This window comes from Phytophthora sojae (genome assembly GCF_000149755.1).
Source record: "Phytophthora sojae unplaced genomic scaffold PHYSOscaffold_11, whole genome shotgun sequence".
NCBI classification, from domain to species: Eukaryota; Oomycota; class Peronosporomycetes; order Peronosporales; family Peronosporaceae; genus Phytophthora; species Phytophthora sojae.
This window is the reverse complement of record NW_009258125.1, coordinates 14,428-83,539: the sequence shown is the minus strand read 5'-3', so window position 1 is coordinate 83,539 and position 69,112 is coordinate 14,428. Positions and strand designations below refer to the sequence as shown.

Below are 69,112 nucleotides of genomic sequence, written 5' to 3'. Positions count from 1 at the left end.
GTCCGGGACGACACCACGCGCGCAATCGCTGAAGCTCAATGTGAGCAGTTACGCTGGAAGAGAGGGCGAGCCTGTCCTCCGTTGGCTTGTCGAACTCGACACTGCCATTGCGGCTCGACGCATCGTCGACCCGTTGTCGAAGGTCGCGTTCGCCATGTCATGTTTGGCGTCGAGGTATTGAAGTCGCATCGACTCCGGGAGTCGATAGCTTGGACGAATTTGATTCGTCGGCTCGGGGAGCCGACGCACCCTCCATAATGGAGGGCTCCGCCAATAACAGGCGTCGAGGTGAAGATGGCGTGTCGGCTCCGGGAGCCGACACTGCAGGCGGTGCGAACGGTTGCAAACGTCCCGCACCGGAAAAACTCGCATGCTGTCGTGCAGCCGGGCTGCACGACGAAGCGCCGGGCGACCAAGCCGGGCTTGAAGTCGCTTGCCCGCGGACTGTATTTGCCGGCGGTACTACATAAGAACACCCGTCCACGGCTGGGCCTGGACGAGGTCAAGAACCAAGCGGAGCCGGGTTCCGCAAAACAAGAAGACGGCGCATGCGAAGGTCGCTGCGCAAGTCTCGGCCCGGGGCCGAGACGCTACAAGAAATGTCTGCCAGGCAGACGAAGGTTGAGAAGCCAGGCGTCGAGACGTTGACGCGTACCCGTGCCGGATTCCGGTACAGGGAGATGACTCTCGCTAACCCTCCGACGCAAGCGTCGGAGTTGACTTCGCTTCCAGTCATGAGCTGGAAGCGCTTCGCGCGTGACTTGCACGATGGACGCATCGAGCAAATTTGCATTCTCTCGGACGCCGAGAGAACGAAGAGCGAGAATGAAGAACTGAGGCAGTTCTTCATGGACAGCACCACTGAGAGCGAGGACACTCTCAGTGCGAAGACGAAGAAGGAGCGCTTTGACGAGCAGAGCTGGGACTCGTTTTCAACGTGTCCCTACTACGAGATCTTACGGGAGTACACGGACGTGCTTCCGGAATAGATCCCTGCGGAGCATCCGCAGGATAAGGGCATTCAGCACGAGATTGATCTCGTGCCGGGGACGAAGTACTGTGTCACGCGGCAGTGGCCACTGCCGCGAGAGCAGGTCAAGGCGATCGACGACTTCTTTGAGAGTCGTCGCAAAGCTGGACAAGTGCGGGAATCGAAATCCCCGCACAGTGCTCCGACGTTCTGTATCAAGAAGCCATAGGGCGGCTGGCGCATCGTTCATGCGTACAACAAGCTGAACGATGCGACGATACCGGTGCAGACACCGATACCTCGAAAAGATGTCATCATCGATTCGATGGCCAGGAGCACTATCTACAGTGCTCTTGATCTGCGCGATGGGTTCTATCAGATCCTCATGCGTGAGAGCGATATCCCTCTCACGGCAGTGAGCACGCCGAGCGGCATGCTCTGGGAGTGGCTAGTGATGCCGCAGGGTCTGAAGAACGCCCCTGCGACCTTCAACAGGTGCGTGACGCACTTGTTGCGCTCGGTGCGCGACTTCGCACCGAGCTACTTCGACGATGTGTTCGTCCACAGCCGGGCTGCGGACGGGATGAGCGATGTTGAGAAGCACAAGGTGCACCTCCGAAAGCTGCTTGCATCTTCGGGGCGAGCGAGATACCCGTGCTCGGGTGTCTCGTTGGGAAAAACGGTGTCCGCCCTGACCCTGAGAAGGTCAGAGTGATCAATGAGTGGCCGACGCCGTCGAACGTCAAGGAACTGTGGCAGTTCCTTGGCTTGGCCACGTACTTGTGCAAGTATGATACGCCCGCTGTCACAGCTCCTGAAGAAGGACGCCGAGTGGGTTTGGACTGCTGAGTGTCAGCAGGCCTTCGATGCAGTCAAACAGGGCTTGACGGAGGCGCCGATCTTGGCGGTGGCCGACCAAGATCGCCCGTTCCACGTTGTGTGCGACGCATCCGACTTCGCAATCGGATGTGCGTTGATGCAGCACGATCACGAGGGTCGTGATCGTGTCGTCTACTACCAATCGCGTCAGCTGAAGCCAGCTGAGCGCAACCACCCGGTACATGACAAGGAGCTCCTTGCCATGAAGTACGCACTCGCGAAGTTCCGAGTGTATCTACTCGGAAGCAAACCGTTCGTGGTCTATATGGACCACGCGTCGTTGCGGACGGCTGTGAAGTCGCCGCACATCTCGCAACGGATGGCGAGATGGCTCTCCTTCTTCGCAGAGTATAACTTCCGGGTTGAGTACAAACCCGGAAGACTCAATGTGGTGGCCGACGCGCTCTCGCGTCGACCTGACTACGCCACGACTGATGCCGACGTCAATGCCATTGACGCCATGCGATCGAGCACCCCAACGTCGTCACTGTTGGACGACGTGAAGGTCGCGTACGCGCACGACGTGGACGCGAAGCTCTTGCTTGCCTACGGCTCAGCGCCTTCTGACAAAGCTCGTCAGAAGTTGCCGAAGCATCTTCGTGCTCGTGCACACCGTTATCGGGTGCACGACGGGTTATTACTCTACAATGCAGTCGACGACAACGCGGACCGCGTTGTCGTGCCCAATGACCATGACCTGCGACTCAGGATCATGTACGAGTATCACGATGCACCGACTGCGGGGCATCCGGGCCGTGAGAAGACATACCTTCTTCTCACGCGAGACTTCTACTGGGCCCACCAGTACAAATGGGTGCGCAAGTACGTCCGTGCTTGCGAGGTTTGTCAACGTGTGAAGTCTGCGCCTTTCGCGCAGGCTCCCTTGCAGCCACTACCAACTCCACGGGAGTGTTGGCAGTCCATGTCTTTGGACTTCGTGTTCGGTCTTCCCCCGGACAGCCAGGGGAACACGGGCATTGTGGTCTTTGTTGACCGCTTCAGCAAGATGGTACATCTTGCTGTGGTACCCGCTGAAGTGACTGCGAAACAGACGGCGCGTCTGTTCGTTGACGTGGTGTTCAAACACCATGGCATGCCGATCGACATTGTGTCGGATCGAGACCCGCGCTTCACTGCACACCTTTGGCAAGAAGTGTTTACACTTCTTGGGAGTCAACTTTCGATGTCGACTGCGGACCATCCGCAGACGGACGGGCAGACCGAGCGCGTGAACCGCGTGCTCGTAGACGTGCTTAAGAGCTACGCTCACTCGTTCCAACACTGGAGCGAATGCCTGCCGATGGCGAAGTTCGCCATCAACAACTCGGTGCATGCCTCGACCGGGCATACACCGTTCTACGTGAATACCATCAGGCACCCACGCCTCCCGAGTCTACTCGGGATGGCGGCTCCTTCCTTAAGTGGGGGAGGATCTACGACTGCAACGCAGCAGCCGCAGAATGCCGCTGACACTTGCACAGTGTCAGCCGCGACTACGCGCAAGAAGAAGAAGAAGCACGCGTCTGTGCAGGGCACATACGCCGACAAGACCAAGAGAAGAAGAAGAAGAAGAAGAAGAAGAAGAAAAAGAACGAGTCTGTGCAGGGTACAGACACCGCGAAGACGAACGCAGAGGCCGGGTCTACTGCTAGAAACGAGCTGAACGAGTTCAGCTCGGACGCAATCAACTTCGTGCAGCGCAGACAAGCCGTCATTCGGTTTGTCCAAGACGCTATTGCAGCTTCTGTCGACCGACAGAAGCTGAACGCAGACAATGTTGGCAGGGGCAACACTAATGAATTCGAGAAGGGTTCATTGGTTTTGTTGAAACGAACCGGCAGCCGGTTCTTTATCGTATTCGTTGGAGAGGGTTTCCGCCCCACCAAGATACATGGGAGCCGCGGGACGTCCTGCTGCAGGACGTTCCGGAAATGGTGAGGGCGTACGAAGCTCACCACGCACTGCCGACGCGAAGGTAGTGCGATCGCTGTGGTCACCTACAGCGCCCGAGGTCCCACGATCGTCGCGTTCCTCACGTGCGAAGAACTTGGCACGGAGATCCTTGGGACTCGCAGGTACACGAGTCGTCGTGTACCCGTTTAGGTCGCGGTCGCTCAAGCGCACCGCACCCGGAAGACACAACGTGCACTGTTGGCCTTCGGGCACAGTGTGATGGAGTCCCTCAGATAAAAAACTAATAAACTCCCGCACGTGTCCTGCCACGCAACTACGGGGGGGGGGGGGGGGGGCTACCCCTGCAAGCCAAATACCCAAAGACAACGAGAACTAGTCCCTAGATCTCTAGGCCTCACCTTGTGTACCCTTGTAGCAAGACTCGGATCTTTATCTAGCGTAATTCCTAGAAGACGTGTAATATGATGGGGTGAATATGGGGTTCCTTACACTCGCAGGCAGAGACTTAAGTTAACTCTGTCGCGGATGCACTTGTACAGCGAGGTAACTCTTCCCACTGTACGACAACTTGTTGTACAATATGTACGAGATCTACTGGAGATCTCCTGCCGCAGCTAGTCTGCGGGTCCAAACCAAAGTGCGAGACGCACATCAATACCTTACTAAACCGTTTAGAGTGTCCTACTGTCGAACACTGAGAGCTGATCTCCTGAGTCCAGACAATGCAACACACTACGCTACTAGAAGGTAACCGGGGAGGCCAAATCAATCCAGAACCCCGCGTACACTTCGCAAGTAGGTAGGAAACAGTCACAGTACACACGTAGGCGCTAACCGCACAACACAAAGACTAATATGAAGAAGTACCTTGTCTTGTTGTTGGAAATTCTGAACTAAACTGCCTATCTACCGTGCCGGCCAACCAATCAACCAGTATGCTGCACGCCTTTACCTCATGACGTCATGTTGTCTCCGTGTGGTGTCATCGTCCTTGTTACGGGCCTCCCCGTTCTGGATCTCCGTAAATACGCCATCGGGTTTCGTAATCAGTCGCCGGCCTTGTATACGGGACGCCGAGCAAGGGTGTCCCATAATTCAAGTGGCTCACTCTCGGGTCACCTTCGGGTAACCTCCGGGTCCATCGCCTCACAATCCTTCAACCCGCATTACGACATCCGCCCTCTCTTCGCGTGAGGCCATCGAGCAGGTGGCTGCCACGCGTAGAGCCCCTGCACCATGTCTGCTTCTCTACCCACGTCGTCGCCTTCGTCGTCGGCCGCCGGCGTCCCTCTGCTGAGTGCTGCCCCGTCGTCGACCTACAGCCACGAAGATTGCACCGCCTGTCACTCTCTTGGTCGATCTATACCGGCCGCGGCTCCATACTCCGGTTCGCAGCCATCTCTATCGGAACGCGCGCGCATTATCCAGGCTGCTCAAGTCCCGCGGCCCTCGATCACGAGGTGCTGGATCTCCGGGGCCGTCTTGACGTCGCCCAGGATCTTCTTGAAGCATCTGGTCGCCACACTGCAAGCCTTCATCGAACCATCCATGATCACGATCTGGAGGTTCAACGCGTGCGCAACGAAGTCGATGGTCGTCTCCGGGATCCCCAGCAGGCCCTGAACACCGAAGTAGAACACCGTCAGCAAGCCGAAGCTGCTGAACAACAAGTACGCGCAGATCACACACGGGTCGCCGCGCGCTCAGCTGATGCCGATGAAGTCACTCCGTCCGCTGCAGCATCGCCCTCTAACGTCGTCCCCAGTCAGTTGGAGATCGCCCTCGGAGATCCGGATGATCTACGAGCCGAGCTGGCAGATATCAAGGCTACCTGGACCCCTCCTACCACTGCATCGGTGACCCCAGGTGGCCGACTGTTGGCTGCCAGCGAAGCTGCCACTGATGATGATCGGACTAGTGACGGACACACGGCACGTGCCCTGCAACGATCCAATGCCGAACGAGACAGATCTCGCAATCAATTGCGCCAAGCGGAGGCGACAATCGACAGGTTGCAGACCGAGTTGGCGCAATCGCGCACGCTGGTCAACAAAGCAGCGCCACGGATGGACGCCCTTCGCTTGGATGCGTCCAAAGCTCGTGAGGACGCAGAAGCAGCACGACGAGAAGCGGCGGCGGCGTCGAAGAAAGCGCAAGACGGTGGTAAGTCGTCCCAAGTGCTGAGGTTGTTGATGTTGCATCACTAACGCATTGATCTCTACAGCGACAGCGTTATCGGATCTCGCACAGCGGCATAAGGTGGCTGGGAAGCGACTGGAGGAGTTGGAGAGGAAGATCACTCGGCTGACTCAGCATAACACCGTTCTACGGCGTGAGAACGTCGACTTCAAGAACAGTTTGGAGCATCGACAGGCTGATCTCGCAACAGCCCAGGATCGCGCAGTGGCTGCAGGTCATGATCGCGCGTGCTAATGTGGCGGGTTGACTCTTGTGCTGACCTGTGCGTTTATTGCTTTGTAGAACGAGAGCGAGCGGAGGCCTCCTTCGCTCGCGACGACTTGCAGGCGGAACTGGATGCGAGTCGACAGTCGTTGCTGAAGGAGCAGGCTTCTTCTGCTGATCTCCGCAGCAAGCTAGAGGAGCGTGAGGAACACCTTGGAGCGTTGCGCAACTTGATCAGTCTGGTACCTGCGCCAACTCCGCAACCTGAGGTGGAACGATGCGTGGCGTCGGACTCTTCCCGTTCGTCTCTTGCCACACTGGCGTCAACGGCCCCGAGCCCTGTCTCCTCTGATCCTCCAGCGCGAACATCTTCGCAGCAGCTCCCGTCTGGCTCGGCAAAGCGAAGTGGAGATCTCTCTTCTGATCCAACGTCACAGTCGAAGCGTGCAAAGCGCGCCGTTGCGACTACCGAGGGAGCGCCAGCTGAGTTGTCTTCCTCTACGGCGATGGGTACGTAGCTCCTCCTCATTGTCAGACAAGCGACTTTCATAGATCTCCGTCTGACAGCCCGTGGATCTCTGTATCAGCCCGAAGCCCATTCACGCACGCAATTCCACCTGAATCCAGCGAAGCTGCGGGCTCTTCCGATGTCACGCCGTGGCTGTGGGAGGTTGTTGCAGGTCACCGCCTTGACCAGCTTACAGCCAAAGACCTCGCTTCGAAGTTCTTACCACGCGACTGGCTGCTACCCGCCGTGGTATGCAACCCTAAGAAGGGGAAGCTGGCCGTTGCTGCTGACTATCGGCCCTGGCCACAAGCCTCGGTCGAAGCTTTATACAAAGCGAGTCCCTGGAAGATCTTCCTGGATAACATGCCCGACCCAGTCTCGTTCGACATTGGAGATCCCCGCTTCCAACCTCTTCTGGCCATCATCCGCGATGTGCTGACTCGGAACGATAATCGTGGCGCGCTTGTGTTCTGGGAGATCACCCACTCCATCGAGATTTCCATTTCCAAGGCCAGCGCTGAGTCTTGGGAGGTGAAGTTCACTTCGGATCGTAACAATCGGAGATCCCACTTTGTGAAGATGCTGCTGCCTGTGTTCGAAGAGGTGGCCCGCCTGTGCAAGGCTCATGTGTGCGACTTGGACATTCTTCTGGAGCCATTCTTCCTGCCGCTGATCGCAACGTGCCCGTGGTTCCCTAAGGGAGCTTCTGGTGCCTCTGGAGATCTGTTACACGTCTTACGAACGACTGACGAGGCGGAGCCGTGGTGCCTGTTCTACTGGAACGCTCGTCCAAACACCCATCGATGAACGAACCCATCCACACGCGCCTTCGAGGCAAATTCAAGGCGACCTCGTCAATCGCCTAGCCTGAGTCAGCTGAACAGACCTAGGAGGACCACCGGAAACCTCCAGCGTCCGACATTTCTTCCTTCACCAATGTACGTAGCTAGTGGGTAGTCTCCTCGAGCATGCTTCTTCTTTATCGACATCGTAATACACCGGCTTCGACTCCATTTCATATCACTCCCGCCCCACAACTAAATTGTACACAGTCAATGTCATGACTGGGAGATCTCCCCAACTGGAGATGTGAAGGCATGCCGTACATTCTGGGAAGTGATTTGTGGTGATCAAGGCCATAGCACAAACTCCAGGCGTAGGACTGCACTTAGTCCGACGGCCACCGACCACGCCTTAACGCTTCCGGCGCCTCGACCACTGCGACACCGGCTGGATCTCTAAATCAGCGGCGACAGCGATCCGGCCAAAATCGACGGAACGCGAAGGTAGTCTCCGACACGAACGGTGCCGGTTTTCACCATCGCACAGGCGCAGCGCGTCGTGGCGAGCGCGTTTTAGCAGCCGTCGGACGCGCGTTCGCACCCCAGGTGCCTCCAGCACTGCGACACCGGGCTGGATCTCCAAGTTGCCCCCGAGTACTCGTTCGTCGTAATTCTAATGTCCGACCAGATCATCACAACTAACCTCGTTTTCCATTCCGTCGCGTGATCTTCTCTCCATTTCTTCTTCCACTCAATCAAATGTAAATGTGCAACAAATACCATCCACCATTACGGATAGCGTCCACCACGCTACCCCCCAACACCGCCTCACTCTTCGGCGATGTCGGCCTCTCCACGCGATTGCATCACATGGAACCTCTGCCGGCTCCGTCGCTTCTGCTGGAAGTCGAACAGCAGACCACCACAGTTCAGGTGTTCTTCCTTGACCCAATCCGTCTCTGCGTGGCCCTTCCAACGCACCAAATATTCCTTGAGCCGTCGACCGTAGCGGGTGCGTCTCTCCGTCTTGACATCCAAGATCTCTTCAACTTCATACTCGTTGTCACCGCGAGTTTGTGCCTCCCAGCTATCATCGGGGAGAAGTTCTTCGTCAAAGTCAAATCGCTCGCTTTCATCAACAGTGAGATCTTCGGCGGGTCGTTCGGGGAACTGTCGGACCAGCTTCAGCTTCGAGATGTGTACGATAGGGAACAGTCGGTAGTCAGTCCCGCTGATTTCCAACTTGGCAGCGTAGTCGCTCAGCATGGTGGCGACTCTGAAAGGCCCATGCCACATGTGAGCGAGCTTCCGAGCGTATCCGACCTTGACTCGGTCGAGGTACAGCCACACCTGCGATCCCTCCTTAATGGGTGACTCCGGTACGTTCTCATTGTGGGCTTCCGCGCGACTCTCACGAGGAGACGACGGCGTTGGATCTTGAACCTCCATTTCTGTGGGTTGAGATCTCGGCTTCCGGTCTCTCCAACAGCCAACGATGCATCAATAGTCGTTTTAGGGTCCCCCCCGTGCAGCAAAAAGAATGGCGTGTCCTTGCGTACTCGGTCGTGCGATGTGTTCAACGCAAACACCAACCGCTCCGCATATTCATCCCAGTCCTGTTGGTTCTCGTCTTCAACGTACATCCGCAGAGATCTGGAAATAGTCTGGACCATCCGCTCCGCTGTGCCGTTTGCTTGAGGTCTATACGCGAGCGTAGATCGCTGACGCTGGCCCAGCAGCGCATTAAACGACCGAAAAAAGTCGGACATGAAGCTCGGTTCCTGGTCGTGCCTGATTACTTCGCTGGCTCCGTACCGCCGAAACACGCATTCCTCGTATGCCTCAGCCACTGTTGGTGCGGTCCTGTCCGCGTTTGCCTTTGCCACAACGAAGCCGGTGAAGAGATCCACGAAGACTAGGAGCTCTGTGTTGCCCTTGAACGACTTCGGGAGGGTGAGGATATGATCCATAGCCACGACCTAGAAAGGGTAATTAGCGGCGATATTGCCCGGCGATCGCCCCCGCAAGGTGGGTTTTCCTTTTCCCGTCTCGCAGTCGACGCACTCCCCGACATACTTCTGCACACTTCGGAACATACCTCGCCAGTAGAAATGCCTCCAAAGCTTTTGGAATGTTCGGCTGACTCCCTGATGACCTCCCTCCACACTTGTGTGGAAATGATGCAGGAGATCTTCGTGGAGTGTACTCGGCATTACCAGTTTCACCATAGATCCACGGTCCTCGACATCACCACCGCGCCCCTCGACTGGACAGTACATCAAGAGACCATGCTCGTCGACCTCGTAACTGTCAGCCAGGTTACTGCACGTCTTGGCTTGACGGCTCGAGATCTGAGAGAGATCACCGTGTAGGAAACACTTCAGTGACCAGATCCACACCTCCCCGTCTTGAGCACGGCAAATACGTTCCAAGCGCAGCTGCTTGACGACGTCTTCCTGCAACACGGCTGGTACGACAGTAAGAGATCGGCTTCGCGTGACAGCGCCTACCTCCGGATGGGCGTCACGTTCTTCGCGCGTCTTGAGGAGCTCGTCCAGTCGATTCAAGGTCTCGAGGTCCGTGTAATCGGTGTGACTCTCGACAACTACCCCGGCACCACGCTGCAGCGCCTGTCCCGCCAGCATATCCGCGGGTTGGTTCCAATCGCGTTTTACGTGGATGAGTTCGCATTGCGGCCAAGACCGCAAAATCACTCTGGCCTTCTCACGCAAGAGCTGGAGTCCCGATGACTTGCACTCCACCTCTCCACGCAGTTGGCGGATGACTAAATTGGAGTCGCCACACACAATGAGACGGTCGATCTGGAGATCGGCAATCAAACGAAGTCCGAGAAGGAGGCCATGGTACTCGGCCTCGTTCACAGTGAGGTCCGGTAAATAGCCAGATTCAGCCTTGACAACCTTCCATCCAGGAGCATCCCATACCACAGCGCTGAAAGCTCCACCAACTCGTTTCGGCTTGGCCGATCCGTCAAAGCTGACGACGCAAACGTTTTCTCCGGGCGTAAAAGTCGGCATCGGGATAGCCAATGCTCTCGTCGACTTCTTCTGCGGAGAGATCTCCTCCAACGCTGCATCCATCTCTGCGCGCGGAGTGATACTGGCGGCAACCAAACCTAGTAGCTCATCTTCGCCTTTCGCTAAACGTTCGATCTCTAGCGAATGGGGGGAGAGCAGCGCCGCCCACTGAGCTAGCCGTCCCTTCAAGCCTTTCGCGCGGAAGAGCCATGCGAGAGTCATGTGTCTGGTGAGTACTCGGATGTGTCGACCACTCAGCATGGTGAAGCAGCTATCGAGGATTCTTAGCAGAGCCAGTACTTCCTTCTCCATAATGTCGTACCCGATCTCGTGAGACCGCAGTGTCCTACTCGTAAATTTGACGGGTACGTACACTCCATCACGACACTGAACGAGAGAGGCAGAGATCGCCCACTTGCTTGCGTACACCATCACAACATGATCCAACTCTGGCGCAAAATGGTAGAGCATGGGTGCGTTGATCATCTTGAACTTCAGGGTATCGAAGGCTCGTAGCGCGTGGCCCCATCTCACAGTCGCCTCGTGATTTCCGCTGACGTTTGTGGCTCGACCCTTGATGAAATCAGGATCTCCGAACTCATACAACACTGTGGCATATACTGCGAAATCTTCGATGAAGCGATTGTCGTAGTTGAGACTGCCGAGGAATGACTGGAGAGCCTTAAGCGTTTTGGGAAACTTCAACGCCTCCAGACTTGCCAAATCTTTCGGCTTGGTGAACAGGCCTTCACCGGAGATCTGATGCCCCAGATAGTCGACTTTGCTCATACCCCAACTGCTCTTCTCCGCGCTAATAGACAGATTCCAGCGGTCACAAACCTCTAGGAGCTTCTTGACCTTCTCACACAGTTCGTCCCACGAGCTTGCTCCAACTAAGATGTTGTCGATGTAAGAGCGACGCCCCAGCACCGACGGCAGCTATCGATCTTCAGGAACACCTTCCTCGAAAATGTTGACGAGATCCGCGCGATCTTGACCCGGCGAGATCCGCAGCACGCCATATAACGCATTGTCGATCAGCCGCTGATAGATTTGGGGGGCATTCTTCAGACCAAACGGCATTCGCAGCCACTCGAACAGGCCGAACGGCGTAATGAACGCGGAGATCTCTCGGGCTCGATCGGTCATACTCACCACCCAGAACCCACTCGCCATGTCGAGAGAACAGAACCACAGCAAACTGTCGAGATCTTCGAGGAGGTCGTCAATCAACGGCATGGGGTAGATCATCAGTCGTGTCAGAGCATTGACCAGACGGTAGTCGATACAGAGTCGGACGTCCACGCCGTTCTTCTTGACGACGATAACGATCGGAGACGCTCAAGGAGAAGTGGAGATCCGAATAATCTTCGCCCCCAGTAGCCCCTTGACGAGTTGGAACACCTTTTCACGGAACTGAGGCGGGATCCGGCGACAACGCTGAGCCACCGGTCGTGCACCACCAACGTCGATGTCACAGATCGCCCCCGTCGCCGCAGGGGGTAAAGCATCCCCTTTGCCGATGAGAAGGTGACGCAGACGATCAATCTCCTCTGCTGTGTTCTCAGTTGGATCCCCGACCTTGAGATCTTCCCTTTTAACTTCTGCCGTCAGGGAGATCTCTGGTAACACCGCCATCTCCTTTTCGATGTCTTCCGAAGTGAGATCGGCCCCTTCATGAACATACTTCGCTTCATCCATGTCGGTTGCATCTCCGCCTTGGCTTGGTTCGACCTGGGTCACTGGGAGCATTCCGCTCACCGGCTCCTCTTCTTTCTCGTCGTCGGTCTGCCAGTCATAACTACCCCAGCTACCAGTAGACTCAGCGCTTTCGGACGCACAGCTACAGCTGTCGCTCCAGTCGTGACCGACAACCATTTCCTCGGTGGCCGCGGCGTGTATTTTCGATTGTGGCATGAGGTCAGGGGTATATTCTGGGAACTCCTTGCGGAGCTCGGCCTCAGCCACATTTGCCGGAGTCGACGCCAAGCCTACCGGTGTTTCGCCACTGTTCGTAAAGGATACGCCGCTCTCCTCGCCTGCGTGAGTTTCCGTACGCGGTAGACTGGAGTCATCGCTGTCCATACCAGAGATCACCTGACCGGGATCGGTAGAGATCACGTCCTCCTCGGTTTCGGTCACCCTAGTCGGATCAGTCGAACTTTTCATCAGCTGCATTTGAGGATGTGTGTCGTCCAGTGTGAGTCGCGTGCATTCTTCTGACGTTGCTGCTGCCTCAACGGTCTTCACTTGTGAAGGCCGTGCTAAAATCGCAGTCGGAGTCCGGTAGCTAGGACGCTCGACCAGCGGTCCAGACTCTTCAACTTCCGCTTCGTTCGCATCTCCAGTATCCACAGCTGCTTTGAACGCAAGTGTTTGCCACTCCCGATAGCGGTTTAAATCCTTCCTAGCGAATCCAGGTCGACGCGGGATCTGCCCAACGGGTAACCAGATTGCCAAACACGCCAAACGATCCAGCACCAGGCGGCCCGTGCTGATGCTGGTGATCCGGAGGTATGACTTGTTACTGAATCCACCATTCACCACCGTGATCACCCATTTTCCCCTCTCGTTACCCACAGTTCAAACCGCTTGTTGTGGGACTTGAGTGAGATCTCTGTCCATTGGCCAGGACCGACTTCATGGAATCCCGTTGCGTAGACCGCGTCAGCCTTGCTGCTATACAGTGGCTTACGGTCGGTCATCTGGATGCGAACTTCGTCCGGCAGACAGAGCGTTCCGTCAGCCAGGTCCAACCTCACCCCCGCAGGAACCATAAAATCCATGCCGAGAATGACGTCTTGTCCTGAGAGATCTCCAACCCACACACGGAACTTGTACACCAACTCTCCAGCCAGAGTGAGCTTGACTTCTGCTCGGCCTTCTGTGCGGTACACAGCATCCCCCACACCAACACAATCCATTGTCTGTGTTGTATCAATTTCACAACCCACCTTACGTGCAAAGGTAGAGTCGATTATCGACACTTCGGCTCCAGTATCAAAGAGTAGGACGGCACGGACATTGTTGACCGCACCGGTCGCCTTCGACAGCTTGAACCACTTGGAGGGAGTGTAATACTTCCAGTAACCTCGACGTTCACCCGGCGACAGTCGAAGGGCCATCACACAAGGGCGACGCGAATAGTCATCTTCATCCGAGGTAAGAGATCTGGCTGTATTCACCGCATTACAGGAAGTTGGGTCTTCTAACGCTCGCGCCTTCCTCTGAACATATGCATAAATGCAGAACTTCGATCGCTCGTCACGTACCAGGCTGTTCAGGCCTGGCGAGCGGTCTAGTTTAACGCCTTCTCGACGCTCTCGGGCAGCAGTCCGGCATGGCGAGTCGGGTTGTACCATTGGCGAGCAGCATCGAAGAAGTCGCCGATTTTACACTGACCTGCTTCGTGAACGTCTCCACAGCACTTGCAGACGTAGAAGCACTTGTCGGTAGGATGGCCCATGCGTCCACACTTCTGGCACGTGAGCCTCTTCCAGCAGCCGAGATCCGTATGCTTGCGAGATCCGCAGTGTGAGCATCGAGTGCCGTACTTCGGGCGCCCCAGTTGGTCTTCGCGGTCTTGGCGCGCCCCTGGCTGTTCACCATCTCCTGGTGTAGGCGTCCTAGCTGCCGAAAACACGTGCGCTCTTTCGTCTTCAGATTCGCTATCGGAACTGCTTGATTCGCCCTTGAACTCGTTGAGATCTCCGTGATCTCCGCGGCGTCCGCGACCGGTAGTCACAACCCGCACCGCCCTCGAGGAGGCTGCAGGGGCGGGAGCCTTTTGGCGGTATTTCGAACCTTGGGTCTCAATCTTGCGACGTTGGTGGCGGCGTCGCTTGGCCAACAGGACGCCTTCGAGAGCTTCTGAGTCAGGCAGCCTCAACACTACCAGAGATCCGGCGAGATCGTCATCTTGGACTGTATCGATGTAGTGGTCGACGTGTTCACGTCGTTGTTCCTTGGTGCCATCATGGATCTTCAAGTTTGCACGTATCCCGGCCAGATTCAGCCGGTATAAGTAATCCAGTGGGTCTTCCTGACTCCCGCGCTGCATGTGGTAGTACTTGCGCGCGAGGGAGATCCCTTTACCGCAAAAGTGGATCTGGAACTGTTCACCCAGGTCAGTCCACGACGCGCGAGCAGTGCGGCTCAGCTGGAAATACCAATTGTGCGCAGGGCCTATCATCAAATCGGCAAATGTCAAGCACATCTCGTCTGGCTGCATCTGATCCCGTCGGAAGGCCGTTCTAACCTTGTTGAACCAGGCTCGGGCGGCTTCTTCGTCATGTTCCTTGCCGCTGAAGTCCTTCAGTTCGGACACAGCCGATGCTCGCAACCTAGTCGCCGTGGACACAGCTGCGACACGACCTCCGGTTCCACCACCTCCATCATAGCCGAGGTCATCGGATAGGTCATGGAGATCTCCTTGGTATTCCGGTTGTGTCTGGGATCGGTACCCGATACGTGGCCGAGCGGGAGACGCAGTGACTGGTTGCATCTCAACGTCTTCAGGCTCGTCTCGCTCGTTCGCAAACTGGTACAGTAGGTCTTCAGCCACATCGCCGGGGCGATCGGGCTCTGTTGCAACCTCTTGAGCCTCCTGGATCCTCCCACGTGGTCCTCTCGCTGGGCGAGTCTGCGCAATATTTGACACTTGCGCAGACTTCCCGCGTCCTACATCGTTTGCAGCGATCGCTGGGATCCCTTGCGCACGTCGTTCTCGGCGGGACACACGCGGGGCCGGTGGAGACTTCTTGGTTGAGGTAGTGCTCCTCATGAGAGCGTCACCGTCATCTTCAAACTTGAAGGAGATCCGCGAATCGTCCAACCGAGGAGGTGTGAGGTCTCCGGTCGGCAACGGCGCGGATGAGTCATCTGCACTCGGGACGAGCTTCTGCAACACTGCGTACACCCGTGCGAGCGTAAGGACGGTGGTTTCCAGATCGTACTCGCGTACATCGGTGGAGATCCGCTGTTCATGTACCTTGAAACCAGCATCTTCGAGCACGCAGAACAGCATCGTGACGGCGTGAAGCGGATCTCGGATTGTTAGCGTGCGCGGGTTGCGAACTGGACCCGTGAGAGGCCATGGCATCATCAGCCCCAACTTACGCAGGAGCGGATCTCTCTGGAGCAGGAACGCAAGCTCTTGACGGAAGTAGTTGACTTCGGCTTCACGAAATCGTTTGTCTTCATCGTGAGTGTCGTTGCTGGGGCCATGGACCGCTAGCGCCGAGATCTCCAGTTTCTCCGTTTTCTTCTCGGTTTTCTTCTTCGCATCTTCGACTTCCATGTAGTCCATCGCAGCGTCTAGAGCATCGCTTCGGGCAGCGAGGTCGGGGATGACCCCCTTCAGATGCTCGCGCTCTAGGTTTCGACCTCGCGTTTCAGCGACGCCGGGGTCCCGCTTAGCAGCAGGTCCAATGGAACTCGGTTTTTGGACCGAGTCCCGGACGGCTCCTTTCGGAGTCTTAACGGGGAAGTTCTCTTCGTAAACGAAATCCTTCGGCTCAGGCGTCCCCATTGCCTGTCCGTCGGTGGACCTAGTGTTTTCACGTTTAACTTCCACCGGTCCCAGCGGAGTTCCGTCCTTCACGTCCCCTTTCGGACTAGTAGATCCGGGCGCGCGCACCATTGTGGTGGAGTCCCTCAGATAAAAAAACTAATAAACTCCCGCACGTGTCCTGCCACGCAACTACGGGGGGGGGGGCTACCCCTGCAAGCCAAATACTCAAAGACAACGAGAACTAGTCCCTAGATCTCTAGGCCTCACCTTGTGTACCCTTGTAGCAAGACTCGGATCTTTATCTAGCGTAATTCCTAGAAGACGTGTAATATGATGGGGTGAATATGGGGTTCCTTACACTCGCAGGCAGAGACTTAAGTTAACTCTGTCGCGGATGCACTTGTACAGCGAGGTAACTCTTCCCACTGTACGACAACTTGTTGTACAATATGTACGAGATCTACTGGAGATCTCCTGCCGCAGCTAGTCTGCGGGTCCAAACCAAAGTGCGAGACGCACACCAATACCTTACTAAACCGTTTAGAGTGTCCTACTGTCGAACACTGAGAGCTGATCTCCTGAGTCCAGACAATGCAACACACTACGCTACTAGAAAGGCCAAATCAATCCAGAACCCCGCGTACACTTCGCAAGTAGGTAGGAAACAGTCACAGTACACACGTAGGCGCTAACCGCACAACACAAAGACTAATATGAAGAAGTACCTTGTCTTGTTGTTGGAAATTCTGAACTAAACTGCCTATCTACCGTGCCGGCCAACCAATCAACCAGTATGCTGCACGCCTTTACCTCATGACGTCATGTTGTCTCCGTGTGGTGTCATCGTCCTTGTTACGGGCCTCCCCGTTCTGGATCTCCGTAAATACGCCATCGGGTTTCGTAATCAGTCGCCGGCCTTCTATACGGGACGCCGAGCAAGGGTGTCCCATAATTCAAGTGGCTCACTCTCGGGTCACCTTCGGGTAACCTCCGGGTCCATCGCCTCACAATCCTTCAACCCGCATTACGACAACAGCGCATGGAATACCAGCGTCCACAGAAGATCTGTGGAGCTGCTCCAGCCGCCCGCGCATCGAGAATGGCTCGAAGCGTTCACGGGCGTGCTTAACCCGCTCACGGTAAGCAGCCGGCTTCTTGTTGAAGTTCTCAACAAAAGCGTTCCAACCTTGACAAAGTGCCTGCCACTCAGGCACTTTGTTGCGAGAAGAAGTCTTCTTGCTGGAGAAGTACCGGAGCTCGTGGAAGAGCCCGATGTAATAATCGCGCCTTTGATTCGTTAGCGGATCAAAGTGCTGCTCCTCCGCAACAGCATCATCGTGGATCCCGCTGCATACGTACAGCGGGATTTCGTTTGGAGGCACAGTGTTGCCCACACGGTCTGCGATCTCTGGCGCAGACGGCATCCACGGATCGCGCGCTGCCTGAGAAGCGCGCGGAGAGCTTGAAGGCGCCACCTCACGCGGGGAGCTTAAAGCCCCAGCAGCGGAGAGCGGAGTGTCGCTCTCGCCGCGCGAACGCTTCGAGCTTGAAGCGTCCGAATCGTCTCCTTCACGAGGGCGTCTCGACCCGGCATGCGGGTCGAGACTATCGCTGTCGATAGACTCCTTGCGCTTGCTCCGGAAAGGCAACTACAGGCCTTGGCTCAGCTCCAGGCCGACCGATCGCAGCGAAGAACCCTCGATCGGAGCGAACATTCGGACGCAGAGCGAAGATTCCCGCGCTGCTCCACAAACTATCCCCGCGTCACGCCAAGACACTTGATCTTCACCAAGTGCTGCATCTCCGGAGCCCCGAGAGAGCAGATCCAGCCCGCCGATGGGTACACAAGGTGAGAACAAGTTCAGCCGATCGCGGATCGTTGGGTCTTGGGGGACCCCCTCCGTTAGTCGGTGTCTGGGCGCTGGTGGGAAGCTTGATCAGGCCTTAACCAGATTTTGGCCGATCCCGTTACACCACACGTGAAGCCGAATCCGTCCAAGCAGGCTCCGCTTCGACCTCTTCCAGTCGCCACGGACGTATGGACGTCTGTCAGCATGGACTTCGTCTTCGGGCTGCCCCGAGACACTCAAGGGTGCACTGGTGTGCTTGCCTTCGTCGACCGCTTCAGCAAAATGCTCCATCTTGCTCCTGTCTCCGCTAACATCACGGCGAAACAGACTGCCGCGATCTTCGTCGACATGGTGAATCGCCACCACGGGCTCCCGTCTTCCATCATATCGGATCGCGACCCGTGCTTTACGTCCGCCTTCTGGCGCGAGCTTTTCCATTTGTTGGGGGCGCGGCTAAGCATGTCCACCGCGTCGCACCTGGAGACGGACGGCCAAACTGAGCGAGCCAACCGTGTCGTTGAAGATGTACTACGTAGCTTCGCTACGTTGTTCAAGTCGTGGAGCACCTTCCTGCCCCTGGTCGAATTCGCTCTCAATAACTGTTATGGGCCTACTTTGGCTCACTACTTTAGCTTACACGTGTGCGCGTGTATGTGAGGAAGCGTAGCTTAGTTTAAATTAGAGTTAATTGTACTCGGGCCTCCGAGTATAGATTAATCTAAATAAACGATCCAAATAATGTTTTTGGGTTAAAATGAGAACTGCTATTTTTGTTTTATGTTTCTGACTTCCTCTAAATGTAATATTCTAAGATAGGAATCTGCCAACGGCTGGTTGGCAGAATTCCAATGCTATGCATGTCGCTCATTGGCTAAAAGTGCTGCTCTCAGCCAATAGGAATCCTAAGTCTCTATGGACCACCCGTCGTGGTGGTCGTAAATGTATGTAGCCATTGGTGTACCTTACACCAAGGTCGAGGAAGTGTTCAAACCTCGAACAGACATCGCATCTGTTAGAGTAACAAGTGACTGTAGCCACTTGTGCGTGTAACCCCGTTACACCATCCCCCCGTCAAGGTTAGACGCGCCGAGTCACGGCACGTCAATCAGGAAATTGACCATTCGTCAATTCTTCACGTCGGGAGAAAGAAAACTCGAGCTCATTCCGCAATGAGCTCGCCGCAGAAGAAGACCACCGCCGCAACAGAGGGGAACCTCTCTGTTGCTCAGTACCATGAGCTCCAGCAGGCAAAGCGCGATGCGCTCGCTGCAAAGGCCGCGTCGGGGACAACCCAGTCGGAGATTGTCCTCGAAGGTTCCGCTGTAGTCAACGACGCCGTTGACTACGAAGACGACGACGTGGAGCTGAGCCAAGGCCTGTAGTTGCCTTTCCGGAGCAAGCGCAAGGAGTCTATCGACAGCGATAGTCTCGACCCGCATGCCGGGTCGAGACGCCCTCGTGAAGGAGACGATTCGGACGCTTCAAGCTCGAAGCGTTCGCGCGGCGAGAGCGACACTCCGCTCTCCGCTGCTGGGGCTTTAAGCTCCCCGCGTGAGGTGGCGCCTTCAAGCTCTCCGCGCGCTTCTCAGGCAGCGCGCGATCCGTGGATGCCGTCTGCGCCAGAGATCGCAGACCGTGTGGGCAACACTGTGCCTCCAAACGAAATCCCGCTGTACGTATGCAGCGGGATCCACGATGATGCTGTTGCGGAGGAGCAGCACTTTGATCCGCTAACGAATCAAAGGCGCGATTATTACATCGGGCTCTTCCACGAGCTCCGGTACTTCTCCAGCAAGAAGACTTCTTCTCGCAACAAAGTGCCTGAGTGGCAGGCACTTTGTCAAGGTTGGAACGCTTTTGTTGAGAACTTCAACAAGAAGCCGGCTGCTTACCGTGAGCGGGTTAAGCACGCCCGTGAACACTTCGAGCCATTCTCGATGCGCGGGCGGCTGGAGCAGCTCCACAGATCTTCTGTGGACGCTGGTATTCCATGCGCTGTGCCCGAAGGCCAACAGTGCACGTTGTGTCTTCCGGGTGCGGCGCGCTTGAGTGACCGCGACCTAAACGGGTACACGACGACTCGTGTACCTGCGAGTCTCAAGGATCTCCGTGCCAAGTTCTTCGCACGTGAGGAACGCGACCATCGTGGGACCTCGGGCGCTGTAGGTGACCACAGCGCTCGCACTACCTTCGCGTCGGCAGTGCGTGGTGAGCTTCGTACGCCTTCACCATTTCCGGAACGTCCTGCAGCAGGACGTCCCGTGGCTTCCATGTATCTTGGTGGGGCAGAAACCCTCTCCAATGAATACGATAACGAACCGGCTGCCGGTTCGGTTTCGGGATACTATGGTTCACAATACGCTCAACAATCCAGCGTGTTGAGCCGCGGGCGTCGCGGATCGGAGGCGGCGGTGGTGGGAACACGCCCCGGGTATGGTCAACCTGGGGTTGACCTTGGCCCGACGCTCGAGGAGCGGGTCGCTGCTGTGGAACAGCATCAGAGCCGGGAGTTCGCCGCTCTGAAGCAGGAGGTGGCGATCCTGAGGGCTCAAGTCGCTCAGGCCACGCAGACCGCGTCGGACATCTCTGTCGACGTGGGAGGTCGCGTCGCACGCTTGGCCCAGCGCGTTCACGCGTTGGAGCAGAGGTTCGCTCCCGCTGGGGCTTCCGCTTCGGGCCAGCCGAGCTAGGTAGCTCGTGCTGCAGGTATGGCTTCAGCCTTCCGACGTAAAAGGTCGGATGGAGGCGCATGCTAGATGGAATATCTAGCGTGTAGGCGTTGCCATGCCGTGCCAACACCGTGAACGGCCCGATGAAGCGCGGAGCGAGCTTGCTCGCCCCGAAGTCGGAAACTGCATGTTTAGGCACGTTTTGAGTAGCTAACAAGACTAATGAACCCTTCTCGAATTCATTAGTGTTGCCCCTGCCAACATTGTCTGCGTTCAGCTTCTGTCGGTCGACAGAAGCTGCAATAGCGTCTTGGACAAACCGAATGACGGCTTGTCTGCGCTGCACGAAGTTGATTGCGTCCGAGCTGAACTCGTTCAGCTCGTTTCTAGCAGTAGACCCGGCCTCTGCGTTCGTCTTCGCGGTGTCTGTACCCTGCACAGACTCGTTCTTTTTCTTCTTTTTCTTCTTCTTCTTGGTCTTGTCGGCGTATGTGCCCTGCACAGACGCGTGCTTCTTCTTCTTCTTGCGCGTAGTCGCGGCTGACACTGTGCAAGTGTCAGCGGCATTCTGCGGCTGCTGCGTTGCAGTCGTAGATCCTCCCCCACTTAAGGAAGGAGCCGCCATCCCGAGTAGACTCGGGAGGCGTGGGTGCCTGATGGTATTCACGTAGAACGGTGTATGCCCGGTCGAGGCATGCACCGAGTTGTTGATGGCGAGCTCCGCCATCGGCAGACACTCGCTCCAGTGTTGGAACGAGTGAGCGTAGCTCTTAAGCACGTCTACGAGCACGCGGTTCACGCGCTCGGTCTGCCCGTCCGTCTGCGGATGGTCCGCAGTCGACATCGAAAGTTGACTCCCAAGAAGTGTAAACACTTCTTGCCAAAGGTGTGCAGTGAAGCGCGGGTCTCGATCCGACACAATGTCGATCGGCATGCCATGGTGTTTGAACACCATGTCAACGAACAGACGCGCCGTCTGTTTCGCAGTCACTTCAGCGGGTACCACAGCAAGATGTACCATCTTGCTGAAGCGGTCAACAAAGACCACAATGCCCGTGTTCCCCTGGCTGTCCGGGGGAAGACCGAACACGAAGTCCAAAGACATGGACTGCCAACACTCCCGTGGAGTTGGTAGTGGCTGCAAGGGAGCCTGCGCGAAAGGCGCAGACTTCACACGTTGACAAACCTCGCAAGCACGGACGTACTTGCGCACCCATTTGTACTGGTGGGCCCAGTAGAAGTCTCGCGTGAGAAGAAGGTATGTCTTCTCACGGCCCGGATGCCCCGCAGTCGGTGCATCGTGATACTCGTACATGATCCTGAGTCGCAGGTCATGGTCATTGGGCACGACAACGCGGTCCGCGTTGTCGTCGACTGCATTGTAGAGTAATAACCCGTCGTGCACCCGATAACGGTGTGCACGAGCACGAAGATGCTTCGGCAACTTCTGACGAGCTTTGTCAGAAGGCGCTGAGCCGTAGGCAAGCAAGAGCTTCGCGTCCACGTCGTGCGCGTACGCGACCTTCACGTCGTCCAACAGTGACGACGTTGGGGTGCTCGATCGCATGGCGTCAATGGCATTGACGTCGGCATCAGTCGTGGCGTAGTCAGGTCGACGCGAGAGCGCGTCGGCCACCACATTGAGTCTTCCGGGTTTGTACTCAACCCGGAAGTTATACTCTGCGAAGAAGGAGAGCCATCTCGCCATCCGTTGCGAGATGTGCGGCGACTTCACAGCCGTCCGCAACGACGCGTGGTCCATATAGACCACGAACGGTTTGCTTCCGAGTAGATACACTCGGAACTTCTCGAGTGCGTACTTCATGGCAAGGAGCTCCTTGTCATGTACCGGGTGGTTGCGCTCAGCTGGCTTCAGCTGACGCGATTGGTAGTAGACGACACGATCACGACCCTCGTGATCGTGCTGCATCAACGCACATCCGATTGCGAAGTCGGATGCGTCGCACACAACGTGGAACGGGCGATCTTGGTCGGCCACCGCCAAGATCGGCGCCTCCGTCAAGCCCTGTTTGACTGCATCGAAGGCCTGCTGACACTCAGCAGTCCAAACCCACTCGGCGTCCTTCTTCAGGAGCTGTGACAGCGGGCGTATCATACTTGCACAAGTACGTGGCCAAGCCAAGGAACTGCCACAGTTCCTTGACGTTCGACGGTGTCGGCCACTCATTGATCACTCTGACCTTCTCAGGGTCAGGGCGGACACCGTTTTTCCCAACGAGACACCCGAGCACGGGTATCTCGCTCGCCCCGAAGATGCAAGCAGCTTTCGGAGGTGCACCTTGTGCTTCTCAACATCGCTCATCCCGTCCGCAGCCCGGCTGTGGACGAACACATCGTCGAAGTAGCTCGGTGCGAAGTCGCGCACCGAGCGCAACAAGTGCGTCACGCACCTGTTGAAGGTCGCAGGGGTGTTCTTCAGACCCTGCGGCATCACTAGCCACTCCCAGAGCATGCCGCTCGGCGTGCTCACTGCCGTGAGAGGGATATCGCTCTCACGCATGAGGATCTGATAGAACCCATCGCGCAGATCAAGAGCACTGTAGATAGTGCTCCTGGCCATCGAATCGATGATGACATCTTTTCGAGGTATCGGTGTCTGCACCGGTATCGTCGCATCGTTCAGCTTGTTGTACGCATGAACGATGCGCCAGCCGCCCTATGGCTTCTTGATACAGAACGTCGGAGCACTGTGCGGGGATTTCGATTCCCGCACTTGTCCAGCTTTGCGACGACTCTCAAAGAAGTCGTCGATCGCCTTGACCTGCTCTCGCGGCAGTGGCCACTGCCGCGTGACACAGTACTTCGTCCCCGGCACGAGATCAATCTCGTGCTGGATGCCCTTGTCCTGCGGAAGCTCCGCAGGGATCTCTTCCGGAAGCACGTCCGCGTACTCCCGTAAGATCTCGTAGTAGGGACACGTTGAAAACGAGTCCCAGCTCTGCTCGTCAAAGCGCTCCTTCTTCGTCTTCGCACTGAGAGTGTCCTCGCTCTCAGTGGTGCTGTCCATGAAGAACTGCCTCAGTTCTTCATTCTCGCTCTTCGTTCTCTCGGCGTCCGAGAGAATGCAAATTTGCTCGATGCGTCCATCGTGCAAGTCACGCGCGAAGCGCTTCCAGCTCATGACTGGAAGCGAAGTCAACTCCGACGCTTGCGTCGGAGGGTTAGCGAGAGTCATCTCCCTGACCGGAATCCGGCACGGGTACGCGTCAACGTCTCGACGCCTGGCTTCTCAACCTTCGTCTGCCTGGCAGACATTTCTTGTAGCGTCTCGGCCCCGGGCCGAGACTTGCGCAGCGACCTTCGCATGCGCCGTCTTCTTGTTTTGCGGAACCCGGCTCCGCTTGGTTCTTGACCTCGTCCAGGCCCAGCCGTGGACGGGTGTTCTTATGTAGTACCGCCGGCAAATACAGTCCGCGGGCAAGCGACTTCAAGCCCGGCTTGGTCGCCCGGCGCTTCGTCGTGCAGCCCGGCTGCACGACAGCATGCGAGTTTTTCCGGTGCGGGACGTTTGCAACCGTTCGCACCGCCTGCAGTGTCGGCTCCCGGAGCCGACACGCCATCTTCACCTCGACGCCTGTTATTGGCGGAGCCCTCCATTATGGAGGGTGCGTCGGCTCCCCGAGCCGACGAATCAAATTCGTCCAAGCTATCGACTCCCGGAGTCGATGCGACTTCAATACCTCGACGCCAAACATGACATGGCGAACGCGACCTTCGACAACGGGTCGACGATGCGTCGAGCCGCAATGGCAGTGTCGAGTTCGACAAGCCAACGGAGGACAGGCTCGCCCTCTCTTCCAGCGTAACTGCTCACATTGAGCTTCAGCGATTGCGCGCGTGGTGTCGTCCCGGACGACACCGCGGTAGTAGCAGCAACATCGCGTTGCTCCTTCAGGATGAAACCCAGAGCAACACCGTGTTGCTCCGTCGGCGTTAGCGTACGCAGCATCGTAGCTACAGCCGCCTCACCAATGACTGTTGACAGCTTCCCACTCTGGGTCCGACAGGTGGGGACAGTCAGCGCGTGCAACGTGAGTTGCAGGCGTAGTGGAGCTTTCCATGGGCACCTCTGTATCCATGGGAAGGTTCTCAGCTCCGCGTTCGTGCGATGACGTACGAACTCAGATAGTCGGTCGTTGGACGGACTACAAAGTGCTACCAGGTGTAGTGGGCCTACTTTGGCTCACTACTTTAGCTTACACGTGTGCGCGTGTATGTGAGGAAGCGTAGCTTAGTTTAAATTAGAGTTAATTATACTCGGGCCTCCGAGTATAGATTAATCTAAATAAACGATCCAAATAATGCTTTTGGGTTAAAATGAGAACTGCTATTTTTGTTTTATGTTTCTGACTTCCTCTAAATGTAATATTCTAAACTAGGAATCTGCCAACGGCTGGTTGGCAGAATTCCAATGCTATGCATGTCACTCATTGGCTAAAAGATGCTGCATTCAGCCAATAGGAATCCTAAGTCTCTATGGACCACCCGTCGTGGTGGTCGTAAATGTATGTAGCCATTGGTGTACCTTACACCAAGGTCGTGGAAGTGTTCAAACCTCGAACAGACATCGCATCTGTTAGAGTAACAAGTGACTGTAGCCACTTGTGCGTGTAACCCCGTTACAGTAACCCTGATCCTTCACTCACGCTTCAAACTTCAGCCATTTCGGAGAAGTGCGTTCAGACAAGTGAACGTTACGCTCAACGAACTCAAGGCTTTCAACCCCACAGCCAACTCAACTGGTGATCGATCCAGGCTCCCCGAAGATAAACGACACCGATAGGGATTCACAAGGCGCCACGCTACCCTAGCCGCATTTATTCCCAGAGCCTGCGTTCAAGGAAATCTGCGTTCAGGGTTTACCTTCCCAAAAAGGTTTGCTCGTCTACCCTTTCTGGACTATCGCTATACACCTGGGCGTAAAAGGTTTCACCGACCTCGTCACACTGACCTTGTCATCCTGAACGTGAACTCGATGAGAGCAAGCGGCTCTCTCCGGGCTTTGGTAGATTATGGCGCGTCGAACAACTTTGTTCGACTGCGAAGTCTACCAAGGCTTGACTTCGAGGAGATAGTTACATCTCGAAGTATGTTGGAAGTTCGATCGGCAACGGGTGCCATCGTTAAAACCGAGAAGCGCATGGTACGCGTGCGCTTCACGTATGAAGATCAAGAGTTTGTCGAGACCTTTATCGTCCTGGATCTGAACGGTAAGTTTGACATTGTATTGGGCATGCCGTGGCTTGCACGGCATCATCCGGTCATCGATTGGGAGAAGCGCACTCTCGTGCGCTTCGGTCGCGACAGCGGAACAGTGAGCGGTGGCCCTGTTGCCGCTACGCACGCACCGACAGGTGCGCGCGACTCCCCACTCGCGACAGCGCCTAATGCCGCTGTCCCGGAGCGCTCTGGGCGCGTGCGAGCACGCGCGCAAGAGCAGCTAGCGTCAGCGTCGCCGCCGACGGCTAATGAAGAAAATGTGTTGACCTCGGATGTCGACACTCGCTTTTCAGCGAATCGGGAAGAGTCTCCGACCTCAAGGGGCGCGGATGACGCAGGCGAGTCGCACGTCTCAGCCGTGGAGGCTGACGCGAATCTGATTGGATCCGTTTTGGCCAATAATAAGAACCCAAGGTGACGAGACGCCGTCGACTCCGGGAGTCGATGGCTTGGGTGAATTTGATTCGCGGGAGCCGACGCTGCAGGCGGTGCGGACGGTTGCAAACGTCCCGCACCGGAAAAACTTGCATGCTGTCGTGCAGCCGGGCTGCACGACGAAGCGCCGGGCGGTCAAGCCGGGCTTGAAGTCGCTTGCCCGCGGAATGTATTCGCCGGCGGTACTACAGAAGAACACCCGTCCACGGCTGGGCCTGGACGAGGTCAAGAACCAAGCGGAGCCGGGCTCCGCAGAACAAGAAGACGGTGCATGCGAAGGTCGCTGCGCAAGTCTCGGCCCGGGGCCGAGACGCTACAAGAAATGTCTGCCGGGCAGACGAAGGTTGAGAAGCCAGGCGTCGAGACGTTGAACGTCTTGACGCGTACCCGTGCCGGATTCCGGTACAGGGAGATGACTCTCGCTAACCCTCCGACGCAAGCGTCAGAGTTGACTTCGCTTCCAGTCATGAGCTGGAAGCGCTTCGCGCGTGACTTGCACGATGGACGCATCGAGCAAATTTGCATTCTCTCGGACGCCGAGAGAACGAAGAGCAAGAATGAAGAACTGAGGCAGTTCTTCATGGACAGCACCACTGAGAGTGAGGACACTCTCAGTGCGAAGACGAAGAAGGAGCGCATTGAGGAGCAGAGCTGGGACTCGCTGAAGTCGAGTCCCTTCTACGAGATCTTACGGGAGTACGCGGACGTGCTTCCGGAAGAGATCCCTGCGGAGCTTCCGCAGGACAAGGGCATCCAGCACGAGATTGATCGGGCACGAAGTACTGTGTCACGCGGCAGTGGCCACTGCCGCGAGAGCAGGTCAAGGCGATCGACGACTTCTTTGAGAGTCGTCGCAAAGCTGGACAAGTGCGGGAATCGAAATTCCCGCACAGTGCTCCGACGTTCTGTATCAAGAAGCCATAGGGCGGCTGGCGCATCGTTCATGCGTACAACAAGCTGAACGATGCGACGATACCGGTGCAGACACCGATACCTCGAAAAGATGTCATCATCGATTCGATGGCCAGGAGCACTATCTACAGTGCTCTTGATCTGCGCGATGGGTTCTATCAGATCCTCATGCGTGAGAGCGATATCCCTCTCACGGCAGTGAGCACGCCGAGCGGCATGCTCTGGGAGTGGCTAGTGATGCCGCAGGGTCTGAAGAACACCCCTGCGACCTTCAACAGGTGCGTGACGCACTTGTTGCGCTCGGTGCGCGACTTCGCACCGAGCTACTTCGACGATGTGTTCGTCCACAGCCGGGCTGCGGACGGGATGAGCGATGTTGAGAAGCACAAGGTGCACCTCCGAAAGCTGCTTGCATCTTCGGGGCGAGCGAGATACCCGTGCTCGGGTGTCTCGTTGGGAAAAACGGTGTCCGCCCTGACCCTGAGAAGGTCAGAGTGATCAATGAGTGGCCGACACCGTCGAACGTCAAGGAACTGTGGCAGTTCCTTGGCTTGGCCACGTACTTGTGCAAGTATGATACGCCCGCTGTCACAGCTCCTGAAGAAGGACGCCGAGTGGGTTTGGACTGCTGAGTGTCAGCAGGCCTTCGATGCAGTCAAACAGGGCTTGACGGAGGCGCCGATCTTGGCGGTGGCCGACCAAGATCGCCCGTTCCACGTTGTGTGCGACGCATCCGACTTCGCAATCGGATGTGCGTTGATGCAGCACGATCACGAGGGTCGTGATCGTGTCGTCTACTACCAATCGCGTCAGCTGAAGCCAGCTGAACGCAACCACCCGGTACATGACAAGGAGCTCCTTGCCATGAAGTACGCACTCGAGAAGTTCCGAGTGTATCTACTCGGAAGCAAACCGTTCGTGGTCTATATGGACCACGCGTCGTTGCGGACGGCTGTGAAGTCGCCGCACATCTCGCAACGGATGGCGAGATGGCTCTCCTTCTTCGCAGAGTATAACTTCCGGGTTGAGTACAAACCCGGAAGACTCAATGTGGTGGCCGACGCGCTCTCGCGTCGACCTGACTACGCCACGACTGATGCCGACGTCAATGCCATTGACGCCATGCGATCGAGCACCCCAACGTCGTCACTGTTGGACGACGTGAAGGTCGCGTACGCGCACGACGTGGACGCGAAGCTCTTGCTTGCCTACGGCTCAGCGCCTTCTGACAAAGCTCGTCAGAAGTTGCCGAAGCATCTTCGTGCTCGTGCACACCGTTATCGGGTGCACGACGGGTTATTACTCTACAATGCAGTCGACGACAACGCGGACCGCGTTGTCGTGCCCAATGACCATGACCTGCGACTCAGGATCATGTACGAGTATCACGATGCACCGACTGCGGGGCATCCGGGCCGTGAGAAGACATACCTTCTTCTCACGCGAGACTTCTACTGGGCCCACCAGTACAAATGGGTGCGCAAGTACGTCCGTGCTTGCGAGGTTTGTCAACGTGTGAAGTCTGCGCCTTTCGCGCAGGCTCCCTTGCAGCCACTACCAACTCCACGGGAGTGTTGGCAGTCCATGTCTTTGGACTTCGTGTTCGGTCTTCCCCCGGACAGCCAGGGGAACACGGGCATTGTGGTCTTTGTTGACCGCTTCAGCAAGATGCGGGTCGAGCTAATGGTCCAGCTCGGCCGGAACGATCGAGGCGGTCTGGGAGGCCGCCGCAGACTGCGAATACTTCAGAGCGCCGAACGCAGCGCTCTGGAACTACTCCACGACCGGGACTTGGTCGTGGGGAGACGCGAGATCAAGGTCAACACCAAGTTGACCACACACGGGGCGTGTTTCCACCACCACCGCCGCCAATTCGTGACGCACACGGCTCAACTCGATGGATAGTTGAGCGGGTTGTTGGTCACAGTATCCCGAGAACGAACAGGCAACCGGTTCGTTTTCGTATCCGTAGGAGAGGATTCCATCCCAACCAAGATACATGGGAGCCGCGGAACGTCTTGCTCGAAGACGTCCCGGACATGGTGAGGGCGTACGAAGCCCACCATGCGCTACACGCTGGAAAGTAATACGAGCGCTGTTGTTAACAACAGCGCCCGAAGGCACTTCAAGGGCAGGCTGTGGGTCCTGCCCCCGTGGCAGCGACGCGCTTCGCACGTTGCCGCGCATTATACCCAGCAGCAGAGATGTCCTCCGCTGCTGCGCCAGGGGTCTTCAACTTCGACGTGCTCGTTACGGAACGAGCACGCTCTCTTCAAACGTCACGCATTGACCAAACGGTCAATGGTGGTTAGACGTGCCGAGACCGGCACGTCTAACCTTGAGGGGGGGGGATGGTGTAACAGGGTTACACGCACAAGTGACTACAGTCACTTGTATCTCTGACAGACACGGCGTCTGTTCGAGGTTTGAACACTTCCTCGACCTTGGTGTAAGGTACACCAATGGCTACATACATTTACGACCACCACGACGGGTGGTCCATAGAGACTTAGGATTCCTATTGGCTGAATGCAGCATCTTTTAGCCAATGAGTGACATGCATAGCATTGGAATTCTGCCAACCAGCCGTTGGCAGATTCCTAGTTTAGAATATTACATTTAGAGGAAGTCAGAAACATAAAACAAAAATAGCAGTTCTCATCTTTTACCAAAACACACTACTTGGACTCTTTATCTTGTTTAAAGTATACTCGTGGATCTCGAGTATACTTAACTCAAGTAAAAGAAACCTACGCTTCCTCATACACGTGCGCATACGTGTAAGCCGTAGTAGTGAGCCAAGGTAGGCCCACTACAGTTACTACCACGAGTAGAACCACACCACTTTAGGATAACCAATACAATGGAATATACAAACACACAGCCGCCACTTATTCTTAGACCCTTGGGCGGTGGGTCGTACACCAGTCAACTAATCTGCGATCAAGGTACTGGTCAACCTTGAACGCACTTTCACACGCGCACCACCCTCAGATGAGGGAAATATACAGACCAAATACAATCCGATCCTAAACGCAGTCAGTCAAACTATTCTCGGGGGCGACTGCTACCAAACCACCCGAGATATCAATCGTTAACATGAAATGGGACACACCCTTACCTCAACGCAATGGGCCCAACTGGGAAATGGAATACGTGGATCACTTCAACAGCCGGAGCAGACTGATCCCCACGTAACTGGACTTGAATGTGTGTGGGGAGCTCCGCACTGCCCTTGTCCTTAAAGACAGCGGACCCGATTCCTCGGCGACTTGCGCAGTAGGGGGTAAAACGAACTCTCTGATTGTTATCTGCTAGACTATCGCTAGGCTTTGTGTAAAGGTATCTCTCTCGTAGCGCTCTTCTATTTTCTTCTGTGTTCTTCGCCACGCGTCTGGCGAATATCTTGACTTGAGTATACTGGAACTGTTGACGTAGACACTTCCCATTGGATTCTTGCCCAGCTTCAATGTGCCCGTGTCTTTGTGCATGACTGGCTCTTGAGAAACATTGGCCGCATGTGGCCAAGGTTCCCTTGAACCCGCATTCCTTGAAACCGGGTTTCAGAGTCAGCAGGCCTGAACGCAGTGCGTCCAAGGTCTGCAGCCAAAGGCGATTTGCGCCCAAGGCTGAAACCATACTCAAGGCCTTGCGCCAAGGGTAGGTTGACTCTTCGCTGGGTCTTGGGGCACTTGGCGGGACTTCGTCCGGGTGGCCAGCGGTCTGGACACCATGTACGCGACTTCACTGGGGTGGCTGAGCTCCGGGTACACGAATTCGATGTGGGTTCAGAGCCTAGGCGAGACACCGTACACGATACGTTCGTGCAGGTGTTTTCGACGGCCTCAATGTGTCAACCCGCTTAAGGACGGGGGCGGCCTGGACGGATCGAGTGCGTTCAGGGTTTCTTGTCTGAACGCAGTCTTCCAGGCCTGAAGGGCCCATCCTAGGCTTGAGCGCACTTCGCTCCGCGGAACACAGCCGAATTCCAGCTCAGGTGTTGTCGCACGGTGTACAACCGGGTCCGGGTTCAGTCTCGGCCAATCAGAATGGCGGATTCAGGCGGCTCAGTAGACAGGTGATGACCGGTTGAGGTAAAACCTCGTTCTGTCTCGTCACAACCGTCCCTTCCAGTAATGGTCTGACATAGAGGAAATTCCATCCGAACTGGCACATCATGGCTGGACCGAAGTCTGACGGGGCTGAGCTTGAACGCAGTTCTGAAGCGCGGGCAGTTGGCCAACTGCCACGCTTGCGCACGCTCCTCCGCCCTGTCCTACTTGGTCAGCAACTGTCAAATCTGCGGCCAGACTTGTCTCCAACCACAGACTCCATTCCAGCTTTCCGTATCATTGCAAAATCTTCTTCAAACGCGCGACACCGACGCACACACACCGACACGGCAACCTCGCGGTCACACGAGCGGCATAGCGGCATGGTACCGGCAGAGGGCGGCGCGCCAGAGGCACGCACGCAGGGGGATGACGCGCAGGAGCGCGCCAGTCAATCGGGGGACGCCAGCAAGGCGTCTGAGTCGCAGGAAACACCGGCGGAAGCGTCTCTTTCGGGCAACGAGCGTCGGGTGCACTTCGCGCGCAACAACGACGACAAGGCGGGCGACAACGGCGAGGAGCACGTCGACGCGGATGGCAATGAGGTCATGGATGGCTCCACAGTGGATGCGGAGGCCAAGGAGAGTGATAATCGGCTGAACGCAGATCCCAACGGGTCGAGCAGCCTGAACGCAGTTTCGGCTACCTTGAACGCAGGTGATGAGGCTTCAGATACGCACTCGCTCCTCGCGCCTGGTTGGCATGAACGCCGGATCGTGTCCAACGCTGAATACGCGGGCCTCTCTGTATCCAAGCCGTCCCTGCGTCCAACTTCGGCTTCATCGACGAGAGCGTTCAGCGTTCAGCGAGCTGGTTGGTGCCACCTCCCATCGCTATGGATACGCCGCTCAGAGTGGTCGGAGTTCCGGCGTCTGCAGACGCAGTTCACAATGGCGCGCGTTTTCACGATGGGTACGGCGGGCTGGAGGTGTTGCAGGTTCTCGAGACCCTCACCAACGAGGACTACAAGGACCTTGAATCAGTCATTGGGCCGAGTGTGCGTTTAGGCATGCTAGAGGTGCGGCAAGGTCTCCCGTCAGGCACAAGCCTCGCATCCATGTTGACGTCGTTGGTCCTGCAGCGTGAGTTTGGCTCGGTGCTCAGTGTCTTCCGGGCGGAACACCTTGCTGAACGCACTTTCAACACAGTGTCGTTCCTGAAACGGCTCCTCAACAAATACCGGCAGCTGAAACTGGCGCTCGAGTCCAACGGCCAGACTTCCGCACAGCACACGCTGGATTTGTTGGACGTGAACGAGGGCCTTCGACGCGAATGGGCTGCCATGGAAGTGTACTGGAAGGAGGAGGTTGAACGCATCACTGCAGCCAAGCAGGATGGCGAATCCGCGTTCAAGCAGAATTTCATCCGTCAGCAAGAAGACCACCAACACGCACTGAACGCGCGTGCAGACGAGATTGCCGAACTCAAGTACCAGTTGCAGACGTCTGAAGCTTTGTGTGAAGTTCTGCGTCGAGAGATTCGCGAGAAGACTTTGGGCGCATGGGCGTTCAGCGATTTCTTGGATCGGGAACCACAAGTCACGGTGGCAGGGAACTGGAAGCGCCTTCAAAAGCTGTTTGGACACTTTGCGGACGGCACTACGCCTCCTGCTGGCTGGATTACGAACATCCACGTGGTGTCCATCGACCAGCCACAGTGTGTCTGTGGTGGCTACGCGGCTGAACGCAAGAAAGGCAATGGTGGCGACTCTGCGCCCAAGCTTGTCCCTCCGCTCAGGAAAACAGTTGATCTCACTGGGGGCAGCGCGGGGTCCAGCAAATCCAAGTCCAAGCAATCTGCGTCCAAGAGGAAATCTGCGTCCAAGGGTAGTCGCAAGAAACTGTCCTGGGACGAGTTCCTGAAGAAACTCCAACTGCGTCCAAGCAACTATCGACCCAGTCCGCAGTTGGCCCTTCCAGCGTCGTCCAAGCTCGCTCGTTCCGAGGATGAAGCGCGAGCAGCTCTCCCGGGGCCTCAGGTTTGGCGAAAACTTCGTCTTGATTTGCGCTACGTGATGCGGAACGGTTTCACCTACGAGGATGCGAAGGAACTCGTGAGTGGAGAGCACGTCGTCCACCCGCTCATTCACCATGAGCCCTTGGTCAAGATGCTGGTCAGCATTATTCGGAGCAACGGGCTGGACGCAGTTCCTTGGACGAGCTTCGTTCCAGAGATGTACTACCTCAGCGCTGAAGTTCGACTGGAAAGCATGTTTGACCGGAGTGAAAAGCCTGAACCGTGGTTTTCGTTGGGCGAAGAGTACGTTCACGATGGACTCGAGCCATTTTCTTCCAGTAGCAGCGGGGACTCCGAATACGAACAAGAAGACGATGTTGAACCTGACGATTCGGATGTTGCACCCAAGGTTTCTGAAACTGTAGTTCCAGCGAATCAGTCATCTCCTGCGGCCAAGCGCAAACTCGACATGCTTGAATCGGGTGCGGCCAACCAAAAAGAAGGTTCAACGCTTCGTCGCTCGCCGCGGAATCAATACAAGTCAAACCAAGTCAGTCTGGATCTGCGGTCAAGAAAGCGCGACTTGCGGCCAAGGTCATCGAGCAGCTGACAGAGTCTCCACGTAAGGCCACTGCTCTGGCCAGAATCCCGTTCAAGCGTCTGACATTGGAACAGCTGAGCGTGATTGAAGCGCCCGACCCAGCGACTACCACGTCTTACAGGTGCTCCGGGATCAAGATGTGCTTCTATCAGAAGAAAAGCAAACCTCAGACCATCGGGTTCCCGAATTACGCGCCGCAGAAGTGTGACATGAAGTTTCTCGAGGAACGCTGGAGCATGGAGATGTACGTGACGCTCTTCCCAGCGAACTCGCGGGGCAAGATGATCAAGAAAAAGCTCCCCTGGAACGTCATGTTCGCTGAACGCACAAAAGTGCTGTACTTCCATGACACGTCCAAGCTGAGCGCTGATACCATGCGCGGTCTCAAAAAGCACGTCGAGTTCATGGAGAAGTTTTGCCAAGCTTGATGGGACCTACTGCACTGGATCACGATTAACCTTGAACGCGATGCTGCTTCTCAGAAACTCTACAAGCTTCGCCGCAGGCGCACAGACTCCCTGATCCGCCGATACAAAACCCATCTCAAGAAATTACGCAAGATCAAGGATTTCCCTGAAACGCTGTTTCAAGAACCTGACATCTGGTCGCTGCCTCAGCGCATCTGCAACTGGATCTGGGAGGACCCTCGAGTCGTTGGTTCAGATGGCAAACCCAAGCCCCTGTGTCAGCAACTGGTTGAGCTGAACGAGCGTAAGCCTGCCCGCACTCTTTGGGCGACTGCGGCCAACGAGGTTGAACGCACCAAGTACGTTTCAGCCGATCTCCGCGCCAATCACTCGATTCCCCTCCCTCAACGCGCTCGCAACTGGATCGTCCCTGACCACGTGGACAACGAACTCGAGGATGAGGATGACGAAGACGACACGAGATGAGCGAAGTCGATAACGAGGACGAGGAAGACGAGGAAGAGGAGGACGTCGAAGAAGAAGACGTCGAAGAGGAGGAGGTCGAGGAGGAGGAAGTTGAGGAGGGTGACACGGGTGAGGGCGATCAGTGAATCGCTGGCCGCACTTCTTCATCCCGGACTCTGCACGCAGCTTTAGCATTACTCCATTTGCACGTCGTAGCGTAGCCACTCAGAGTTCAAGAATACGTATTTTCATATCCTCTTGTCTGTTCTCCACCTTGATGCGGTCAGGGTCACTCACTCTTATCTTTAGTGTACAGTCGGTTTCAGGGGCAGGTTCAGTCACTTTCACACGTTCAGCGGTCTGCAGTCGGGCATGTGGGCTCAGCGAGCGCTACACGCCTGGATGATCATCCCCAGCCTGCATGGCCTGGAAGCGGGCTCGCGCCTTAGCTCCCTGATTGAACTCATACAGCAGGGCACCACAGTTCAGCTGAGTGACTGGCAACCACTCTGGTTCGTCGTATCCCTTCCACTTGACTTTGTAGTCCCGAGTGCGTCGAGAGGTCCGAGTGCGCTTGACCCAACGCAGATCCATGATTTTCTCCACTTCATATTCATCGTTCAGAGCAGCAGGCTCCCAGCTGTCCTCTGGCAGTAAGGCGGCATCGAAATCATCGTCCTCAGCTACTTCCGTCTCTTCAGTCGGACGTTTGGGAAACAGTGCTCGCGGTTTCAAGCGGCTCACATGCACCCAGGGGTTCACGCGATAACCAGTGTCCTTCACCTTGAGCTTGACTCTGAAATTATCATGCATCTTTTCAATCCGGAACGGGCTGTGCCTCATGTGAGCCAACTTCCTGCTCAGACTAGGCTGAACCTTGGGTATGTAGTGTGGTGAAGCACCGAACAAGAATTTCCAACTGCGATGACATCAAGCGACATGGTGGCAGAACGATAGGCAGGGATCAGGCTGCGGTCGCGGATCAAGAGGGTCTGTCGAGAGATCTCAAGCGATTGGATAACGTCGACGCGTAAGGCAACACATATGTCAAGACAGATTACGGGCGATCGCGCTTGGACTGCGGCGTGATTCGACATAGACCCAAGCCCGGATCGACGACCAATCTCGCAGATCTAGGGCGACCGAGGACATAAGAGGACGGATCGGCAGCGCACGGCAACTCGCACAGGTCGGGAGTTGATCGCCGATCGCCGATCGCCGATCGTGGATCAGGAGGCGATCGTGGATCGGGAGCCGATCGTGGATTGCCGATCGGGGTCGATCGTGGATTAGGAGCCGATGAGTGAAGCGAATGCCGGATCGGTGAGCAAGAACGTGATCGGGTTCGTGATCTCTTCAAGATATGACCACGGCTTACTGGCGTACAACTGCGTCACGTTCTCGATGGTGAGCAGTTCTCGCTGCCACTTCGCAGGTTCAGGTTCCGGCGTTACGGGTATCACCCATCCTCGCACCGGCCAGATCCTGTCGCGCAGATCGAAAATGGTTATGGCCGACAAAGTGATCTGGCGCAGCTCGATTGGCCAAGGGACGGAGTCGAAATCATCCCACTCAGCGGCATTTGACACCGGCGGCACCACGTTACCGAAAATGGGTACTACGCTCTGAACGAGTGCCTCGGCGGGAGCATCATCTGCGCGGACGTATTCGACAGCGCCAACCCCAACCGCTGCATCGATGACCACAGTGTGGGTGGCTTCCTGAACTTCATTGGGCGTCTCGTTTGGATCGACCGCTCTTTCGTTACCGATCCCCTCTCTCCCATGTCCGGTAGGGGTAGACCCTTCTCGGACCTCAACAGAGTCAGCAGCGATTTCGGATACGACTGCTTCGCCGACGTCAGCGCTTGCTCCTTGCTGGGACGGTTGCGCCGCTGCTAACGATCCCACGGTCCGCACTCGCTTAGGCGAGTCCGTGGCTCGGGACGGGACTGGCGAGTTACCCGTGTAGTCCTCCCCGTGCCCCTCCGACTCGTGTTCGTCATCCTCACTGTCACTGACGTGACTCCGCTTCAGACGACGATGGACACGGTGAGCGCGAGGCGGAGGCAGCGACCGACCTGTTGCATCAGAAGGAAGACGCTGTCAATACTAGTGGGGGCAAACGCGAGAGTTGTTAATAACTCACGGAGCTCGACTTATTCTGAGAACGGACCGCAACAACACTGTCCGAAGCCGCAGTGTCTGCTGCAGTCGAGGGACGTAAGCTACGGCGACGGCTGGTACCGATTGGCGATGACGACGGCTCCGTTGCAGAACGGATGCGAGATGCAGGAGAATCATCTACGGTACGGCTGACGCCAGAGCCGATCTCAGTGCCGGTCGTCCGCACAATGGTATCCACTTCCTGTATTAGATCCTGGAGATCGAGTCGAGCACCGACCGCTGCTGCAGCAGCGCACAGCCGTTGACCGAGAACGTCTCGAGCCTGTTCGACTGATAAACAGGCAGCACGAGCGCGCTCCACGCGCTCTGCACAACCCGCATTCTCGGTCTCTAGGACCCCGACACGATCGTTCAGTCGCTTCACGTTGGACGCTGCCGCTAACGAAGCGGTGGTTGCGGTCTTCAGTTGATGTTTGAGATTCGTGACCTGCGACGACAGCGACGCTACTTCGGTCTCCAGCTGCGAACGCACGACTTCGGCTTCCCGGGTTGCAGAACGGGCTCGAGCTCGGTCGGTGATGGCGTTCTCGGCTCTTCTTTTAGCTTGATCGCGTTCGACGTGGGCCTCATGCAGCTGATGCTGAGCCTGGACACGACGGCCATGGGCTTCGTCGCGTTCGGCTAGCGCTTCCACCAGTTGCTCTGTGAGAGATTCGACCTCTGCACGCGCTTTCTTGAGCGCCACACGAGCAATTTCTCGCTCGGCATGACAAGCATCGAGTTGCCGAAGAAGCGCGGGGTCTCCGCTCAAGGACGCACTTGGAGGAAGACTCGGAGCCGAAGGCGAATACCCACAATCCGAAGATGCCTCCTGGTTTGAAGTGACACTGCCCACGCGCGCTGTATCACCTCCCGCAGTCTCACGCCGAACTTGGACCGGTGCATGCCGCAGCAGACCGCGCCGTTGGCGGTCATTCACGTTCCAACTCGGTAACACGGTTGCGGGCCGCCTTCAACTCCCCATGGAACCACGCGGCAATGTCGTCGCCGTCCTGGATTGCAGAGGCTAGCCGGGTCTCCAGTTCGTCCACGCGTCCGGCCCGGACAAGAGCATCTCGGAGCTCGTCCTGGAGCCGTATCACTTCGAGGGCCTGCGTGCCGTCTGCGGGGCCAACGACAACAGTAGATGCGACGTCTGTCCGGCCGACTGGGCCCGGGTGTTGGGTTGAGTCGGGGCTAGACGTGGAGTCACGGTGGCAGGCTGCCTGATGGTGCAGAGAGCTACCATGGCAAACGAGCGCGCCGTTTAGAGCCATGAGCGCGTGGCAGTGATCTTGCAACCGGGCGTAGCCGTCAAGCAGGTCACGAAGCGGCCCGTTCCCGGTGACGGACGCTGAGCGCTGCACCTCAGCGATTGAAGCTGGAGAAGGGACGCTGGGCAACGGAGGTGCGAGGTCCGGAGAACACAATCCGCACGCGAAGGTGCCCGCAGAGCTACCAGAGAACGACATCCTGTGCAACAACCACGACAATGAGCCACAGGCACGATCAACTTCTCTCCGTCGCTCCAACGCACCTGGGGAGTGCACTGCGGCGACGGCGGGGCGGCTGTGGAAGAGCGACTCGAAGATTTTGCAGAAACTGGGAAGATATCGGCAAAAAAAGAAATCGGGGGAAATACCGGTTTATTACCGGTTAGAACCGGTTACACCACCAAGCCAGAATCACGTGATCAGGCCATACCGGTTAGTACCGGTTGTAACCGGTTTCATACCGGTTCGTTTTTGAACCGTTTTCGGGCTCTAGTGCTCCCCTGGCCCCTCAGTGTATAGTCAAGACCAGTATGACGGCATGTCCAGGTGCAAAGTCAACAGCTGCGCTGCCAGAACAAGGAGATGAATGGAGGAGATCCTCGATGAAGGGCATGGACACCCAGATATAACAGCACGGTAGGGAGGAGCCAAAAGACAGTAGATTGCTAGTCCGCAATTGGCGCCCAAGCCCACAAGTCCAAGCACAAGCAGTAGCCGACCGATAAGGCGTGAATACACCTTTGTTGCCCGCAACTTGCCCGCTTTCGTGTCCAAGACCTCAACGCGTAGAAGAACCGACCCCGGCCGTGCAGACCACGTTGCACGAGGCGCTACGACTAGAAGGCCGCGTGTACTCAACCCAACACCAAGTGTCCAAGAGGAGGGCACTCTAAATTAGTCATGTCGGGGCGGAGTACGCAAAAGGGCCGAGTTACCGACGGAGAGGAGGCGTGCGAACGCAAGTGAAAGGGCCGGAGTACGACCGAAGGCCGGACCGCGCGGACGCATTTCCCGGCGCGGAACGGAGGGAGCACGGAGGCAAGCGATAGGGCCGAAGTTTGAACAGAAGAGGAGACTTCATCCAGGCTACAAGGGAACGGACGAACGGAACGTGAAGAACGGACCAAACGAACGGACCGCGAAGAACGGGACGGAGGAACCGAGAACGGAAACCGCGGAGACAAGCGATAGGTCCTGCGAAGACCGGGAGAAGGAGCGATAAGAAGACAACGAGGCGGCGCGAGAAGCCCATCCCCGCGCCCGTCAACAACAACAACAACGAGCAACAAGACCTCAGTGATGTGATCGTCACCTACGGCTACAACCGGTGCAGACCGTCCTCGGAATTACGATAGCGAAGTCCCGGGGAATTGCGCGACGTCTACTCATCAAGAGCGTGGCGTTGCGTTTGTGAGTGTGAGATAACACTGAGAAGACCGCAGAACGGTTATTGAGGAACCTGCTCCACCACAAAACGCTGGAAACGGAACTTGCATAGTGCAACGTGTACTTCATAGATAAGAAATGCAAAGTTGTTACTGTCAATGTCTTAGCGGCTGTGGTGCAGGTGGTGCGCTAATGTGCTTATGTACTCCGCTTAGACTAATACTTAAATAAAAATAAGTTTTGATTATCGCAGCCCGAAGTTGAATACATTTATGGATCATATAAATGCCGAAACGATCCCGATATGAATATGTTCACGATGTTTTAATAAGAACGAAGCACTAACGATATGCTAAGGAGAGGCATTGCGAAGCGTGAATTGTTATTTAGGCTTATAGCCTTGATACAGAATGTAAAGGCTATACTCTTGGACCAACTAACAGAAACCATGGCAGAGTGATACACTTGGTAAAATAACACGTATACACTTATGAGAGCACACTAAACACGAGCTGTTCTAAATGCAGATACTTTGTAGTTTGGGTTGAATACCTGCGACGATGTTGGACATGGTTTACAACACAGTACCGTGCGATAGAAAATATATTATCTTGCAAGTGCATCTACTTATAGTAACACTGACGTGATGAAGCTGATACCAGCCACTTTTAACCATACTAAGAGTACTCCCAACATACAAACACCTTCTTACGTGCATACAATCCAAATTAATGACATTTGACTGGAAAACAGCCCATCGGAGCGAAGTGGAGGTGGGCGGCCCTCACTACTACGACTAACCTAAAGTTACCGCCGCGTAGCGGCGGCGCTCGGCTAGTCCTAAGAATCAATCAGAGCGTCGTTGTCTGTAGATCACGCGAATTCCTAGTGGCTAAAATTGCTGCCGAGCACAGCGAAGGCGGCACACTGTACCTTTTGCTGCCGAGCGTAGCGAAGGCGGCCCCGTCGCCGAAGGCGACCCCCTCATACAATATTGCGGGGCCGCAGGGACCGCCCAACTTCTGTAGTAGTAACTAAACATTGAGAGTAGTGCAGCGAGCCGACGAGGCGAGCGGAACGGGTCCGCCACTGCCGTAGCGAAGCGTAGGCAGTCTGCTCCAATAGCGGAGCGAGCATAGCGAGCGAAGCGCCAACAAACTAAAAAATCACCGCCGCGTAGCGGCGGCGCTCGGCTAGTTGGAGCAACGCGCTGTCCGTCCGTCCGAATCAAAATCATTCACTAAGTACGATTTCCACTAAGTACGAGTAGCTGCTGAGCGCAGCGAAGGCGACCCCACCATACCGTCAAAATTCCAACGGGGTTGGACTGCTTCCAACCAAAACCGGTCTAGCAACGTTATTAGGTTTTTTGTTCAGCTGATATTTAACCTCACGACCGCCGATTGGATTCTCGGCCAACAGTCCAGAAGCTTCCAGGTTAGTGCTGCGAGTCGTGCAACGCTGCTTGTGCTACCTGTGCTGACTGTGCTGCTGTTGTCTCTGCGTGTACACAGGCGCTGCTGGCCGCTGGGCCGTGTGTGCTGCTGGGCCGTGTGTGCTGCTGGGCCGTGTGTGCTGCTGGGCCGTGTGTGCTACTGACGCCGGGCCATTTGCTGCTGGGCTATGTGCGCTGCTGGGACGTGTGTTGGGTTGCGCCTGTGCGCTCTCGTGGCGTGTGGCTCAAGTGGCCAAGGGTTTGGACGAGTACGGTGCTGTTGATGGATGCGACTTACCCGCGCCCACGGAGCTCGTGAGGTTGATCGCCAGGCCTTCGGGCCTGGAGGATCGGGTTCAAACCCCGACATGGGCATCAAGTATTATGTGTTTTTGCTTTCTTTTTGGACAGGTCGGCTAAGAGAGTGCGTGCTACTCCTGTTGTACGTATTGTGTATCTTATTGACTGTTTAGTGTGCTGCGTGTGCATTTAGGTGAAGAGCAGAAATGGCGGAAGGGCAGAATTGGGTGTCGGGTCGATGACTTCGCCTTCATAGTAGCGCTCGCGAAACTGGTCAAGGAGGACGGAAAGGTGGCCTGCTTTGTGAAGCGCGCGCATGGCTTTGACGACCGAGCCAACGGCTACAGCCTGGGAGCCTTGTGCAGCCAAGTATTCAAGCGTCTTCTTCTCGGCTTCGACTCCAACAGCGTGGACCTCCGCCTTGTACGCTGGCGAGGCCGGATCCAGCTTGAACCCAGAAGGTAAGCAGAGCATCATGAATGCAACTGCGTGTTGTGACTCGTGAAGGATGGCTTTGCTAACTGTTGTGATTCGTACATGCGTGGTACAGCAGTGAACCACTCGAACCACACTGTCGATAGCGCTTTGGAGGCACGTTTGCGCGAGCGCATTGGCTGCGACTGCTCACGTCTTCGTGCTGCTGCTCGGTAGTGTTTGTTTTCTTGTCAATAGATTCTGCGTTCGCCCCCAAAACAGCCAGCCTTTCCTCTACGCGTGTTTGGCGGAGCAATAGCTCGTCGAGCTGCTGCGACAGCTTTTCGAGAACACGGATCATGTTTTGAGAGGACTCGGCCGCTGTTTCTTGTTTCTCTTCTGCAGGTGGTTTGAATGCAGCTCGGAGGGTGATCGACCATGCCAACAGCTCGGAGGCCTGTATGTTGAGGACACCAAGGGCTTCATGAATGCGACGTACGTACGGGCTATCCAAGCGATGGCGTTCCATCTCGGGGAAGTGAAGGATCAAGGTCGCCATCAACACTTCGAGCACCTGAGGATCCAAGTTCCAAGACACTGTCGGGAAACCAGTGACAGCAGCGAAGAGGAGATCCTACAGCTTCTCCACGCGCGCTCGGACGACTCCGTCCAGGGCGGTAAGGTCTGGAAGTCGGGCGCCCGCTTGTGGGTTCCACCCGCTCAATTGGCGCGCAACTTGTTGATCTTCGTGTGTTGTGTTCAGCATGTAGGAAAACGCCTTGCTCACGCGCGACATATTCCAGCCCCCGCGTTCAACAACCCAGTTCGGGCTAATGCGACTGTCGGCGTTGGCGTGCATGGCCCCACCTCTTCTGAAGGAGTGCGAGGTAAGTCCCTTCGTGAGTCCACTCTCCTTTGCTGCCGGCAGTCCACTAACCGTGACTAATAGTCTATTGATATAAGCTTGGGCACCAGGGGCCGAGTTGGCTCGACGTGGCTGTGGAGTCTTGCATGTAGGTGCTTCCGCAAGCTCGCGGTCTAGCTGCGCAATCAGCCCCAGCTCGCCATCGTCGTCTTGGTCGTCGGACGCGGACAGCGCAGGTACGGCAGCAATTTGCGGGAAGATGCGAGTTCCTGGAGCGGGTTGAAGGGCGAGAGCGACAGCTAGTACGTGTAACGGGCACGTGAAGGGATCGTTAGGATCCTTAAACAGGGAGATTCCCTGTTGCGAAGCAGTCATCACATGCTTAAAGCGGAGAAATATCATACCGCCTAGCATATACGCACAGAATTGTCAGCATAATTCGTGGGGTTAATTAATACAAAAATTCAAAATCCTGCACGATTCGTACCGGGGTATACACACAGCTGGGCTTTCTCCAATTGCTCAGCCTCAGAACCACGACCGTAGAGGTACCACATCAACGCCACTAGCGCCGCATCCAGGTAGTCGGAGTTGGCGGAAGCGTGCATGTAGAGAGCCGAGATGATAGTCTTTATATCTTTCGTAGTACATGGTGGCGCTTGTTTCGTGATACCTTGCTCCGGCCTCTTTTCACAGTACCGATCTAAAGTTGATAGCATCTTTTGCAGCTTCTTAGCTACACATTGGCTCTGTTGCGGGTACAGATCCGCCAGCCAGTTCTTAACATTGCCAAAATAAGATAGCACAGTGTTCTTGGACAGAGCTACTCCTTGCCTTCCTATTTTTTCACTAAGAACCACACATACTTATCCAGAATGACAAACAAACTCTTACCTGTGCTGTCCTTAGAAATACGATCATGCACTTCTGTGAGCGTCACCTCCTTCTTCGCAAGGAAGTCTTCGAAAGACTTCACAGCCGTCGCTCTGCTTCTCTGGCTGTTCGCAGGAACTAGCGATGCTACCGACATGCCTGTGTGTGTCGGAACGCAGAATGGAGTCGGAGATGAGCTGGCAGGGGTTGGAAACCTATGAATATTTATTATATTTGTAGTTCACTTGATATTTGTATGGCATACTCGATATCAAATCGCGTTTCCAACCAGATATTGTTGGAATGTTCAGATCAGCGGTTGGCAGTCATTCCCTCGATTTAATTGGTCGAAATTTTAAGCAACGGTAGTGTCTATTGGTTGTAAATGCTAAGAATCGCAGATGACACACTCCTATTGGCCGGAAGCACCATACAAACTTTAAGGTATTTTTCAGGTGTTAGAATCACAGCGATATGCTACCATACGATATTGCGGGGCCGCAGGACCCGCCCCCCGGCCTCTGTAATACAAACCTGACATTGAGAGTAGTGCAGCGAGCCGACGAGGCGAGCGGAACGGGTCCGCCACTGCCGTAGCGAAGCGTAGGCAGTCTGCTCCAATAGCAGAGCGAGCATAGCGAGCGAAGCGCCAACAAACTAAAAAATCACCGCCGCGTAGCGGCGGCGCTCGGCTAGTTTCAGTTCAATCCGAGCTCTCGATCATAGGGCGTGTCATCTGGGGGGTGCGGGCAGGACGGGATACCGCGTGTTAAAATGGCATTGCCGATAGCAGGACGATGCCCAAATCTAAGATAAGCAGGTAGGTTCTTGTGCTAAATACAGAATAGAAATAGCGTAGACTTAACTCACAGCGAACTTCGAACTACGAATAGCAGCACTACGAATAGCAGCACTACTTAACATTGCGATTGCTAGCAATCCCATTGCAATCGTCCCGAGCCAATGCCATCGTCTGAAAGGGTGGCTCCCAATTCGGAGTTTCCCGTTGCAGTTGCCCAAATGATGGCCGACCACGCCGCCCCGGACATTGCCCCTGCTCGTCCACGCGTCGTCGAAGAAGCCGCCGTCATTCAAGACTCCCCTCAACCTGCCGCGGAGGATGGGACCCCTTTGCCAGTTCCGCCATCCTTTGCGTTTCCTGCGTGGAAAGCAGAGCTGGAGTTAATGCTGCAACGCGGGACGGAGCTGGTGCACGAGAGTGTTCAGGCGCTGCAGGGCGACTTCGACGACCGGTCCCAGTTCGTGCGTGGCGACTTCGCGTGGCGCAAGCAGGTGACGGCTTTCCACGACCGACTGCAAGACGTGCTTACGGATCAGCTCGGTCTCTTGGCTGAAAGCATCAGCAAGCACGCAGCACAAGTGGCCGAGAGTCTCGCACAGACTTTGGCCAAAGCGGAGCGGGACGGGCAGCGTGCTATCCACCAGCAAGAGCAGAAGGGAGAGCTGGCGCTGCGTCGAGCTCGCGCCGCGCTGACCAAGGAAGTCGAGAGGATATCGCGCCTGGAAAAGTGTCTGCGCCTCGAAGAAGCACGGCAAGCGGCCGCGATACTGGTGGAGCGCGAGCGCCAACTCACCACTGAGCATAATGCTCGAGAGAGCCACCTTCAGGCGCTGCTAGGCGACATGCGCTCGTCTAACGAGTCACTTGAAACCCTCAATTCGCAGCTACTGGAGGCGCTTCGAACTTCGCGCACGGAGCTTGACCAGTTACGAAACACTTTGGTGCGGTCCATTTCGCGGTCGAAGCGTAGGGGCTCAGTCAATTCGCAAGGAGACGACAAGAACGCTGGTGTTGAGAGTGCCACTCGGGGAAGCGGAGAGAAGAGCGGGAAGAATAGTACTGCGTCCCTGCCGTCCACAGCGAACGAACTGCTACTTGTACCGTCGCTCCGACAGTCACTGAGCGCAGCGACGCAGACTGTGGCGAATCTGAAATCCCGCGTGAGTGAGCTCGAAAGCGCGCGGGACAGTGACAAGAAGCGGCTACAGGAGTTGCAGCTCGCTCTTGCCCACGCTGAGAACGAGAAACTGAAAGCTACACAGCTGCTAGGCGAAGCCCGGTCGGCGCTCATCGACAATGAAAGCAAACTCGTTGAAGCCGCGAACGAAAGCGTGCGGTGGCAGGACAAGTTTGACAGGTTACAGGCCCTAGCGCAGGGTCGGGAGCGCGCACTTGCGGATTCTCAGAGGCTAGAAAATGCCACTCGTGATCAGTTGGCGGTGTTGACGAGTCGGGTGGAACGGGTCGCGACTATCGAGGCGAGATGGCGAGATTTCGAGCGTGCAGTAAAAGAGACCCAGCAGCGCCAGCCAGGAGACGAAGGAGAAGTCTCAGCTTTAAAGAGCGAGATGGACAGTACGAGACGTCTACAGCATATAGTGGAGTCATTCCTCCGCTTAGAAGAAAGCGATAAATCTGAAGCAACAGAGCTTCAGAGCTTGACGGAGACGCAGAAGGAGCTCGAGATCCGTCTGCGGTATGAATTTGAAAGGCGCTTTGGCGAACAACTTATCTTGCGGATAAGTCACGAAAGGCGGCGTGTGCTGGAGCGGCTTGAGCGCATTTGTGCAGCCGAAGCAAAGGACAAGCAGGAGAAAGGTCAACGTAGACGCCAAAGCTTTTCTCGCGTCCACCAGGGTCTCGAAAGCGACTTCACCCGCCTAAAACGCCTCGTGAAAGCTGCTTACGACCAACTTGGTATTTGCGTGGGTGCCTGGGCTGAAACGGACTTGGACGGGCTCCATGCGCGACTGAGTGCGTTTGAGGCCCAGGTGCAGGCCCTTGAACGTGATTTGGAAGCCGCAGCGAATCGAGCAGAAGCTCAACGGGTCTCGCTCGTCCGAGCTGAGTTAGCACAGCAGGAGAAGGACCTTCTATTAGCCGAGTTGACGTCGCGGTACCAGCAGCTACGAGCAGCTCAAGTCGCATGGGAGCCTTACCAACAACAGTTGGAACAACAGGGTGCACTTCAGCGCCAGTCTATTGAGCGCAAGCCACTCACTGTGTACGGTATTCCCCAGCCACTGACCCAAAAGACCAGGCTGCACTCGTTGATGCAACTTCCCACTCGCACAAGGCCTTCGTCAGCGGCACCTTGCTTAGGGTCGGTAGAGCATCCACACCATTCCTTTTGCCGTGTGCCTCAGTCGCCTCCTAGTCGACTTGATCCGCACCGTTATAACAAAAACTGGCACCTAGATCCTCACAAAAAGCAAAGCGAAGGCCGTGTAGAGGAAGTTGAGGAACATATTCGGAGTATGCTGAAGACGAGTTTGCTGGATCACGCAAACCAGCTTGAAGACACTGTTGGTTCCGATGGGGTGAGCTATGCGGCCCTCTCTCTTCATCTACCTTACGGTTTCTCATGTTTTTGAATGATTATCTGCTCTTCTGTAGGCCCTTGAAATTCTTCATCGCCGTCGTCACCGCAAGTAACATTTTCAGATAGCGAGAGAGTGAAGTTTCTCGGCTAGAGTCTGTACGAGGCTCTCAGTAGAACGTCCTGGAGGAGTAAGGCCAGCTCGGGTCGGCTCCTACGCAACTCGGCCATTTGCTTTCGCGTGAAGACTGCAGCTACGGTGTCAGGCGCCGTGGCCGATGCGTCCAACACCCGCGGCTGCATCAACGTAAAGTCCATGTCGCCAAAGATGCAACCCGGCCGGACCCGCCCAACCAGCTCCATTGTCTCACTTTGGTTATCGACCGTCGCTGAGACCGGCACTTCCGTCGGTTTGGCATGCTCCGACTTTGGCGAATCTGACGACAGCGTGGACTCCGTTGGAATTGTCATCAGCTCGACGGTGCCTCTCAGCAGCACAAACCACGCGTCCGAGCTCTGGCCGACACAGAAAAGCCGACTCCCCTCTCTCCATTCACGCACAGTGAACAATTGTGCAAGCTCCTCCAGCTGCTGCAACGTTGAGGGATTGTCCTTGTGAGCGTCCGTCAGATATGCAGCAAACACTTGCGGAAGATGTAGAGTTGTAGCGCTCAGTGGCGATAAAATCAGGTGATGTCCTGAACGAAGTGATCGCCGCTTTGCCGCCGAAAGAATAAGCTGCTGCTCGCACCAGTCCAAAGCTAGGTCCAGATCCGATGTAACGTACGATTCCCTTTGCTGGGGCTGTGGGGCCTCAGGGTTCTGATCGGGCGCTGCGGGGATCACGTCGTTGGCCCGCAGCAGAAACTCGATGCTTGGCTTCATCCCACAGTAAACCGCACAAACTTTACCGAGGCTAAATGAAAGCTTGAGTGCCAAGAAGCACGACCGTGCTGCAGTAGCGTCCATTCCGCTCACTTGAGTAAAATCCAGAACAACGAATTTTGTGGGTCGGCGTTCCCGGTCGAGACACGGTTGCCCGTGTAGATTCACCAATGCAGGGGACATTTTGACGCAAGTTTCGTCGTTGTACTTTGCTTGGTTTTCTTGTCTGGTCGATAGGAGTGGAAGCATCTCCGTTTCCCTCGAAGCTTCATCAGTGTTCGAGTTTGAGTTATCACTTTCGTCCCCTCCTAGCAGTGAGCGGACGTAAACAGCGCTTTTCACGCAGTTTTGGATGCGGGTGGCTGAGCCAAAGAAGATGTGGCCTTGCAGCTCGATCGTGACAATGGCATCCTGCTGCCGCGAACTGTTACTCTCCAGGTTGGAACCGTAAAGCAATGCGTGCTGATCAGCGTTGCGGATGACGTTGCTGGTTTTGTGCATGATTCGAACGTCCTGAGCCTTGGCGTATTCTACCAAGAAACTTGCTGCTGCTAGTGCGATCCCCGTGGCTAGTCCCAACTGAACTCCAAAGCCATTTAAGCAGCAAAACGTCCCCACCACAGTCAAGTACTCAGCGAAGAGAAGTTTGCGGTATACGCCCACCAGCCACGTCTTGAGCAAGTCGATACCGATAAAAATCATTACAGCGCCGAACAGGAATTTGGGCACAAGTGCCATGAGTGAAATCGGCGTCACAACGATCGCCAGCTCGCAGACAGCGAGCGTGACTCCAACGAGCCTCGTAATTCCCGGGAAACTTGCTTCAGCCGTTGAGCTGGGGCGAAAGCGTGAAGTAAATAGTGTTTGACTGAATATGTACGAGCCCGTGTAGCCTCCAGTAAGGCCACTGATCAGGTTGGACATGCCAACAGTTTGGAGCTGCTGGTTGTAGTTCATATTGCTGGTGGTTCCCATGCAGATGGAGGCGATATCCAGTGACGAAGCAAACGCGATCATCACGAACATGCTCAACATAGTTGGGAGTTGCCCAGGCATGGCCCTCCAGTGAATATGGTAGAAATCAAACATTGAATACACGTCCGTGAAGGATGCCCCCTTTCCACTCTCTTCGAGAAATCCCGCGGCGCGTGCGTCGTCCAGAGCATAATTCGAGATCCAAACCACGAGGAAAAAGCTTGCAGGAAGCACCAAGATGCAACTAGGGAACACAGCAAAGTGCCGAAAGCGAGAAGTAAGAACTGCCAGCATGATACCACCCACCAAGGCTGGCGCTAGCAGCGTCAAGCTGTGAGTCGAGCTCACCAGCACACCCCAGCCATATACAGATGCAAGATTCACGCCGGTTGTGAGAGAGATCCCGCCTTTCACCATGAAGAAACCGACATAAGCCAAGTAGCCGCCTATCACGGGCGTCGGCAGGTACTGCACGAGCGAAGCCAGACGCGCTTTGCCCGTGAGGATCAACCCCACTCCCACCAGCATCGTGCTGATGCTCAAGTGCGCGAGAACAGTGGCGACTCGCTCCTCCAGCGGGACGGTCGGACCCAGCTGCGTCATGATGGACGCGGCCATGCTGGCCAGGAAGATCATGCCCGTGTCTTGCACCTGTCCGATGGCGAAGGGCAGCGGCGAGAGGCTCGTGACCACGAGCTGGTGCACCACACTCGACGCGAAGACGAGCTTCGTGAGGATGGGCAGAGCGTCCGCGAACTCCGGGTGACTGAAGATGATGGCCGCGAAGCCAATCATGACGGGGCACAGCACTGAAGGCACACACACGGGGTCAGTCACGTTCGGCTATCACTCCTCTGTGGACTATGAGATGCGTCTTACCGATAGAGACCACGACGCCTGCGAGTACGGCATGGACGACGCCCTGGAGCAGCAACTGCAGCCCTGAGCACGAGGCTGACGACCCCCTGAGCTCGAGGGGACGTCGGTTGACGTTGACAGCGCCGCCGGGGGAGAGCGACAGCGCGCGCAGCACCGAGTCTCCGTCGTCGTCGAAGCGCAAACACCCCCGGTCGGCGTCGATCGTCACGCGCCCAGGCGAGAACGACGGCTTCATCGCGGAGAGGGGAGAGGGGGGGGTCCTAGGTGGTACTTTGTGACGCAGACACTTCAACTTGTGACTTGCAGAGACTCTGCGAGAGGTGCCGCGCTCTCATTGGTCGGTTGTAGATCCGTGTGCGCCACACCATTTCGATTGGACGAAGATACGTACGTTGCCCACGTGGTGCCATTCGCGACTTCTCCCGGGAGATCCCACCCAAGCAGCTCCGATGGCCCCCAAGAACCCCCGCATCATCGCCCTCTTCGACGTGGACGGCACGCTCACGGCCGCCCGCAAGACCGCGACGCCCGAGATACACGCGCGCCTCAAGAAGCTGCGCGAGAGCATCACCATCGGCGTCGTGGGCGGCTCGGACCTGGTCAAGCAGAAGGAGCAACTCGGCGAGGACGGTAGGGCGACCGACCGACGGGCTGGCTGAGTGGCTAGAAGGGCTAATATGTGGCTGTTGTCGTCTGCGCTGTAGTGACGGAGAACTTTGACTACAGCTTCTCGGAGAACGGCCTCGTGGCCTACCACAAGGGAAAGCTCATTGGCGAGACGGTGAGCGAAGTGCTGTTACTTTACCTCGTAGTGAGGATAATGAGACTGGGGTGACTGACCTCACTGCTGGGTGCTCCATCTACAGAACCTCAAGAGCCAGTACTCGAACGAGCAGATCAACCGCCTCGTGAACTTCGCGCTGCGCTACATCGCCGACCTCGACATCCCCGTGAAGCGCGGGACGTTCGTGGAGTTCCGCATGGGCATGATCAACGTGTCGCCCATCGGCCGCAACTGCTCGCAGGAGGAGCGCGACGAGTTCGAGAAGTACGACCACATCCACAAGATCCGCGAGACTTTCGTCGAGAAGCTCCGTGCCGAGTTCCCCGAGTACAACCTGACCTTCTCCATTGGCGGCCAGGTAAGAGACCATGCACTGAGTTGTGGGTTCTATATTGTGCGGCTAACTCAAATTCTTCTCGTTCTTGTTTGGTGACCATTATCTCTAGATCTCCTTCGACGTGTTCCCGACGGTACGAATTGCTCAAATGGAGCCACCTGCCGTTGAACAATGGAGACTGACGGCAGCAATTACATCGTGCTTTACAGGGCTGGGACAAGACCTTCTGCCTGCGCTACCTGGACCCCAAGGACTACGATGAGATCCACTTCTTTGGTGACAAGACCCACAAGGTAAGCTTGCAGTTTTCCCACGCTTTTGGGTGTGTTATTGCCTTGCCATACTAATCCAATTCGATGCATTACAGGGTGGCAACGACTACGAGATCTACACGAGCGACCGCACCATCGGTCACTCCGTGAAGAACCCCGAGGAGACCATCCAGATCCTGGACCAGCTCTTCCCTTAGAGGGACACTTTGTTGTTCAGAGGCTTGCTACTATCGATACCCAACGCAACTTGGCCATCATGCCGAAAGAGTTGCGTGTTTAATACAAAGTATTAGCGCCGTGCCCGTTTGGCGTTGTCGTCATTTTCCTCGAGCAATACGTCGCTGCCAAGAACTTTGGCCATGGGGTCTTCACCGCGTGACTTGAGCAGTTTGTACGCCTCCATCTCCTCCGCGTTCACCTCGTAGTTGCCCATGGAGTTGTACTTGCGCTTCTTGTCGTCCACTTCAGCCTGTTTCTTCTTCTCCTTCGCCGCCTTCTTGATGGCCTTCTTGAGCTTCTTTTCATTTAGCTCAGGTGCAATATTTTCGCCGTACATTTCGCTGCGCTTGCTGATGACACCACCCGCCTGTGCAGCCTCCGACCCGTCAGTTTGACCAGGCTCAAGTTTCTCCTGAGGCTTGAGCATTGCGCGTTCAACGTTCGCAGTCTTCGACTCCTCGAGTGCCTTCTTTCCGTCGTCACCCGTGCAGTAGGACTTGCGGACCTTCGAGTGACAGCAGGCGTATCCCCACGCCATTTCACTGCGGTCAAACCACGAGCCCCAAATGCTTGTGTGGTTGTTCTCGAACGCATCCTCGATGTACTTGGAGCGCACGGGTGCCCGTTCACGACCCTTGACAACGCGCCCGTCGCGTGAGTACTCAACGTAGTGTTCACTCTGCGCCAGCAGAAGCTCCTTGGGCGGCGCTTCCAGGTGCTCTTGGCCGCCATACTTGTCAAGAATCTTGCGACTCTTCTCCTTCTCGAGCGCAGCCTTCTTCTCTTCGTACTGCTTCTTGAGGAACTCGGCCTGCGAAGGGTTTGCAAGCGGGTGGATGTCCGTACCCTTGGAGTATGCCTCCCACGCGAAAAGCTGCGCAGACGCCAGCTTCTGGGCATCACCCGTGTAGCGCGCCACGTTGTCGCCAATGTATGTCGTATCCTCAGGGTTCAGCTCCGGGTTCGGATTGTCACGCATGGACCGCGTCTTAGGGTCGTAGTAGGCCGAGTTCGGGTTCAAGTTGCGCAGGTACTTGGCCGTGTCTTCGCGGATACGCAGATTGCGCACCGTCGTCTTCATCTGGGCGCCGCCCACTCCTCCCTGCCGAGCCACACGCTCCGTGAACATGGGTCCTTCGTCGTGGTCGCGGAACTCCTCGTCCTCGGACTCCATGTCCGACTCGTAGTCCGAGTCCGAGTCGGATCCCGTGTCGTGGTCGTCCGTTTTGTCCTTGTCCTTGTCCTTCCGCGCCTTCTTCTCCTTCTTCTTGTCGGCCGACTCCTTGAGCTTCTTGTTGATCTCCTCGGCGCGCAGCTTCTTGCGCGCCTCGTCCACCTTCTCGTACCGCTCGATGGTCTTGGCGTGCTCCTTGGGGTCGTAGCCGAGCCACTGGTCGCGCTTGGCGTCGAACGCGAGCTTGCCGAACTTCTCGGAGCGCACGTCCACAACCACGTCGTCGCTCTTGAGGTCCTTGTTGGTCTTCCAGGCGCCGACCTTGCGCGGGCGCTCGACGCACTCGTTGGTCTTGTGGCTCATGGCGCCGCAGTTCTTGCACGCGCCCTTGCGCCACTTGCGCTGTCTGCCGGCGCCCGAGGCCGCGTGCTGCTGCTGCTTGCGGCCCTTGAGGTAGAGCTCGTCGGCCTCGTGGATGGACAGCAGGTGCGCCTGGTGCTGCAGCGTCTGGTGCTTGAGCGACGGCCCCGAGTCGCCCAGATACCACGGCCGCTTGCTGATGTACTCGGGGTTGTGCGGGTTGATGAGGTTGCCGTCCGCATCCTGCTCGGGCGGCAGCGTGCCGTTCTTGCGCGCCTCCTCGATCTCGCGCTTCTTCTTGAAGTCGCTGCTCGACAGGCGCTCGCCCCCCGCCGACGCCATCGCTCCGCTCGCTCTTACAGTGTATTGCCCTTGGTGCTCTTCCGGTTGTTGGCTCCGAGTTTGCATTGGCAGAATATATCCCAGTTTCGACCAATCGCAGACGATTTTTGAAGGCGGGAAGCCCCGGTCTGCGCCCATTATGGAACTTGTGAGGGAGGAAGGAGAGCGAGAGTGATTGTCGTCTCGCGCCGGCCATGATCTCGGAGGCGGCCCATGCCGAGTGCGTGCGGCTGCTGGAGCTGCTGACGAACCCGCGCGTGCAGGAGAGCTGGTCCTGGGTGTTCATGACGCCCGTGGACATCGCGGGCTACGACCAGGTGGTCAAGCGGCCCATGGACCTGGGCACCATCAAGAAGAACCTGGGCTCCAAGCCCTCGCGCTGCCGCTTCAAGTCGCACGAGAAGTTCGCGAGGGACGTGCGCCTTGTCTTCCACAACGCGCTGCTGTACAACAAGCAGGACCAGGACGTCAAGGGCTCGGTCTACGCGGCGGCGCAGCACCTCCTGCGCGTGTTCGAGACGGCCTACGCCAAGGCCATCGACAGCGTCTTCAGGGCGGACGACGCGGCCGTGGCGGCGGCCAAGGCGGCGCATCGCGAGGCGAAGGAGGAGAAGCGCAAGGCGGAAGGAGGCGGCGATGGCGACGGCAGGCGGGACGGGGAAGCTGTGGGCTCCTCCTCCTCGTCTTCGCACCATCACCACCACAGCAGCAGCAGCAGTCACCACAGCAGCAGTAGCAGCCACCACCACCACCGCGAGGAAGGAGAGGAGGGCAGCAAGCACAAGCACAAACACAGCAAGAAGGAGAAAAAATCCAAGAAATCGAAGAAGAAGAGCAAGGACAGGGAGAAGGACCGCGAGCACAGACACTCGAGCTCCAGCAGTGGCGAGAGCAAGAAGAAATCTCAACGAAGCGAGCACGAGAGCGGAGCTGTGGCGTCGTCTTCTAGTGTTATCCCGACCAAGGAGTCGTCGAAGGTTGTGGAGCGCTCTGCAGAGCGGTCAGCCACCCCTGCAGCTCCTGTTTCAGCTGTTCCCCAGAGCAGTAGCTCAGTGATGAAGCGAGAGTCGACTTCGAGCAGCGCTGTTAGTGGAGCCAAGATGTCGGATTCGGAGGTGACGGCGTGCCTGACAGTGCTGATGAAGCTGATCAAGTATAAGGAGGGGGCTATTAGTCCTGCCGCGCCGTTCCTGCAACCGGTGGATCTGACCCATTTCCCGGACTATCGCATTAAAGTCCCGAACCGCATGCATCTGTATGGCGTCCAGAAGAAGCTTCGCAGTGGAAGCTACGCCACGATCGATGCGTTTGCGTACGACATGCGGCTGATTTTCTCGAACTGCTTAGTGTACAACAGTGACGTCATCCTAAGCAAAGTGATGCGGAACCACGCCGTCACCCTGATGAAACTTTTCGAAGGTCTGTTTGTGAAGATTGGCGGTTCATGGCCTGGTGTTCCGGAGCGGTGGAAATGCCACCAGATCCTCCAGGAGATTCTTGCACATCGGACGGATGGGCAGGAGACAGCACAATGGTTCAAGTACCCCATCGAGTCGTACTATGATTCGCCTGACCAAATCCCGTACAACTACTATAAAACGGTCAAGGAGCCCATGGACATTGGTACGGTATCATCACGCTTGCACTTGGGCGAGTACAAGCACGTGTCCGAGTTTATTGCCGGTATGAAGCTCGTGTTTGATAACTGTATCCGCTATTGGAAGCCTGACCCCCAGGGGCAAACATACTGTGAGTCGGCGGAGACATTGCTACGCGTTTTGCATACACGCAGCGCGACCTTCGGTTCTTCAGCCAGCAGCAGCAGCGCAACATCTAAAGATAAGCATCGGTCTTCGTCATCTTCGTCGTCAAAGGTCAAGGCGATTTCTGCTACGACTCATTCTTCTTCCGCGCAATTACCACCTGCACCTGTGGTCACTGCACCTGGGGGCGACTACGAAAAGGTTAAGAAGAAGTCGTCGTCCAAGTCGTCAAAGTCATCGAAGTCGCGCGAGTCAACGGGGGGCCTTCCTGAAAAGGACATTTGTTTGGGTATTATGAAGCAGCTTCGAAGTCACAAGATGAAAGGATTCCGAGGTGTTGAAATCAAAACTGCTGGGCCATTCTTGACTGCTGTGGACACAACCAAGTACCCAGACTATTTAACTATTGTCTCGGAGCCGATGGATTTCGCCAAAATTGAGCGCAAGCTTAAAAGCGACCGGTACGGCAGTGTTGACGAGTTCAGTGCTGACGTGCATTTGATTTTTTCCAACTGTCACAAGTACAATAGTGATCCAGTCGAAGGTGCTGACATTCGCGCGATGGCCACCAATTTGCGAAACTATTTCGTGGAGCTCTGTAACGAAAAGCTTGGCCCTCTGGATGGTATGGTAAATGGACCCACTCATACGCCGACCCATTCGGCTCAAGCAGCATCAGTATCCTCGGCGTCTGCGACTAAACCCAAGACAGCACCGCCACCAGCACGCGTGGTTTCCGAGCCCAAGGTGCACAGCTCTACCGCAGCAATGGCGTCATCTTCGATCCAGAAACCAGTGAAGAAATCCCCAGCGCCGTCTCCAACCAAGAGGCCTTTACCTACGTCTTCAGCGACAACCTCGAGTGGTGTTACATCTGCCCGCGATCCGAAAAGGGAAGTAGAGCCCGTCATCAGCAGAAAGCTACCAAAGAGTGAGCCCGCGGTTACCATGACAGCAACGCCGGTGGCTACGATGAAGCCGGCAACTCAAGTGAAGACTACCTCTGTTCCAGCACCCACGACCTTTTCATCTGTGGCGCCCAAGGAGTTGCCTCCTGATAGCACTACTAATGTAGCGGGGCTGACTCCGGAGGAAGCGAAAAGGTTGCGCAAGGAAATGAAAGAGAAGAGGAAGAAGGAGAAAAAGGAGAAGAAAGAGAAAAAGAAGAAGAAAGACAAGGAGAAAAAGCGTGACAAGAAGGACAAGAAGGAACGATCCAAGTCGAGCTCCAGTGCACAGGTATGTTATGATTATGATCGAGATGAGAGTATATCTGCTAACATTGGTATTCATCGGTGTCATTCCTACAGGAAGCAGGATTGGGCGCTCTGCCAAGCTCGTCAACGACGGCCCCAGTCCCCCTTTCTTCTACTACGCCAGCAGCAACGCACACATTGGCTCCACCCGCTCCTGCTTCTGCGTCGGCGGCTCGTCCACTAAAGTCACCGCCCACTGTGCCATCAAGTGCAGCCCCCGCAATCGCCTCGAAGAGAGGGTTGGTTGAGCCGCACGTCGCTTCGAGCTCGGCATCTAGCAAAAAGAGCAAGAAGCAGAAGAAATCGGACCTTAGCTCGTGGGAGGCTGCCTGCGACCGCGTTCTAAACCGTCTGGGTAAAATCGAGCAAGTGGCGAAGTTGCACTTCAATCATCCGCTGCTGGAGGTCTTCCCGCAGTTGGCAAGCGAGTACACGAGCCTGATCGCTGAGCCCATGGACCTGCGGACGTTGCGCGAACAACTCCATGTACATGGATTGACGCAGGCAGAGTTCCTACGAAAGGGCCGGCTTATTTTTCAGAACGCCGTCAAGTTCAACTGCGCGGACGATCCGGCATCGATTCAAGTGCGCGATATGTCTGCTCACTTGATGTGGTATTTCGATTCGTTGTGCGCTGAATTGCAGATTGTCCCTGCTCCAGAATTGTCCGGAGAGCAGAGTCGTGCCAAGCGCAACCAGCTAAGGCGTGAGCGTGCGGAGTTTGTGAATACTGTGCCAGTTGAACTCAAGGCCAAGGAGTGCCAAAAACTACTGAGGGTTCTGAACAGCCAGAAGCACGACAAGAACTGTTGGCCTTTCCGGAAGCCTGTGCGGGTGCTGTTTCCAGCACTTTCGACGGACTATTTCGAAATCATCAAGACACCCATGGACTTGACGACGATTGCAGAGAAGCTCAATGAGTTCGAGTACAAGGCGCACGGAGAATTTATCCGGGACGTGCGATTGACCTTCGAGAATGCAATGATATACAACCGTGCGGACAAGGATCGCGAAGGATGGAGTGTGTACTCAGCAGCTGTGCACATGCTTAGCGTGGTGGAGGATTTGTGGGGAGATGTTACATTGGAAGTGACGGAAAAGACTCGCCGCCGCGAGTTGCTGCGCAAGGAGCGGGTGAATGACGCGAAGCGGAAGCGAAGCGATACCCCAGTGGTCGGTGGTGAGCGTGAGAAGAAGATCCACAAACACCACCACCATTCGTCAGCAGACAGCGAGTCGGGGCACAAGCACCATCACAAGCATCATCACAAGAGCAGCAAAGGGCGAAGTAGTGACGGTGGTGCTGTCGCGGCGGTTTCAAGCAGCCAAGCAGCAAGTGCTGCAACCCCGAGCAAAAGCGCTGCCGCTGCAGCTCCTGTTGTTACTGCAACCTCAGTTGTCGGAACGGTTGTTGTCGGCGGCGGCAATGGCTCGCGCGAGGATGCCAGTGCCTCTGACGCTACAGCTACTCGGGTGAAATTGCAGCTCATGCCTAGCAGACCAAACATGGAGCGCATGAACAAGCAGGAGCGCAAGGCTGAAGAAAAGCGGCGCAAACGTGCACGGCGCGAAGAGGAAATGGCGCGCACGGAAAAGAGGCGCCGCACTGCCGTGGCAGCTACAGACGATGCTCTACGCGAAGCCGAGATTCGTAGCCGACGCAAGCTGCAGAAGCAGGAGATGGCTGAGGCTGTGCGTTTGCGTGAGGAACGCGAGCGACGTGCAGCAGAAGAGGAGGCTGAGCGCGCGCGTCGGGCTCAAATGAAGCTGAACGCTGCTGCTTGGACCGGCGTGTTGCTGCCAGCTACAGGCGCCGCGTCGAACAAAAGAACAGGATTCTGGGCGAAGAAGCATACAAAGCTGCAGATACCTGCTGCATTCCAACCTCCAGCTATCAATGCTTAAGCTGTGAGAACTGGTGTGCTAAAGAGAAAAACCGAAACTAATGTATGCCGTGCCAACACAAGACTTGGTTGCAGCGATTCCAAGCGTACTCTCACAGCCTTGGTGGTGGGAGTGAAGGCAACAAACATGTATTGTTGCCTTTGCTCGAGCTGGGATTGAGAAAATAAAACACAACGAAGAGTAAATAAAAAGGATTCGCGCGGCAATAAGTTGTTGGCACCATCACCAGAACACTCGAGCTCATATTGACACCGAGTTCTCACCTGAAAATCGAGTGTGTCTGGTGCTGGGGAGTTGCTAACCATGTATACGAAGAGACTGAAAGGTGCATTCCATCGGAGCGTCGCAAGAAATGCACTTCACGCTTGGGCTGGCGCTGGGTCGTTGTCGTCTTCGTTGTGCAGTGTAAAAAATCGTTGTGCTGTTCGACTTGCAGTGTGAATCAACAGGTTCCCCGCCAGGATGAGAGAAGATGCTCTAGATCGCTCCACGCGCGTCTTCTACCATCCCAGTCGGTTGTCATTGTTCGCTCATGTTTTCAGTAGTTTGTTGTCTTGCCCGAGGTTTTTGGCCGGTCGGTTCCTCGTGCGAGGCCTTGCCGAGTCTGTTTTGATTTTTGTGTTATCTCCCACCCTCTTTTTCCTCAGGAAAAAAAATGCGGCAGCGAGCTAGCGAGTGAGCCATGCAGGTCACCAGCTCGTTCGCTCCCTTGCTTCAATCAAGATCACGAGCCTTGCTCTTTCCACTTCACTGTTCTTGCGTCTCCCACCCTCATTCTGCTCCTTCCTTCCTCTGTCTCCCCCCGTTGGTTTATAGCAATACCCCCACTTAGGGGTACTGCATGCACTGCTCTTGCTGGTTGCCAAAGTTCGGCTCCGCCATGAGTCCCGTTTCAATACCCTGCCAGCCGTACTTGAAGTGGTAAACGTGTGGACCCGTCGTGTCCTCTCCTCCGCACGTGTGGTAGTTGCCCTTGCACATGCACGTAGGAACAGGAGGCGCCACGACGGCGTAGCTGTCGCTCGGCGAGCACGGCGACGGGCACGTCTCGAAGCCGTAGCTCTTTCCGAACGATGTGTTGATGCCAGCGGAGTATAGATCCACGACATGATCCGGGCGCAGAAGCCCGCAGGCGAGGTGGCTGGGCACCACGACCTGGGACTGAATAAACAGCAGCTCCTCCGCCGGCACCTTGGCCCAGCGGTCCTTCGCCTGCGTGCTGGCGGCCTCCAGGTCGCACACCCCGTAAGCCATGGTGTAGAGCCACGACTTGCACTCCCAGAGCACGTTGGGGTCAAGCTGCAGGAACTGCGCCACGAACATAAAGTCGAGCGCCGAGTCCACGATCAGCAGCGCGGCGCCCGCCAGCACACTGGGCCAGTACTCGATGGCCTGGTAGTCGAGCAGCGCGATGTCCACCAGGCGGATGGCGTTCACGAACAGCTCCTTGGTGCCGGACGGGTTGCGCGCCGGGTTGACAAAGTCGCCCATCGTGTCCAGCGGGCGCTGGTCGGCCGAGCCGCCCGCCACCATGAAGAGCAGCCACGCGTAGGGCGTCGTCGGGTGCAGGTTCCACTGCAGCTCCTGTAGATCACCAGCCACATAAGAACAGCGTTAAAAATCCATCGCCACCCATCTGTCTGCCATCTACCAGCAGGTGCAGCAAGCAAGGTGCTCGCTCACTCCTGCTGCCCCCTCCCTAGAGTACTGCTGCTCTAGTACCTACCACAACATAATCCACTTCAAGACGCGCGAGATCCTCCGCCGCCAGTTGGGTGCCGCCCCTCTCGGCCAAGAAGGCGACCAGCTCGGCCGCCTTGGGCGGGTGGACCTCTTCGATCTTGGCCGCCATGAAGACGCAGGCCAGCCCCAGCACGCGGAGCTGGCGCTGCGTGTGGCGCACGTCGTCGCCGTAGCCTGTCGCGTAGCTGCCGCCCTGCTGCGAGGCGGCCGCGCGGCGGCGCAGCAGCACCTGCGCGTACTGGTTGGCGAAGTGCGCGGTCTGTCGCTGCAGCGCGAAGTGGGCCGCCACCTCGACGATCCAGTGCCACGTGAAGCCGAACTGCTCGAAGGCCGCCGTCTGCAGGCCGAGCGCGAGCGGCAGCTGGCGCACCGAGTCCGGGGAGTGCGGCGCCGGCGTCTTGAGCGGCGACTGCAGCGGCGAGAGCGCGCCGAACGCGGCGGCGGCGGCGGTCGTCGGGGCGGACGCGAGCGCGAGCTGGTGGTAGGACATCTCCTTCTGGCGCATGCTGAGCACCGTCATGAGGTCGGGATTCATGGCCGACGCCTGCGCTGTTGCCTGGGGGCCGTACACTCTCCTCTCTCCGCCTTCCTTCGCTTCGCTGCTTCCTTCCTCCGCGGCTTCCTTCCTCCTTCGCTTCCCCCCGTCACTTCCACACTCTCGCGAGTATGCGGCCGGCCGCGGCGGTAAAACCTCGCGGGAACGGCGAGTACAGTTGTGCACTGTGATACTAAGCTTGTGAGAAAGTAGATGATACTAAAGGTAAATGTAGTTGTAGAGGTGAACAGTGTATATTTTCTTTTTAGACACAAATGCGATACATAAGGGTATACATTGATAAGTTGCTAGAATGAGAGCCAGCTGGCTCTTGAGGTTATTTGGCCCATTTTGACAGAAATGGGCACTTGAATGTGCGGGTTTCTACCGACTTTGCTGCTTGTTGGTGCAGGAAGTTGTCGGCGGCATCAGACGTAGCGCTGTGTGCGGAGGCGCCTGAAAGAGAGAGCGCGAGAGAGCCATTGCTTGCCATCGAATGAGGTGGCAAGAGAGCTCGGCTCGGCTGAGAACATCCGAACCTCGGCGACAGTACACGTGATCGTAAACTACTGTTCACGGTTGCTTCGGTTGCAGATGGCAAAGCAACATAACTTTAGACCGCAGCCCCAGCAAGCGGCAATAACCAAGTCGGCGCTATGAAGAGACACTTTAGCGCATTGGCGCACTATTTTTTTTAATCTACTTCTCTGGCCCACTTAAGAAACAACATTAAACCTCAATTTGATGTGGACCACATGTCACATATGATTGGGTATAATCAACTGTTTCAGCTTACTATTGGCCAAAATAAGTGGGTCTGCGCATGTCGAGATAATCGCGTAGAAAAACCTCAAAACTGTAGCCCTTCTAACTCGTCTCCAACAGGCGCTACAACATCGACAACCGAACATAAGGGTAAAGCAGTCACTCGCGATTACGCTGATATTTTATTTTCTAATATCGCTAATATTTGACGTCACCTCGCTAAAAAACCTAATGTTGCCTAAAACGGACTTCAGATAAAAGACTGTTTCTCTTTTCTTTCTGCTGCTAGATTTTTTTAAATCATAGCGTGAAACGGAGCAAATGCGCAGCTTTCGGTTGAGGTATTGCGAGTCGCCGAACGATTTTTTTGTAAATAGTTATGTCCAGAAAACCGAAGTGTTGTTTCTTATGTGGGCCAGAGAAGTTGTGGTGTAGCGGGATCGGCCAAAATCTGGTTAAGGCCTGATCAAGCTTCCCACCAGCGCCCAGACACCGACTAACGGAGGGGGTCCCCCAACGATCCGTGATCGGCTGAACTTGTTCTCACCTTGTGTACCGCTCGGCGGGCTGGATCTGCTCTCTCTGGGCTCCGAAGATGCAGCACTTGGTGAAGATCGAGTGTCTTGGCGTGACGCGGGGATAGTTTGTGGAGCAGCGCGGTAGTCTTCGCTCTGCGTCCGAGTATACGCTCCGATCGAGGGTTGTTCGCTTCGATCGGTCGGCCTGGAGTAGATCCAAGGCCTGTAGTTGCCTTTCCGGGTGTGTTCCTTCCTTTCCTGAGTTGCTTGCCACTTCCTATAGCGGGATCGAGGTCGATTGAGAGACGCAGCGATCGCCGGCCAAGCAGTACCCGGTTGATCGAGGACTTGCACACAAGAGATAGGTCACTAGAGTAGGTCAAGCTGGCCAATGTATTAATCCAGTCTTAACCGTACCGCTAGTTCACTACCCAAAGTGTCGATGCTTGCCGAGGCCAATGTAGTTCCTGGGACTTGACGCCTTGGGGGACTTGTGCTCTTTGGTGCAAATTCTCTTCTCGAGAAGGAATCACAGGGACTCGGCAGTCTTGGATCACGGGTGGGGCCAATTAGATTCCCCACGACGTACGCTGGTCGAGGCTAATATGTGCTTCCTCGCCGCGTTTCCAGGCCACTTGCGTTGTACCGCGCAAATTCTCTTCTCGTTTATGTTTAGCTGGTCTCTCCCTACTGCTACCATCTTGCTTACCATCCTACAACCAAACGATTACTGGATTCTTGCCCTGGCTTCGCCCCCATGTGCTTCCCATCCGGGTCGATCGGCGATCCACGACCGGCTCCTAATCCACGATCGACCCCGATCGGCGATCCACGATCGCCTCCTGATCCACGATCGATCCACGATCGGCTCCCGATCCACGATCGTCTCCTGATCCACGATCGATCCCGATCGGCGATCGGCGATCAGCTCCCGATCGATGACCTGTGCGAGTTGCCGTGCGCTGCCGATCCGTCCTCTTATGTCCTCGGCCGCCCTAGATCTGCGAGATTGGTCGTCGATCCGGGCTTGGGTCTACGTCGAATCACGCCGCAGTCCAAGCGCGATCGCCCGTAATCTGTCTTGACATATGTGTTGCCTTACGCGTCGACGTTATCCAATCGCTTGAGATCTCTCGATAGACCCTCTTGATCCGCGACCGCAGCCTGATCCCTGCCTATCGTTCTGCCACCATGTCTCTTGATGTCATCGCAGTTGGAAATTCTTGTTCGGTGCTTCACCACAACCGCCCCCTGTCCGTAAGTCGGGCCGCACGGCGGCTCACTGCGGACAAGACTTCACCATCCCAGTATCAACGGCTCAGACTTCGTCGTGAAACCTATTACTCCGCTTGATCGAGGCGGGCACCGACGATCACCGGCAGGACCCAAAGGTTGCTACCGCCCCAGGATCATCTGGAACAGCCGATCGCGTGTCTCCTCAACGAACTTATCCCCAATACAGAGTGTCTGCAGCAACAACAGCATCCCCCAGCTCGGATGATCGAATTCAGCGTCCAGCTGGTCAGCTCGTCTGTCGTGAAATCTTCGATTTTTGGAGGCCGATCGCGCATCTTCGTAGCATGAACGTCTCGGATCAATAAACACCACCGTAATCTTCGTCACTGTTGGTCACCTCTCTCAAGTCAATCCGTCGTCACCAACCCGATCAGTCCAGATCCATCGTCATACCACCTTTCGCCACCAACCCGATCAGCCCAGATCCGTCGTCGTAGCGCCTTGTAGTTGCTCCATAATCATCCGATCTGCATTCATATGCACACAATCATATCGAATATAAAACCCCTTCCTCCGATCAACGGCCTCCCCGTCGATCCGTCACTCACCAAGGCGGCCAGCTCGCCCTGGCGGTCCGATCTCACTCTTCTTCGTGAGACTGCATCGCGCCAAATCGGTTCCGGTTCACGCGATCTCGAAGGAACTCGTGCAACAAAGCTCCACAGTTGAGATCAGCCTCGTCAACCCAGTCAGGCTCGTCATAACCCTTACAGTGTACCAGGAACTCTCGATACGTCCGGCCATACCGAGTCCTGCGACCTGTTCTCGTATCCGTGATCTTCTCCACTTCGTACTCGTTCGAGTCTCCATCTGGGGCCCAGCTGTCCTCCGGAAGTAAGACTTCGTCGAAATCGAGTCAATCTGCTTTGTCCACCGTGAGTGCGATCTGCGGTCGATCGGGGAAGTCCCTGACCAACTTCAGCTTCGAAAAATGCACGATCGGGAATAGGTGATAGTCCGTACCAGCGATCTGAAGCTTCATCGTGTACTTGTTCACCTTCTCCGCCACACGGAACGGGCCGTGCCACAGGTGAGCCAGCTTCCGGGCATACCCCTCTTTCACACGATCCAGGTACAGCCACACCTGAGATCCAGCTTCGATCGAGTGCGGTCGAACTTCTTCATTGTGTCGATCGGCCCGATCCGCAATCGCCTCGCGTAGTCGAGCATTCACCTGACTTCGAGCCTGATCGTAGTGCTTCTGGATCCGATAACGCCACCGTCGAGGATCCCGATCCCGAGTCCGGGTACTACCCAAAGGTATCGTTGCCTCGAGCGTCGATCGAGGATCCCATTCATGCACCAGATAAACAGGGGAGTCCCCACGGACCCGATCTTGAGCCGTGTTGATCGCGAAGGTCAATCGCTCTGCGTACTCATCCCAATCTCTCTGATCCAGATCCTCCACGAACATCTTCAGGGCTCTCGTCGCCGTCTGTACTATTCGCTCTGCAGTACCGTTAGCCTGAGGTCGATATGCCATCGTCGCTCGCTGGCGCATACCCAGGATCTTGTTAAAGAAGAAGTCAGCCATAAATCCCGGCTCTCGATCGTGCCTGATCACCTCGCTAGCACCAAATCGCCGGAACACGCACTCTTCGTAAGATTCGGTGATCGTCTGCGCCGTTCGGGAGGAACTGGCCTTCGCGATCACGCATCCCGTGAACAGATCGACCCAGATCAACAGTCCCGTATTACCCTTGTACGACGTGGGTAGCGAAGGTATGTGATCCATTGCTATGATCTGGAACGGGTATGTCGCCTGGATGTTTCCCGGCGACTCGCCCCTGATCGTGGGTCGTCCTTTGCCGGTCTCGCAGTCGACACATTCACCGACATACTTCTGCACACTTCTGAAGAGACCTCTCCAGTGAAAGTGATCGCGGATCCGCTGGTATGTACGCCCGGTCCCCTGGTGTCCGCCTTCCAGAGTGGAGTGATAGTGATGCAGGATGTCTTGATGCAGCGTCTCCGGTGCTACCAGTCTCATCAGTCCATCTCGATCTGCATCCGATCGCTTGGAGGGTGGGCAATAGAACAGCAGATTATCACCGTCGATCTCGTAGTCCGCTGCGAGGTTGCCATAGGATCGAGCCTCATCCTGTGTCAGATCAGCCACATCTCCCATCAGATACTTCTTCATACCCGCGATCCACATTTCTTCATCCTGTGCTCGACGAATCCGATCGATCCGCAACCCTCGCACGAACTCCTCCTGCATGACGGTCGGGTTCGGCCGTGATCTGGTGCCCGATCGGGTCGTCATCGGCGATAGTCGGGCGATTGACTCATCCGACCGGGCGACCAGGATCTCATCAAGTCGGTTCAGTGTCACTAGATCCCCATGATCGGCATCCTCCTCGACGACGACGCCCCCTTCACGTTGGAGTGCTGCACTGGCCAGGCTGTCCGCACTTCCGTTCCAGTCTCGTTTCACATGTAACAGCTCGTGATCTGGCCAGTTCCGTAGTCGATCCAGCACCTTTTGCTTCAACAATGTCAGCTTAGGTGCTTTGCTTCGATCTCGCCCCGTACTTGTCGGATCACCAGGTTGGAATCACCGCAGACCACTATCCTGCCTTGATCTATGCCGTCAGGGAGGTCGAAACCCAACAACAGACCATGATACTCTGCCTCGTTTACAGTCAGCCCTTCAGCATAGCCCGATCGAGCCTTCACCACACTCCATTCGGGTAACTTCCACAAGATTGCACTGTACGCGCCCCCGCCTCGCTTGACGCGGGCGGATCCATCGAAACTTATTACCAGCAGCTCTTCATCCACGCGCACAGTCGGGATCGGGGCTTGAATCTTCCGCCGGGGTTCTTTCTTCGGCGCGATCGCGATCAACGCGTCGTCCATATCCGATCGAGGCGTAATACTATCGGCGTTCGCCCCCAATATCTCGTCCTCTCCCTTGGCGTACTTCGTGATCTCCAGTGTCCAGGGCGATAGGAGTGCAGCCCACTGGCCCAATCGGCCTTAAAGACCGGATGATCGGAACAGCCACGCCAACGTCGAGTGTCGGGTCAAGACCCGGATGGATCGTCCAACCAGCATGTTATAGTTCAGGTCCAGGATCCGTAACAGCGCCAGCACTTCTTTCTCCACCACATTGTAATTCAGTCATTCGACTTCAGCGTTCGACTGGCGAAAGTAACGGGATGATAGATCTGGTCGTGCTCCTGCATCAATGCGGCCGAGATCGCCCAGTCACTGGCATACACAATCACGACCGGAGTCCGATCGCGATCGAAGTGCCGCAGGATCGGTGTCGTCGCGATCTTCATCTTCAGGGTCGAAAAGGCACGATGAGCACGGATCCAGCGTTCATCGGCTACACCGACTTCAGGAACTGATGGAGTCCGATCGGGGTTCACTGGGTCCGTATCCACTAAGTTCGGTACTTGACGATCCAGGATCTGGCGCAGATCGGGGCGTTTCTTCAGCTCGGCGAAGTCCACCTCGCGCAGTTCGTACAGGATCACCGCGTAGATCGCGTAATCTTCCAAGAAACGGCTGTAATAATTGAGACTGCCCAAGAATGACTGCATCGATCGGAGCGATCCGGGGAACGGCAGATCAGTCAGAGCCGTGAGATCCTTCGGATTGGCCTCTAGCCCGTCGTTCGACACACGATGTCCCAGATAGTCCACCTTACGCATCCCCCAAGAGCTCTTCTCCACACTGATCGAGAGGTTCCACTTATCACAAGCGTCCAGCAGGTGATCCACGCGATCACACAGCTCGTCCCATGACCCGGCCGTCACCAGAATGTCGTCAATGTACGATCTGCGACCTAGCACTGATGGACGCCCCGGATCTTCTGGTTCTCCTGACTCGATCAAGTCCGTAGTGACTTCACAGTCCGACGATCGCGGGATCCTGGTGAACCCATACAACGCGTCGTCCAGAAGTCGCTGGTAGATCTGAGGAGCGTTCTTCAAGCCGAACGGCATCCGTTCCACTCGAACAGACCCAGGTGGGTGATAAAGGCCGAGATCGCACGAGCTCGATCGGTCATTGTCACCACCCAGAATCCACTAGCCATGTCCAAAGAGCAATACCAGAGTACCTTATCCAGATCCTCCAGCAAATCGTTGATCAAGGGCATCGGATATACCATCAGCCTGGTTAGACTGTTGACGAGCCGATAATCGATGCAGAGTCGGATATCCACGCCGTTCTTCTTGATGATCACGACGATCGGCGAGGCCCACGGTGATCGAGATTTCCGAATCATCTTGGCTGACAATAATCCCTTGATCAGCTCGGACACCTTCTCCACGAACTGAGGGGCAACTTTCCGGACACGTGGAGCGATCGGCTTCGCGTCGCCCACGTCGATGTCGCAGGTGACGCCCCGGGCTGCTGGGGGAAGTGCATTGCCCTTGCCGATCAGCAGGTGATTCCTGTGCCAGATCTTCTTTCGCAGCCGATCGATCTCCTCCGGGGTGTTGAACTCCAGATCTCCCACCTTGATATCATCGATCTTCACCTCATCCGTCGTCAGATCACAATTTCAGGAAGCACAGCTAATTCACCTTGGACATCTTCTGCTGACAGATTCCCGCCCTCGTGGTAATGGACCTGATCATCAGCACCAACGTCTCGATCTGGTTCTGACGCAACGAGATCGTCCCGATTTGAAGTGGGTGTGGCCTCAATTTTTACCTGATCACCTCCAACGATCGATGAGTTTTCGGCCACTTGCGCCAGTTGTTCAGATGCGGGAACACCATCGACTACTGTATCGTCACTTGATCCCGACTCTTCCACAGCTAAGACAGCCACAGGGTGTGTCCGATCGGTACTCCCGCCCCCAAGATCTGGTTCGACGGCACAACCGTCGACCTGATCGGCCGATGGCAAGTGAGGGGACACGATTTCGCCCTTCTCAGCTGCTTTACCACCGGAATCCACATGGTCTGGCTTCCTCTCTGGATCGCCAGCACGATCATCTTGCGGCTTCGCGTCATCTATCGGTGCATACGCTTGATCCGTGATCGGCGAAGGCTGGGAGTCCAGCCCCACCTGTTTTTGCTTTGGAGAGCATTCCTCCTCCGATCCGGAAGGTTCACACACCGACTCAACCGGATCCGACCGTGGGTCTGGTGGATCTCCGACGAGAACAGTTGAAGCTGACGACCTCGACTCGTCTGTCACGCGATCATCGTCCTGCAACGGTCTGCCTCCTGATCTAAGCGTATCGACGACGGCCGCCCCCGGATCAGGGCTCATTGCCTCCGGTTCGCTTGTTGGATCGGGTGGACCCGTCGACTGATTGATGATCGGGGATACCTTGCGTCTCTGGAGAATGGCTCGGGGCGTTGGATAAATCGGTCGCTCGACGGCAGGTACTGGAGGTCCCGTTGGTGCCTCCTGGTTCGTCGGCCGGTCATCTGTCATGGCTTGAAAGGCTAGATTCTGCCATTCCATGTATCGACGAGATCCGATCGACACATATCCTGGGATCCGGGGTATCCGATCTCCAGCCAGCCACATCGCGATCCGTTCATTCCGATGCAAGACGAGGTCTTTGTCACTGATGTTGGTAACCTGGAGATTTCGGATCCTGCCGAGTCCTCGGACCACGGTCGGCACCCAGCGATCTCCACGGGTGACCCACAGCTTTTCTCGATCCGTCACCTTCATTCGTAGCGAAAGCTCGATCGAATCCCCGATCGCGATCTGCATTCCCTGATCCACACACACGTGTCGGACATTGTCATTGTACAGCTGACGCCGTCCGCTAAGCTGGATCTTGACTTCGTCGGGGAGACAGATAGAGCCGTCCGCAAGATCGAGGCGGATCCCCGCCGGAACCATGAAGTCCATATCCAGGATCGCCTCTTGTCCTGATAGATCGCCAACCCAGATATCGAAGAAAAACACCAGCGATCCCGCCAGCGTAACCTTGATCCTGGTCCTTCCTTCCGTCATGTACACGCTTTCGCCAATCCCCACACATTCCTGGCTCTGACTCATGTCGACATACCACCCCACCTTACGAGCAAAGGCGGTGTCCACGATGGACACCTCGGCGCCGGTGTCTAAGAGTAAGATCGACTTCTCATTATTGATCTTGCCAGTGATCTTGGCCTGACGGAACCACTTACCTGGCGAATGATGTTTCCAGTACCCTCTAGACTCCCCAGGGAGGAGATCGAGCACCACATCGCCAGGACTACGGTGTTCGCTGACGCGAGGCAGACTTCGATCGAGATCATGCTCCGGGATCTCGGTTGTCACTTCTCCATCAGCTGGCTTGAACCATTCCTCCGGTCTGCGTTGCTTCCAATAGCCCCGCGTTTCTCCAGACTGGAGATCCAAGGGCACTTCGGCGTCAGAACAGCTGAAGTCGTCCGATCGACGTAGACTTAAGACCTTGGCGGCA

At 56.1% G+C, this 69,112-nt stretch overlaps 12 protein-coding genes across 12 annotated transcripts; 7 read left to right on the top strand and 5 right to left on the bottom strand.

Annotated features, from left to right (window-relative positions):
* Positions 1-17,010: 17,010 nt before the first annotated feature.
* On the bottom strand, positions 17,011-17,807 carry PHYSODRAFT_339719 (hypothetical protein; the record flags this gene model as incomplete). The annotated part of the gene is made up of 2 exons (XM_009537700.1): positions 17,011-17,641; positions 17,761-17,807. The coding sequence occupies 2 exons, from the start codon at positions 17,805-17,807 to the stop codon at positions 17,011-17,013; spliced, it is 678 nt and encodes a 225-aa protein (XP_009535995.1).
* Positions 17,808-19,025: 1,218 nt separating this feature from the next.
* PHYSODRAFT_339717 (hypothetical protein) lies at positions 19,026-20,546 on the top strand (the record flags this gene model as incomplete). The annotated part of the gene is made up of 2 exons (XM_009537699.1): positions 19,026-19,214; positions 19,257-20,546. The coding sequence occupies 2 exons, from the start codon at positions 19,026-19,028 to the stop codon at positions 20,544-20,546; spliced, it is 1,479 nt and encodes a 492-aa protein (XP_009535994.1).
* An 11,961-nt stretch (positions 20,547-32,507) lies between these two features.
* PHYSODRAFT_526801 (hypothetical protein) lies at positions 32,508-32,876 on the top strand (the record flags this gene model as incomplete). Its single annotated transcript, XM_009537698.1, has 1 exon — positions 32,508-32,876. A coding segment is annotated over one exon (369 nt), but the record flags the coding sequence as incomplete, so codon positions are not given.
* Positions 32,877-33,197: 321 nt separating this feature from the next.
* PHYSODRAFT_526394 (hypothetical protein) lies at positions 33,198-33,791 on the top strand (the record flags this gene model as incomplete). The annotated part of the gene is made up of 1 exon (XM_009537697.1): positions 33,198-33,791. A coding segment is annotated over one exon (594 nt), but the record flags the coding sequence as incomplete, so codon positions are not given.
* Positions 33,792-35,943: 2,152 nt separating this feature from the next.
* On the bottom strand, positions 35,944-38,291 carry PHYSODRAFT_348071 (hypothetical protein; the record flags this gene model as incomplete). The annotated part of the gene is made up of 3 exons (XM_009537696.1): positions 35,944-36,734; positions 36,967-37,680; positions 37,760-38,291. 3 exons carry the CDS (start codon positions 38,289-38,291, stop codon positions 35,944-35,946), a joined length of 2,037 nt encoding a protein of 678 aa, XP_009535991.1.
* A 3,112-nt stretch (positions 38,292-41,403) lies between these two features.
* Positions 41,404-43,523, bottom strand: PHYSODRAFT_339711 (hypothetical protein; the record flags this gene model as incomplete). Its single annotated transcript, XM_009537695.1, has 6 exons — positions 41,404-41,661; positions 41,843-42,085; positions 42,128-42,202; positions 42,278-42,900; positions 42,981-43,130; positions 43,388-43,523. The coding sequence occupies 6 exons, from the start codon at positions 43,521-43,523 to the stop codon at positions 41,404-41,406; spliced, it is 1,485 nt and encodes a 494-aa protein (XP_009535990.1).
* Positions 43,524-44,386: 863 nt separating this feature from the next.
* Positions 44,387-46,490, top strand: PHYSODRAFT_339710 (hypothetical protein; the record flags this gene model as incomplete). Its single annotated transcript, XM_009537694.1, has 3 exons — positions 44,387-45,743; positions 45,816-46,397; positions 46,465-46,490. The coding sequence occupies 3 exons, from the start codon at positions 44,387-44,389 to the stop codon at positions 46,488-46,490; spliced, it is 1,965 nt and encodes a 654-aa protein (XP_009535989.1).
* A 910-nt stretch (positions 46,491-47,400) lies between these two features.
* PHYSODRAFT_463329 (hypothetical protein) lies at positions 47,401-49,368 on the bottom strand (the record flags this gene model as incomplete). The annotated part of the gene is made up of 2 exons (XM_009537693.1): positions 47,401-47,511; positions 47,554-49,368. Coding segments are annotated over 2 exons (1,926 nt in total), but the record flags the coding sequence as incomplete, so codon positions are not given.
* Positions 49,369-49,895: 527 nt separating this feature from the next.
* Positions 49,896-51,036, top strand: PHYSODRAFT_526336 (hypothetical protein; the record flags this gene model as incomplete). The annotated part of the gene is made up of 6 exons (XM_009537692.1): positions 49,896-50,076; positions 50,151-50,227; positions 50,313-50,588; positions 50,677-50,700; positions 50,777-50,860; positions 50,935-51,036. 6 exons carry the CDS (start codon positions 49,896-49,898, stop codon positions 51,034-51,036), a joined length of 744 nt encoding a protein of 247 aa, XP_009535987.1.
* A 92-nt stretch (positions 51,037-51,128) lies between these two features.
* PHYSODRAFT_565022 (hypothetical protein) lies at positions 51,129-52,963 on the bottom strand (the record flags this gene model as incomplete). Its single annotated transcript, XM_009537691.1, has 1 exon — positions 51,129-52,963. Exon 1 carries the CDS (start codon positions 52,932-52,934, stop codon positions 51,129-51,131), a length of 1,806 nt encoding a protein of 601 aa, XP_009535986.1. The 5' UTR covers positions 52,935-52,963.
* A 2,052-nt stretch (positions 52,964-55,015) lies between these two features.
* On the top strand, positions 55,016-55,231 carry PHYSODRAFT_527661 (hypothetical protein; the record flags this gene model as incomplete). The annotated part of the gene is made up of 1 exon (XM_009537690.1): positions 55,016-55,231. A coding segment is annotated over one exon (216 nt), but the record flags the coding sequence as incomplete, so codon positions are not given.
* A 1,316-nt stretch (positions 55,232-56,547) lies between these two features.
* On the top strand, positions 56,548-56,946 carry PHYSODRAFT_415079 (hypothetical protein; the record flags this gene model as incomplete). The annotated part of the gene is made up of 1 exon (XM_009537689.1): positions 56,548-56,946. A coding segment is annotated over one exon (399 nt), but the record flags the coding sequence as incomplete, so codon positions are not given.
* Between the last annotated feature and the right edge of the window lie 12,166 nt (positions 56,947-69,112).